The sequence below is a fragment of the Oncorhynchus clarkii genome, chromosome 4, assembly GCF_045791955.1.
Source record: "Oncorhynchus clarkii lewisi isolate Uvic-CL-2024 chromosome 4, UVic_Ocla_1.0, whole genome shotgun sequence".
NCBI classification, from domain to species: domain Eukaryota; kingdom Metazoa; phylum Chordata; class Actinopteri; order Salmoniformes; family Salmonidae; genus Oncorhynchus; species Oncorhynchus clarkii.
Genome location: NC_092150.1, coordinates 22,253,274 through 22,325,362, shown reverse-complemented (window position 1 = coordinate 22,325,362; position 72,089 = coordinate 22,253,274). Strand labels below are relative to the sequence as shown.

Here is a 72,089-nt window from a genome sequence, read left to right as displayed (position 1 = left end):
GAGCCACAGACCGTTCAAGATGGCGTCGATAGACCTGGCAGCTCTGTTTCTAGCTCCTAAGCAACTTTGCAGTATTTAGTTATTTTGGTGTTATTTCTTACGTTGTTAGCCCAGAATTTTTTTTGTGTTATTACATACAGCCGGAAATAACTTTTGGGTATCAGAGCAGCAGTAACTCCCCAGCATTACAACCAGAAATACGACTTTCCTGAGTTGGATCCTTTGTTCGTACCCCCCGTGCAATTGAACTTATCCCTGAGGCTGCTCCAAGACGCCGCCAGTGGAGAAGAGGTATTTGGAGTGGACTTCTAGTCTGACTCAGGAGGCGTGCATACCATCCACTGTTCCTGAGTATACTACTCGCTAATGTTCAGTCCCTGGACAATAAAGTAGACAAGCTCAGGACAAGGATCTCCATCCAGAGAGACATCAGGGACTGTAACATACTCTGTTTCACGGAACTATGTCTCTCTCCGGATATACAGTCCCCGTGAATATAGCCAGCTGGGATCTCCGTACATTGTGCAGATAGGAATATAGAACTCTCCAGGAAGAGGAAAGGCAGAGATGTTGTCACGGCTGTTGAAGGAACTGGACCAAGGTGCAGCGTAGTAAGCGTACATTTTCTCTTTTATTCGAAATGAAGCCGACAAAACAATAAACAATACAAAACAAACCGTGAAGTTTCAGGCAATGTGCCATCAAACAAAGTTAACTTCCCACAAACACAGGTGGGAAAAAGGGTACCTAACTATGGTTCCAGAGACAACAATAGACAGCTGTCCCTGATTGAGAACCATAGGGACCGGAGAGCGTCGCTGGAAGGTCCGGACTGGAGGGGGACTCTGGAGGGACCGGACTGGAGACCGTCGCTGGAAGGTCCGGACTGGAGGGCGACTCTGGAGGCTCCGGGCTGGAGGCCGTCTCTGGAGGCTCCGGGCTGGGTGCAAGCACAGGACTCACCAGGCTGGGGAGACACACAGGAGACCTGGCTCTGGGAGCAGGCACAGGACTCACCAGGCTGGGGAGACATACAGAAGGCCTCTTCCTTGGCTGAGGCACCGGATATACTGGGCCGTGGAGGCGCACTGGCGGTCTCGAGTCCAGAGCTGGCACCACCCGTTCTGGCTGGATGCCCACTTCCACCCGGCAAATGCAGGACGCTGGCACCGAGCACACAGGTCTGTGAATGCTCAGCCTCGACACAGTGCGCATCACCCCATAGCACGGGGCCTGACCAGTCACATGCTCGCCACGGTAAGCACGGGGGATTTGGCTCAGGTCTCCAATCTGACTCTGCCACACTCCCCGTGTGCCTCCTTCCCAAATGTTTGGGGCTGCCCCTCGGGCTTCCTTGCCAGCCGTGTTCCCTCATAATGTTACCGCTCCGCCTTAGCTGCCTCCAGTTCCTCCAGTGGATGGTGATACTCCCCAGCCTGCCTCCAGGGTCCCTGGAGGAACTGGACCAAGGCGCAGCGTGGTGAGCGTACATTTTATATTTTATTCAAAATGACACCGACAAAACAATAAACAATATAAAACAAACCGTGAAGCTTCAGAATATGTGCCATCAAACAAAGTTAACTTCCCACAAACACAGGTGGGAAAAAGGGTACCTAAGTATGGTTCCCAATCAGAGACAACGTTAGACAGCTGTCCCTGATTGAGAACCATACCCGGCCAAAACATAGAAATAGAAAATCATAGAAACACAAAACATAGAATGCCCACCCCAACTCACGCCCTGACAAAACCAAAATAGAGACATAAAAAGGATCTCTAAGGTCAGGGCGTGACAGGTGTATGTTTCATTATTAACTATTCATGGTGTGATTGTGGTAACATGCAGGTACTCAAGTCCTTTTGTTCCCCCGACCTAGAATACCTCACAATCAAATGCAAACCGCATTACCTCCCAAAATAATTATCTTCGGTTATCGTAACAGCCGTGTATATTCCCCCTCAAACCGATACCACAACGGCCATCAAGGAACTACACTGGACTTTGTGCAAACTGGAAACCACATATCCTGAGTCCACATTTATTGTAGTAGGGGATTTGAACAAAACAAATCTGAGGAAAATGCTACCGAAAGTATATCAACACATTGCCTGTAGTACTCGTGCTTCAAAATCTCTCTACCATTGTTACTCTCCTTTCCGGGATGGCTACAAGGCTCTTCCCCGCCCTCAGATCACGACTCCATTCTTCCCCTCCCTTCCTATAGGCAGAAGCTTAAACAGGAAGTACCTGTGCTAAGGTCTATTCAATGCTGGTCTGACCAATCCAAACAATCATGCTTCAAGATTGTTTTGTTTCTGGAAGGCGTTCTGCATGCTCATTAGGTCGTCGGCCAGCCTATCCTCCAGGTTCCACCCTCTGTCCAACGGTCAATCGGAGCGAGCCAATCAAAACCTGGAGCCAGCAACTCATGTGGGTTGAATATGCCCGCAACACCCTCCCTTGCTCTGCCACTGGGCTCTCGCCTTTTGAGTGTTCCCTGGGATATCAGCCCCCCTCTTCCCGGAGCAAGAGGAAGAGGTCGGCTTACCCTTGGCCCAGATGTTTGTCCTCCGCTGTCACCGTACCTGGAAGAGAGCCCGTCTCAAGACCACCTCTAGGAATCGCTGACAAGCGGACCGCCACCGGACCCCGGCTCCCCGGTATTGTCTCGGGCAGAGGGTATTGCTGTCCACTCGAGACCTGCCCCTCCTGGTGGAGTCACGCTAACTTTCCCCCCGCTTTATCGGCCCTTTTCCAATCTCCAAGATCATTAGCCACCCTGTGCTGTTCGTCTTCTGTTGCCCCATACCCTCCATATACATCCAACTGTTCCTGTGTCTAGGATTAAACCTATGTCTCGCAGCCCTTTGTTTCTTGTTTCTAGGCCCACCCCTCTTCCCCGTCTTATCGACGGCCAACCGGCGTACACGGTGAGGCAACCTCCTGAAGGTTCAACCGCTGGGCAGGGAATTCCAGTACCTGGTTGACTGGGAGGGTTATTGCCCAAAGGAGAGGTGCTGGGTCCCTGCCAGGGATGTCCTTGACCCAGGCCTCATCGCTGAGTTCCAACGCCGGCACCCCGGTCAACCAGGTATACGCCCAGGTAGGACACCAGGTGGCGACCCTAGAGGGGGGATATTGTCACACAATGATCTGTATCACCTGTCGTTGTGCTTGTCTCCACCCCCCTCCAGGTGTCACCCATCTACCCCATTATCACCAGTGTACTTATACATGTGTTCTCTGTTTGTCTGTTGCCAGTTCGTTTTGTTTCGTCCATCCAGCATTTTTTCCCATGCTCCTGTCCGTCTCTAGTTCCTGTTTTCTAGCTTTCACGTTTTTTTACCATTCTGCCTGCCTTGACCCTGAGCCTGCCTGTCGTTCTGTACCTTGTTATACCACCTTGGATTACTGACCTCTGTCTGCCCTGACCCTGAGCCTGCCTGCCGTTCTGTACCTTTCGGACTCTGCTCTGGACTATTGACCTCTGCCTGTAATAATCTTTTACTTCGAAACTGTCTGCATCTGGTTCTTCTCCTGAGCCCTGACACCACCGCATTTAACCATGGCAAACTGACTGGGAATATGGTTGAATGCAAACAGTCCAGTTATGCCCTCTGTAAGGCAATCAAAAGGGAAAAATGTCAGCACAGAGACAAAGTGGAGTCGCAATGCAGCAGCTCAATCATGAGACGTACACTACCATTCAAAAGTTTGGGGTCACTTAGAAATGTCCTTGTATTTGAAAGAAAAGGACATTTTTTTGTCCATTAAAATGACATCAAATTGATCAGAAATACAGTGTAGACATTGTTAATGTTGTAAATGACTATTGTACCTCGTAACGTCTGATTTTTTAATGGAATATCTACATAGACGTACAGAGGCCCATTATCAGCAACCATCACTCTTGTGTTCCAATGGCACGTTGTGTTAGCTAATCCAAGTTCATCATTTTAAAAGGCTAGTTGACTGGCAGCTTCATTAAATAGTACCCGCAAAACACCATTCTCAACGTCAACAGTGAAGAGGCGGCCTTCTAGGCAGAGTTCCTCTGTCCAGTGTCTGTGTTCTTTTGCCAATCTATTATTTTTATTGGGCAGTCTGAGATATGTATTTTTCTTTGCAACTATGCCTATAAGGCCAGCATCCCGGAGTCGCCTCTTCACTGTTGACGTTGAAACTGGTGTTTTGCAGGTACTATTTATTGAAGCTGCCAGTTGAGGAATTGTGTAGGCGTCTGTTTCTCAAACTAGACACTCTAATGTACTTGTCCTCTTGCTCAGTTGTGCACCGGGGCCTCCCACTCCTCTTTCTATTCTGGTTAGAAACAGTTTGCGCTGTTCTGTGAAGGGAGTAGTACACAGTGTTGTACAATATCTTCAGTTTCTTGGTGATTTCTTGCAGTGAATAGCCATAATTTCTCAGAACAAGAATAGAGTGACGAGTTTCAGAAGAAAGTTCTTTATTTCTGGCCATTATGAGCCTGTAATCGAACCCACAAATACTGTGGCTCTAGATACTCAACTAGTCTGAAGAAGGCCAGTTTTATTGCTTCTTTAATCACCACAACAGTTTTCACCTGTGCTAACACAATTGCAAAAATGTTTTCTAATGATCAGCAACAGCAACAGGAATGATTGAATACTTATTGACTCAAAACATTACAGCTTTTCATTTTCTATGAATTTGTAAAAAATGTAATACACAAATAACATAATTTCACATTCAGAGAGACAGGAGAGAGAGAGACAGGCGAGAGAGAGACAGGAGAGAGAGACAGGATAGAGAGAGACAGGAGATACAGAGACAGGAGAGAGAAAGATAGGAGAGAGAGAGACAGGAGAGAGCGAGACAGGAGAGACAGAGAAAGGAGTGAGAGAGACAGGAGAGAGAGAGACAGGAGAGAGAGAGGAGAGACAGAGACAGGAGAGAGAGAGAAAGGAGCGAGAGAGAGGAGAGACAGAGACAGGAGAGAGAGACAGGAGAGAGACAGGAGAGAGAGAGAGAGAGAGAGAGAGAGAGAGAGAGAGAGAGAGAGAGAGAGAGACAGGAGAGAGTGAGAGACAGGTGAGACAGAGACAGGAGAGAGAGACAGGAGAGAGAGACTGGAGAGAGAGAGACAGGAGAGAGAGAGACAGGAGAGACAGAGACAGGAGAGAAGGACATGAGAGAGAGACAGGAGAGAGAGACAGGAGAGAGAGAGACAGGAGAGAGAGAGAGAGAGAGAGAGAGAGAGAGAGAGAGAGAGAGAGAGAGAGAGAGAGAGAGACAGGAGAGAGAGACAGGAGAGAGAGACTGGAGAGAGAGAGACAGGATAGAGAGACTGGAGAGAGAGGAGCAGGAGAGAGAGAGACAGGAGAGACAGAGCAGGAGAGAGAGAGAGAGACAGGAGAGAGAGACAGGAGAGAGACACGAGAGAGAGAGAGACAGGAGAGACAGAGCAGGAGAGAGAGACAGGAGAGAGAGAGACAGGAGAGAGAGAGAGAGAGACAGGAGAGACAGAGCAGGAGAGAGAGAGACAGGAGAGAGACAGAAAATAGAGAGCATATAGGAGGATACGGCAGATTAGTCCAGTGAAGACATACTTGTTCTTTGTTGGAACATGTTGTCCTCAGCCATGTAGTGACCTGGTAGTACATACTGTTTCTGGTGAACCCCTTTACTGATACACGTATCAGTCACTCATATCACTCTGTTAATCACCATGTCCATAACCTCTTGTTAATCGGCACCATTAATTACTATACTCTATTATTCATTGCACATTAATTAATAAGTAAATTTGTCAACCCATGTGTCCCAACTTACTCTCAGATACTTCTATTATACACTGTTATGAATCACTCAACTTTTAAAGCAGGAGCATGGGGAATTCAGAAAAAAGTTGGTTGTAATATCATTTTTGTGTGGCGTTTACCTGATTGTTATGCACTTTATATGCACTTTACTGCTTTGTTGGGGGTGGCAATTTATGACACTAAAAATAGTGCTTGAACATGGCTTATGTTGATTCAACAGTCCTATAGGTGTTAGTAAATGTTTTCGTGATTACTTTATATGTTATCTCAGGCTCTTACGAGATGGATGGCCATCTTGTTTTATTGACTTTTGTGCATTATGTTCTGTTAAACATTGGGACAAAGATGTATTTGAAAGCTGTGTACAGTGTTACTGCTGGGTTTGTTTCCTGGGCCCAGTTTGGCACAGTTCAGATGACTTTTTGGAGTAAGGGACCAGCCGGTTCCCATTCATTCAGTTTGTATGCAGCACCAGAAGGCAAGTAGCGCTGGGCTCTAAGATATGATCTGTTGACTACAAAGATTGCTGTGACAAGCTACACAAGGCCCCTGACTTGCCTATTAAGCCCGAACCGTCAGTTCCATGTTAATGTGAGGACAACTGTGAAGTGAAACGTTCACTTCTTCTCTAGAGAATTCACACATTTTAATGAGACCATTTAGGAATGTTAAGAAATGTTTAATTGGGTAAGACATGTGCTATCCACGATCAGGTTTTCAAATGGGAACCATGATAAATAAAATATTTAATTACTCAGTTTTCTTGTTATGTTGACAGACCATTGTGTTTCACGATCCTTACGCAAAACATTTCAACCCCTCTTGAAAACGTTACTGTAACCAGTACAAACCAGTTAGCCAAAACATTTCAACCCCTCTTGACAAGGTTACTGTAACCAGTACAAACCAGTTAGCCAAAACATTTCAACCCCTCTTGACAATGTTACTGTAACCAGTACAAACCAGTTAGCCAAAACATTTCAACCCCTCTTGACAACGTTACTGTAACCAGTACAAACCAGTTAGCCAAAACATTTCAACCCCTCTTGACAATGTTACTGTAACCAGTACAAACCAGTTAGCCAAAACATTTCAACCCCTCTTGACAATGTTACTGTAACCAGTACAAACCAGTTAGCAAAAACATTTCAACCCCTCTTGACAATGTTACTGTAACCAGTACAAACCAGTTAGCCAAAACATTTCAACCCCTCTTGACAAGGTTACTGTAACCAGTACAAACCAGTTAGCCAAAACATTTCAACCCCTCTTGACAAGGTTACTGTAACCAGTACAAACCAGTTAGCCAAAACATTTCAACCCCTCTTGACAATGTTACTGTAACCAGTACAAACCAGTTAGCCAAAACATTTCAACCCCTCTTGAAAACGTTACTGTAACCAGTACAAACCAGTTAGCCAAAACATTTCAACCCCTCTTGAAAACGTTACTGTAACCAGTACAAACCAGTTAGCCAAAACATTTCAACCCCTCTTGACAACGTTACTGTAACCAGTACAAACCAGTTAGCCAAAACATTTCAACCCCTCTTGACAAGGTTACTGTAACCAGTACAAACCAGTTAGCCAAAACATTTCAACCCCTCTTGAAAACGTTACTGTAACCAGTACAAACCAGTTAGCCAAAACATTTCAACCCCTCTTGACAAGGTTACTGTAACCAGTACAAACCAGTTAGCCAAAACATTTCAACCCCTCTTGACAATGTTACTGTAACCAGTACAAACCAGTTAGCCAAAACATTTCAACCCCTCTTGACAATGTTACTGTAACCAGTACAAACCAGTTAGCCAAAACATTTCAACCCCTCTTGACAATGTTACTGTAACCAGTACAAACCAGTTAGCCAAAACATTTCAACCCCTCTTGAAAACGTTACTGTAACCAGTACAAACCAGTTAGCCAAAACATTTCAACCCCTCTTGACAAGGTTACTGTAACCAGTACAAACCAGTTAGCCAAAACATTTCAACCCCTCTTGACAATGTTACTGTAACCAGTACAAACCAGTTAGCCAAAACATTTCAACCCCTCTTGACAAGGTTACTGTAACCAGTACAAACCAGTTAGCCAAAACATTTCAACCCCTCTTGAAAACGTTACTGTAACCAGTACAAACCAGTTAGCCAAAACATTTCAACCCCTCTTGACAAGGTTACTGTAACCAGTACAAACCAGTTAGCCAAAACATTTCAACCCCTCTTGACAACGTTACTGTAACCAGTACAAACCAGTTAGCCAAAACATTTCAACCCCTCTTGACAACGTTACTGTAACCAGTACAAACCAGTTAGCCAAAACATTTCAACCCCTCTTGACAACGTTACTGTAACCAGTACAAACCAGTTAGCCAAAACATTTCAACCCCTCTTGACAATGTTACTGTAACCAGTACAAACCAGTTAGCCAAAACATTTCAACCCCTCTTGACAACGTTACTGTAACCAGTACAAACCAGTTAGCCAAAAGATGTTTGTTGTTGCAGCTGAAGAAAAAGTGATTGGCTGATCCCTGTGTCCCATGCAGGACAATCGTCCAGTCAAAAAGAGAACACAGTTGGCTTGTGTGGGCCCTAGTAGTGAAGATCCTACTCTGTTCATCCCTGCCTGACTGCCCACTGCATGGACCCACCCCACTCAGAAGAATATGTCCAGTCATCTCTGCACTGAAAAGGCCACATGTGCAATAATATCTAGATTCCATAAAGCAGCCAGAAGAAATGTCACTATTATGGAAACATATTGCTGTTTTATGGACTACTGACTGAACTGTACAGTACACTGTTTAGCTTATGGTGATGCAATAATGTGTGGATTTCTAAAACCCTTCCTGTACTTTGAATTGTGATTTGAAATGTGTATTAATGATTAAAATATTTTGTGTTATTTTGACAAATCATATCTGCTGTATTGAATGTTACATTTTACATTTTAGTCATTTACAGATGTAGGATTTTTTTGAGCAAGTTTTCTGCAGCAGGAAATCATGCAGCAACAGGAAATGTGAATTATTATATGGATTATAATTCATGGACAGTTTTGTTGGAGTTGATAAATGTTTCGTTAGGGCAAATAAAGTCTGAAATTTCAGACAAACTGTAGAAGCCTTTTTCTCAAATACACAATAAGTTTGCTGCTGTGCAGGAAATTTCCCAGCAACAAAAATGTGATCAAATTAAGTTCCTACATCTGTAGGAGACGTTTTTATCCAAAGTGACTTACAGTAAGTGCATTCATCTTAAGATAGCTAGGTGAGACAACCACATATCACAGTCGTAATAAGTACATTTTTCCTCAATACAGAAGAAGCTTTTTTCACATTTTTCACATAATTATCCCAGTGACTTTCTAACATATTCTGAGCTTTTGCTTACCTACCCATCTCCTTTGTTGTCCTCTGTAAAAGTTATACACTGCATATACAAAGGTACGTGGACACTCCTTCAAATTAGTGGATTCGGCTATTTCAGCCGCAACTGTTGCTGACAGGTGTATAAAATTGAGCACACAGCCATGCAATCTCCATAGACAAACATTGGAACTAGAATGGCCTTACTGAAGAGACTTATAACATGGCACAGTCATAGAATTCCACCTTTCCAACATGTCGGTTCATCAAAATTCTGCCCTGCAAGAGCTGCCCCGGTCAACTGTACGTGCTGTTATTTGGAAGTGGAAACCTCTAGGAGCAACAACAGCTCAGCCGCAATGGTGGTAGGCTACACAAGCTCAAAGAACTTGACCACCGAGTGCTTAGGAGCGTAGCGTGTAAACATTGTCTGTCCTCGGTTAAAACACTCACTACCGAGTTCCAAACTTCCCCTGGAAGCAACATCAGAGCAACCGCACACAAGCCTAAGATCACCATGCTCAATGCAAAGCGTCGGCTGGAGTGGTGTGAAGCTCACCGCCATTGGACTCTGGAGCAGCAGAAGCGTGTTTTCTGGAGTGATGAATCACACTTCACCATCTTGCAGTTCGATGGAAGAATCTGGGGTTGGCGGATGCCAAGAGAATACTACCTGCCCCAATGCATAGTGTCAAGTGTAAAGTTTGGTGGAGGAGGAATCATGGTCTGGGGCTGTTTTTCATGGTCCGTGCTAGGCCTCTTAGTTCCAGTGAAGGGAAATCTTAACACTACAGCATACAATGACATTCTAGATGATTCTGTGGTTCCAAGTTTGTGGCAACAGTTTGGGGAAGGCCCTTTCAGCATGACAATGTCCCCGTGCACAAAGCGAGGTCCATACAGAAATGGTTCATCGAGATCGCTGTGGAAGAACTTGACTGGCCTGCACAACCCCATCGAACTGACCTCAACCCCATCGAACACCTTTGGGATGAAATGGAAAGCCGACTGCGAGCCAGGCCTAATCGCCCAACATCAGCACTCGACCTCACTAATGCTCGTGGCTGAATGGAAGCAAGTCCCCGCAGCAATGTTCCAACATCTAGTGTAAAGCCTTCCCAGAAGAGTGGAGGCTGTTATAGCAGCAAAGTGGAGACCAACTCCATATTAATGCTCATGATTTTGGAATGAGATGTTCGACGAGCAGGTGTCCACATTCTTTTGGTCATGTGGTGTATGTGTACTTAGTACTTACCGGTAGGCTAGTATCTCTACTTATTTTATAGCTCTTCTGGTTACTGTGTGTGTGTGTGGAGGAGGGCCTAAAAATGACAGCCAGACCTACTGGGCTGATGATGATGTAAGTGTTACACACTCTTGTTGACTCTTGAAAAGTGCTGTGAATGGATCCCCTAAGAACGGGAATTGGCCTGTTGTTGTTTTGGCTGGTGCGGTCTGGAGGAGGGCAGGGAACACAGAGGGAGCAGAGGGCCTGGTTCTGCTGGGAAAGAGAGGGAGAGAGCGGAACAGTTGTATGCTTCCCCAGGGACCCTACTGGGGAACCATACACCTGTCTGTCTGTTCTCAACTCATTTGTATAATGCTGGGTCATGGATGAAATTGAGTGTTAGGCAGCGGGATTTATGTTTTAATTCTGGCTCGGTGGTTTGGGGCAGCTGTTCTGCCTTTCCCCTCCCAGTCAATTAGGACGGAGAGGCAGAACAGGGCCATGCTGGAGCGGAGGCTGGCTGTCATCAAGTACTGCTGCCACCACGCTGAATAGAAATCAAATGAAGGAGTTGAGTCATGTTGAGCTAGCTAATGTTTGTCCTTCTCTAAACAATAAATATGTTGTGAATATTCACTCAAGTGGACAGAGGGAGGCGGAATGTCAGTGAGACGAGGCAAAGCAGCCAAGTGTTGCGAAATTATAGGTTGCGATTGCATTGTGCAACAGTAATATTGTAATAGGCGTTCATGACTCGAGAGAGGTCGTTTTTCAATTAGCAGTATCTGTAGCCTGCAGCTAAAAGATCATATGTTTTTACAACATGCCACTGTTCCACCAGGCATCTGTCAGGTGGAAATGTACCGCCTCTAACAGCCGAGCGACGAACTCCACATGCGAGGAAGCTGCAGTCTCCCCAGTCCTCGGGTGACTGACACTAAACGAAGTCAGCAACTTTGAGTCGCTGAGGAGAGAAAACGCAACATGCTGACCTGACCGCACGAAGCAATCCTGATGGGTGATCTGAGGAGTGCGTGCCCGAGCAGGCCCCACAGGAACCAAATCCACTCCTCTTCTCTCTGTACTCTCCCTCTCCTTCCAAATCTGCACCTCAGCCTGGTGCTGACCTGGATATGGGAAGTGGAGTCATCTCATGCTCACTCTCTCTGCACAGATGAAATAGGACTAGGGGTTAGGTGTATGTCGTCCATGCTTAATGCCTCCAATATGCACCAGACCATCAGATTCAGGCCGAAGGATGAGTCACACAGGCTTAGATGCCGCCACAGTGTCCCAACCACCCCATGGTAATACCCTTTTGTTTTTTAAGTGCTGCCCTAGTCAGAACTGTGTGTTCATGAGCGAGTGTGTTTGTTGGGGGGGTGGGGGAAGGGGCAGAGTTTTGCCTGGTCTGTGACTATTTGACCTCTCTTTGGGCCATGGCTAATACAGAGTGTGGGCTCCTGAATGGAACCAGGGTCAGTGCCCAGTGACACATGACCTGCCACGGTTAATTGCAGCAGAACAATAGGCTCAGCCCCAGCCCCGGATCATCCCATTACACCTCCATGCCAAATGAATTGTTTGTTTTTGTGTGCCGCTCTCTCCTGACCTTTCCGCCAACTTGCTTTCATAACGTTCTGTATAAACCTGGAAACACAGGATTCAATCTGCACTTGAACACAGATGGGCCTTTGATTGGTTCTCTTAAGGATGTTCCGGAGTGTCATGATGCTAACCATCTCCTGGGCTTGACTTGGCTTGACATGATAGAGAACTCTTCCCGCTTGGATCCTCTGAGAGGACAATCAAGTGTGAGTGAGGAGGTATATCCACTTACTGTGTGGTTTCTGTTTGCTGATTTACACAGTAAATACATGAGAGAGATATGGGTAATCAATAAGCCCAAATGGGCACACATACCCACTTTAGTTGGCAGTGATAAATGACTGGGCTGCGTGGTAGGCAGTGGAAAGGCTGCGTGTGTGTGTGTGTGTGTGTGTGTTTGTTTAAAATAAAGGGGTGTTGAGTAGCCATGGCTGAAAGCCGGCCTGGGAGCTTTGAGAGAAAGGAGAGAGAGAGCAGCTAATGTGGCAGAGACAGTTTCATCACCTGAGGGCTGCAGTGATACAACATGAACAATATAAGATACCACACACCGTACTGGAAGATTGAGTTACCTGGCCATGTCCTGTATTTAGATGAATTATAACCAGAAATGGTGTTATCATTTACATAGTAGTGACCAGCCTATTCAGGTTTTTATAGAGGCCATAACAGTGTCAACATGCCTAACCCTGCAGCTGCAAATGGTGTGTGTGGTAGGGTGTGTGGGGGTATTCTCTGTCACCATATTCTGGCGTCTACATCTCCTATAACTTTAATCTAGGGGTGTACAACTCCTGTCATGGAGGGCTTGAACAAAACCTGCAGTTACCTTCCCCTGGCTTGGATGTGAAAACCCTACCCCAAATATTGTAATGCACAGCATACACTGAGTGTACAAAACATTATGAATACCTGCTCTTTCCATGACAGACTTACCAGGTGAATCCAGGTGAAAGCTATGATCCCTTATTGATGTCACTTGTTAAATCCACTTCAATCTCTGTAGATGAAGGGGAGGAGACCGGCTAAAGGAGTTTTAAGCCTTGAGACAACTGAGACATGGATTAGGTATGTGTGCCATTCAGAGGGTGAATGGGCAAGACAAAAGATTGGAGTGCCTTAAAACAGGGGGTATGGTAGTAGGTGCCAGGCACACCGGTTGTGTCAAGAACTGCAATGCTGCTGGGTTTTTCACGCTCAACAGTTTCCGGTGTGTATCAAGAACGGTCCACCACCCAAAGGACATACAGCCAACATGACAGAACTGTGGGAAGCATTATAGTCAACATTGGCCATGCTTGTGAAATGCTTTCGACACCTTGTAGAGTCCAATGCCCCAACGAACTAAGGGTGTTCTCAGTGCAAAAGGGTGCAGCTCAATATTATTAATGTTTTGAAAACTCAGCACACCATGATTTCATTGATTTAATATGATCACAGATTGAAGATATGTAACATCATGAAATCCAATATATCAATGGACGATACAGTTCATATCATAAGCAGCATAACCTCTATTGGTAAAAAGTTTCGTTGTTTCAGTTGTAACAGTTTCAAAATTAACCATGTTCTGAGAATTTCACAGGGTACATATTGTTTTGTCTTCACAGAGACAGATCATGCCCTCACATTTGCAGCAGAAGCAGTGGTGTGTAGATGTGTTTTGCGTGACTGATCTCTCCTTAGGTCCTGTCTTTGAAGCTGTTCTTGGAGGCCAGGGTTATAGCAGAAGGAACCTCATCTCCATCACCCATCAACGGACGAGTACCCTTGGACGTGCATCAAGAACATCAGAAGGACACCTGGAAAGAAATACAAAATACAGGTATACAACACCATTTCCTGGTTGAGTTCTTGCTTCCTTCCAAGTAATAGCAATATACAATACTCATTTAGCTGGATAAAAGGGATTAATTGTCTGTCCTTATATTTTACTCTGTGTAACTTAATGTTTATTTTTATGGTTACCATAATGCCTTTCAGATGTACTTTTAATGATATGTGTAAAGCCCTTGCTTTGTATGAAATGTGTTCCATAAAAAATATTGATTGGTTGACAGAGAGAGCAAGCAGTGGGTTTGGCCCACCTGCAGACGGCGTATCGTCACACACCACACCACACCCACAGATCATGCATGGCACGGGGCAGGGAGGGTTGAGATGGGTGGAGGCCGGGGCTCCTAGGTGTGTGAGTAATCACTCGTCTCCCAAGGCAAACACTGATTGGGAATCTGAGAGCCTCTTTCGCACCGAATGTGGATCTCACGTTCATCTGCCGATCGTTCAGTGTGCTGTTGACTTATGATTGCCAACATTTTCGAGTGATTCTACATGTAAAATCGGTTTGCACTCGGTTCGCAAGTACTCCTGGCAGGCAAACGGTATTGGTGTTATCTATTTGCCCGACCAGTCGACCTGGGACCACAAACACCAACCAGCCAAATCCTTCCTGCAAAGACGAGGAAATGACTGATTTACAGACTCTGGTTGTGTCTACAATCCAGGCCCGTCTGCAAAGGCAGACTTTAACACACATATTCTACTGCATGGTTTATTCTCCCAGTCAATATATGAGTTTGCCTAAATAAAATGTATATAAAAGCTTGCCAAGCAGAGAATTGGATGAATAATATGAAGTGGCACTACAGTTTGTAGTACTATATGTTACAGTACAACATACCAAAGAGTTCAACTGTAATTCACAGCACTTTAGCGGTCCTCACTGAGGGGAATACTGCTCAACATATAGTCAAATCTGGCTGGCTTAAAGACACTCTCTAGAGTGTGTTTAGAAAATTAAGGGACTTGATTTTTCCTAATTGTCCATTTTATCATTTTATTACAGCTAGCTTACTGTGATGGGCTTCTATTTTAATTGATGCAATACAATTAAAGCGTGACTTATTTCATTCCCCCACTACAGTGAACTGCATATGTCGGCTCTGCTATATTTAAATAGCATTAAGTAATTGGAAAAACACAAGAAGGAAAGGCAGAACATGCAACCAAAGGGCAAAATTGTCTTTGTGGATTTATTTTTCCCCCCATAAATATTCCAGGGGTTCTTCTATCATGCCCAAGTTTAAGGCAGAGAGGAAATAGTCTTTAACTGATACAGAAACTAATTTAGGACAGCTTTTCCAAAGAGATATGCTTTCCACCCTAGAACGAACATTTGGCCCAAGCCGGTACCTTCAGTACAAAAAAATGCTAATGAAGTTGATTTCTTAGCCATTCTAAACTAATTGCATAGTCAAGATTACAAAGTATTCAGTCAGTGAAAAAGGGGTTGTTAATTTAAATGGTACCATATAATGCTCATAGTCTCCATAAATATGTAGATGGTAATCGGTGGCTGTAGGCTGGCTTTAAATGACAATGTCACTAGCTGCCAGAGCAACCCTCATTCACTATTCCTCTGTAAGGGGAGGTAGGTAGGTCTCACTGCACACAGCAGGCCGATGTAGGCAAATAAGCTAGTCTAAAATTACAAGAGGAAATCACTAATAGTGCAAATACGTTTTTACCATTTGAAAAAGGCTATGAAAATATGATAAATATCCTGACATTAGATGCAGTTGAAGTGCTTCAACACTAAACCCAAAGCCATTATCTATTAACTATTTAACATAAACCAATGGCATGTGCTGCCTATGGACATAAATGGCCACATGGATGCCAAAGTATTGACAATAGTAACAATAAGTATACAAACAAAGTATTGCTTCTTTCCCCCCAAACAAATAGAACAAAGCATTACAAAACTACAGTCTTGTTCACTTTTCTCCCCTCCATTCTCCTCTTTCTCTGGCTCTCTCGTTTTCTCCCCCCTCTAAAAATACAGAGACAATGCCTTGAGGCTCTCTAGTCACTATTGTGTGCCCGTGAGTTCATTGTTCTCAGCTGATCAGCCATGGTAAATGTGGAGCCCTGCAACTCATTACGTATTCTCAGTCCCTCGGAGCAGAGCGGAGGTGGCCATGGGAAGTTCCTGCTGGCTGGGCCTGGCCGGCCGGGCAGCCTATCCTGGAGAGAAAGCAAGGTCTTATAAATGACCTGGCCCGGCCCGTCTGGACATCTTGTGAGTCCATCCGTCCCTGTCCTGCTCCCCTCCCATGGTTAAAGAGCTCCAGCTCTCCCTTTGACTGTCTGTGGACAAGTCCTGTCTGTTCATCCCTCATCCCCGCTCAGTCTCAGTCACAGCTCCCTCCTCGGGATTAACTGTGGGACTGTGAGCAGAGTACACCCCACCACTCCCATTCTCCTCTCCTGTCCCACATCCCACCTCACTATCTACTCCTGCTTTGGCCCAACACAGAGTGGGCGGAAGCAGGACACAGTATGTTCTCTACTTATTTCCCAGAAAAACATTTTCTTATCTATGTTTAGAGTTGTTTGTTAGGAGACTAGAGTGAGTTTTTTATGCTTATGGTTTGTATAGCGTAGAAACAACTTTTTTTTAATTCTCGACTCTTTCTGAGGAAACTGTGGCAACTTCAGCTCGTGTGAAACAGAGAGAAACTCCACCCTTGAAGGCCTCCTCTAGCCTACCTTTCCTTAGCTTTGGTGTTCTGAGACAGTAAACTAGTTCTGTAGATATGAGGATGTGAGGAACAGCAGTAACTAGGCTACCATGCTAGAGAGAAGGGGTTGGGGGATGGCTGGCCATTTGTATTGCTTGACATGACAATAATTAGAGTTGACTCACCCTCTCCCTGGTTATAAGCCGCTGGATATACTGCACTCATACAGGTGTCCAGAAAATCCAATTATCACAACCATGGTAGGTAAAACTAGGGGGGAAAAAACAGGAGAAAATAGAACTAGAGATGTCATTGCCATTTAAAAAAAAAAAAACATTTCAGACTTTAGATGAAACTCATCTCATCTGCACATTATAAAGTTTAAAAATGATAATGCGTAACAGAAAATCTTGGATATGTGGGTTAGTGCTGATTACTGCTTTTTGAGGTCGGTTCCTTTTCGGTTCAATTATTTACAATAATCACGGTTTTCGATTTTGGGTTCAATCATTTTTTTAAACATGAAATGTATTATGAAATAATGACATTCAATTGATTTTAGTGCTTTTTAATGGAAATTTCAAAGTCCAAAATAGTGAACATTCAATTGCCAAAATATTTAAAATACGACATTGTCTCTGTCAGGTAGGGTAGACATCAAAAGAAAATAGGAAATTACTATGAAATAATAAAATATTTCAGTTGTGTAAATAACTTAGTTTTTATTGTATGACTTTGTTATGTTGTATTCCTTAAAGTCATCATCTCATCTCTGCTCAGGCAGTAGCAGCCAGCCAGCCAGGCCATCTAATGTTATCTCTGTGCTACCCATCCTCTACTGTCTTTTGTCATTCTATTTAGCTAGGCTAGCCTGCCTAAGTACTGTATGCTGCAGAGCTGTCTGACCAAATCATTTGACTAGTTCTTCAAAGTATATCAGGCATACTTTCATGAACTGTCAATCTCTATCTTTCTCATCGTTGTGTTGTGTACATTCTTCTCTCATGCGGTCTGTGTGTATCTAAGCCGTAGCAGGCGTAAAAGTGTATCCGTCAGACTCAATGGTTTATGGTCATTGTAGCTAATTACCACGTTTCTGTGCTGAACTAGGTTGAATATTTGCTTAATGAAAACTACAACTCCCTTCAGCCCAGCGTCCCACATAGTTCTTGACTTTAATTCTAAAATGAATGATATTATTTAAAAGGCGAGTTGGGCTCACAAAAAAACCTAACAAAATGGAATTCAAGAAATTGAACAGACGTCGGTCGATTAGTTATTTAATAACCACAACAACAACAAAAATTGCTCAGCACTAATGTAGGTGTTTTATATCCATACAACAGCAGGAAAAAAAAGTAGAGTAAGAGAGGAGGAACCAGTCTCACTGCAAGATAGAGTACATCATATAACAGCAGAGGATAGACTTTTCCACCCTGCTGTTGTTAGAAGAGGAGGGAGAAGAGGAGGAGGAGGAGTATTAGTGCTTCCTTCCCTGCAGGTTCCCAATATTCCCCCACTCCTCCATCCTCTCATCTCCCCAGCAACAAAGGCCTGGAGCCCGGGCCACTCCTCCAGCCAGCTGCCTCCAGTAGCACCATGCTGGTTGCTGTGGGAGGAAGCCAGAGTGCCCCTCTACCCCCTCTGCTCTGTCCCCGGCAACCCCAACCCCAAACATGTGGGCTCAAATCCCGTCAGTGCGGCCAGGCGCACGGCAGGAACAAAATCTTGACAGATGGAGTTGGCCTCTCCTACACCACGCTCTCCCCTTAGAAGTCCTGCTTCTCCTCTCTGACCTGAGTGATGGCTGCCCTGGGACAGGCAGATGTGGTCCCATACTAAGTATCAAGGTACACAGAACAACTAACAACTTCATTTTGATGTCAACAAAGATCCCAGATCATTGCATTCCTGCACAACAACATTGACAATTCCTACACATCACAGTTTTCATCTCTAGGATTTGTCCTTATACATTTTAGTAATTTAGCAGACACTCTTATCCAGAGCAACGTACAGGAGCAATTAGGGTTAAGTGCCTTGTTCAAGGGCACGTCAACATATTTTCCACCTAGTCGGCTCAGGGATTCGAACCAGCAACCTTTTACCATCCCAACGCTCTTAACCACTAGGTTACCCGCCGCCCTACAAGGACTGCAGGTTACAGTATTAGAAATTAGTTGAAGGGTCAGTCCTTTTTCAATAATATAGTACAATCCAAAGTACATGTATCATTGAATTAATAATTTAAAGACAATGGGACGTGTGAGCAGAGAAAAATGTATCTTTAAACATGACAAGTGGACAAAGCGCCATGTGTGTGAGCATAATGAGTCTAGACTAACCCCTCCTGAGTTTGGTCAATAAAACCAAGCATCCCAGTGGGACTTCACTCTGTTTGGATTTCAACAACCATTAAGCAAAGCAAATATGAAACTCAAATATTCAATTGTATTACCTACATATTTAACAATGGAAACTAGCAAAAGTAACAAATCCTGCTCTGGAAACCGCCTTCCTAAAGCCATCTTCATACCCTCATAACAATCTAGTAGGCTGTCGTGACAATGTCAAGACCTGAAGGTTCCCAAGGGTTACACGTCTCCAGCTAGTGTCCTTAACTAACATAAATAGACAAGGTTTTGCCAATGAAAGTACAGTATAACCATGAGTATCTCCAGTACCCTCCCAATTCCACTCTGTCCCTTAAGATGCTTTCATTCATTTTAGATTGGGTCTAAATGGAGTCTTACTCTTTGTGACCAAGGTTTTGAAATTAGAATAATTCATATTAAAATTGTGACTTGTTCTGAAATAACCATCCTAATAAGATATTACACTATTTCCATTTCAGATAGGGTGAAATTCCACTGTGCTTTATTGTAAACCACCCAGTATTGGAACCACTCTGCCCCTGCTGCCCCATCATACTGAATGACTGGAGAAGGCAAGTGCTTCGCAGTTAACGTGCTTGGTGACACACAGCAACACTGGGTTGCTGACTTGACATAGGCATCTTTTAAGGGCCTTAAACTAAAAGAATGGCATTGTTCCTGAGCAGAGGCTAGCTGCAGCAGAGGACCGACACTGCGCCACAGAGGAGCTGTGAAAAAAGGAAACTTTGTGTTTCCACCGCACATAACTCTTACGACAAAGCAGGAAATAGTTCACAGGAACATGCCACATTCCACAAGGGCCGATGCGCCTTTCTTTCGACACGTCAGACTAGTGTGTGACAGTAGTAGGGGTGAGGGAACGCTTGCACAATACCTGGTGACATTAAAGAACTGAGAACTGGGAAGGGTCTCTCTATAAAACCTCACCAGCAGAATATGGTTCAGGAATGTACACTATGTTTTTGTTTATATACGCAAAGAGAGCAGGGTGGGTGTAGGAACTCAGAGGTTCCATGATGCGTTGTACTGGTTTGTTCTTGAGGGAAATCCAAGGCCGGTGCACAAGAAAATAATGGGCACCAGGGATGAAGACAATGAAGACAATGTAGAGTAATCTTAAAATGATGGAATGGATGTGGATTTGGGTCAGATGTGTGAGTTGATCAGTAGTCTTTCTCCAGTCTCTGAGTCATTTCCACTCAGCTGTTCTAAAGACCATCTGATGGCAGTCTTCCAATGACTGAGTTCATATTCTTTGTGCCACACACAATTTGGAATAGTGATTGTTGGTCCTGCCACCCACTCAAGGCATTGTAGAAAGCAACCAACCAGGAAAAACAAGCATGGCAAGGCTTCTCAAAGGTAATGGGAATATTTTGGGGAGGATGTTTTATTGTCACAAACACTGTTGTTTACAGGGTCAGCCAGAGTAGTACGGCGCCGAGCAGTATTAGGGTTAATTCCCTTGCACAGCGGTTAAAGGCACAGTGCAAGAGGCGTCACTACAGTCCTTGGTTCAATCCCAGGCTGTATCACATCCGGCCGTGATTGGGAGTCCTATAAGGCGGTGCACAATTGACCCAGCATCGCCCGGGTTTGGCAAGGGTAGGCAGTCATTGTAAATAAGAATTTGTTCTTAACTGACTTGCTTAGTTAAATGAAGGTTAAATTAAAAATATATATATATTTAAAGGCACATCGACAGGTTTTTCACCTTGTCGGCTTGGGTATTCGAACAAGCAACCTTTCGGTTACTGGCCCAAGAACACTTTGTTTTTCAGAGGGGAAGAGTAATGGTAATAGTAACTGTGAGCAATAAGGTGTACCAATGTGTAGCAATGGACGACATTCAAGAGCTGTCTATTCTCTTCAGTCCCAAACTTACCATATCTGGTGTGGTCTCTGTCTCCTGGACAGACAGGTCTCGTCTTGGTCATACGGTCATATGGATGTCAGCAGGTTCCTCTCACCTTTTCTCTAGCAAAATAAAACACAAAGTCTGGCTTACTATGTGTACCCACATGTATTTAGAACACCATGCTTTGTGTATCTGGGAGCATCTAGATTGAGTAATTATATTTTTCAGGCAGTGGTGCTGTACACAAACTAATCACTTTAGGGTTGCCATTTGAACATGAAATCCCTCTTTATCTAGTCCAAAGGAAACTATTGTTGCCCCCCCAAACCTCGAAAACAAATCTCTGTAGAAACTTTTTTGGGGCAAGCTTGTATAATCACACAGAGGGTACCAGAGACAGACAGGCCTGTACCAAGACAGACAGTAGGGAGCAGAAAATAAAGAGTGGCCTTGTGTTGGACTACATTCTGCAGCTGCCTCAAGTTCTTCCAGTATTTTAATACACATGGGCATGTAATGAATGGGGGCCGCTGTGTGACTGTATGTTACTGTAGGCATCTTTCTCCTATAACCCCACTACATACTGATCTGAAGGCTCCACTGCGAGGCATCGCCATCATAATTCTCCCCCATCATAAAGAGGACTTGTTGGGGATCCGTGTGGTCTGTCTGTCCTCTACAATATACTGCCTTCAGGGCCTGCCCATGGCTCATGCCAGCCAGACCCAGTTGTGTTCTTCGGCTTGGCAGTGTCTCTGAAGCCCAGACTGTTCACTCAACTTGGAGTCGCTCAGAGGAACTTTATAAAAAATGTAGATAAACAGGTTCAAGTAAGGTTACACTTTGTAATAGTGATACTGCCAGGGATGAAGAAAATCCTTATTGCAATGTTGACTATTCCTTTCCATTGCAAACATGTTTAGAGATATACTTGTTTAAACTTGTTACTTGTTTATAATTGTTTAAAGTACTATTAGCTCGAGACCAACAAGGATTGAAACTATATGCTGAATTTTGATAGCCTTAGTTAAATGTAGATTTCCCAGAATGCATAGCGATTGTATTTTCTTTGAGTGCCACTGGTTCAGACAGCATGCTAGTTGTTTTTGTGCCAACATGTAATTTTAATTTTCAAGGAGAACTGCAGGTGGCTTTACAGTGTCCTAACCAAAGCATTAAATAAACAGAGGTGTGTGTCTACTTTGATTATACATTTATTCTGTTACAGTTGGAAAACAGGAGGGGGTGAATCAAAAGGCTCATTTTCAGGATGTCACAGCTCTGAACATGAACAATGAACATTTGTATTGTGTTTTCAAAGTTTGAGCCACGTGATCACTGTTTGTATATCATTTACCCACAAAATATCACATTTTTCATACATACGCATAGCCTTTACTGATATTGTGTGTTGCTTTGGATGCTATGGAAGTGTCAGCTAATTGACCATAACTTTATCAAAAAACAAATTCCTTATTATTATCATTCCGCCCAGATATTCTCCTTAGATAGATAGAGCCTAAGTAAATGAGTGTGGGGGATATGATGAATAAACAGGGTTGAAAAGCAGAAATCCTGTTGTGTGTGTGCACTGCACTCTGTGACAGAGCTCTAGATAGCTGTACGCTAGAATGTTTGTCCCAGTGAAAAGAGGGGCTATGTTCGGCCCAGACTGGGCCCCATAATGCTGCAAACTCCACGGATTTGGAGCTCTCTTTTGTTGTCCCGGCAATGCTGACATCACACACTGCTGACGGGCCGAAATCCCTCTTTCTCCAGCACCAGCACTTTTGAAACAAAACTGCCATGACACTGATGAGTAACGCCAACTTGCCCCAAAAATCCCTCATTAAATCACACACAAGCACGTGTGTGCATACTCACACAGGCACACAGGCACACAGCTGTGTGTTACCAATAAATCCAAAAGGTAATCAGAAAAATATTACTGCTGCCACAAACACTTTTCATGAAGCCTCTACAAGTGGACCTGGCACTTACACTGTTAGTCTCTGACGCTGACTCGCCTGTCCTTCCCCAACCATTTCTCACATTTTAACAAACAAATACTGAAACATTACGACAAACAGCATCTAAATGTGGCTGAGATTATGATAGGCATTACATATCTTAATGACAAACCGTTATGTAATTGCAGAAGACATGAATGATGTGGCCATGTTGGTATTGGTATCTGAATGTGAGAGGAGAGGGGGAATGACAGGTTTTCCATCAGGATGGAGTTATAAGACACAGATAATGTAAGGTTAGCTTACCCTTCAGTGTTTGCAGAAACATTTGCATAGGAACACATGACTCAGGACTCTTTTGTGGGTGATTGATTAGACAAGAGGCTAAAGTAAGAGAGGTTCTCACTCTGGACTGAGTTCAAATGTAGGATACTGTTGCTGAATCCATTCAGTTTGAAAATAATAGTGAAACACTCCATGAGTGTCATCTCTTCCAAATAAACCAGCCAGTGTTTTTCCAGTTATAGGGATACACTCTCTTCCCTACTGGAAGAGGAAAACTGTTGGGATGATACCAGCTCTCAGAAGCATCATGAAGGTCCCACTCAAACAATCAATCACAATAGCCTCCTCAGGCACTTAGACTAGTGTCCTCCCTCAAAGCCTATCTCTCTATCACCCCCCTCACACACACACACACACACACACACACGCCACCCTCGAGTCTAGGGAGTATCAATCTGTTAAACATGTGACAAATGGCATCATTTGGGAGGCCATGGGGCATATCCAGGACCAATGAGACAGCAGAAATAGGCTGTGAAGAGCTGCTCTTCATTCACACGTGCTCCTGTGGGACTCGCCTTGACAATTTCAAAATCACTGAACAAGTTGACACTTATCTGCAGGGCAATGAGCACCACTACCCTCTGAGGGAGGAATCCATATCCTCAATCCACATGGGAAGACGTGTGAACCAAACAAAACTATGTCATGGAAAATCAATGGTTTCAAAGTCGGAAGCATACATGACCATTCTAAAAACATTAGTATTGCCAAAGTTAGATATTAGTATTTTACTAACGTATGTACACTCAATCAGTTAAGTTCATCACCAAACATAGACATATTTATTCATGTCATTGATTTAATACACAACTCAATATGACAACAATATACAGTACCAGTCAAAAGTTTGGACACACCTACTCATTCAAGGGTTTTTCTTTATTTGTACTATTTTCTATTTGGTAGAATAATAGGAAAGATATCAAAACTATGAAACAACACATGGAATCATGTAGTAAGCAAAAAAGTGTTAAACAAATCAAAATATATTTTATATTTGAGATTCTTTAAAGTACCCTTTGTCTTGATGACAGCTTTGCTCTGGACCCTGATCTCTCGTTTGACGAACATATCAAGACTGTTTCAAGGACAGCTTTTATCCATTTACGTAACATTGCAAAAATCTGAAATTTTCTGACCAAAAATGATGCTGAAAAATGAATCCATGCGTTTGTTACATCTAGGTTAGACTACTGCAATGCTCTATTTTCCGGCTACCCGGATAAAGCACTAAATAAACTTCAGTTAGTGCTAAATACGGCTGCTAGAATCCTGACTAGAACCACAAAATGTGATCATATTACTCCAGTGCAAACCTCCCTACACTGGCTTAATGTTAAGGCAAGGGCTGATTTCAAGGTTTTACTGCTAATCTACAAAACATTACATGGGCTTGCTCCTACCTATCTTTCCGATTTGGTCCTGCCGTACATACCTACACGTTACGGTCACAAGACGCAGGCCTCCAAATTGTCCCTAGAATTTCTAAGCAAACAGCTGGAGGCAGGGCTTTCTCCTATTGAGCTCCATTTTTATGGAATGGTCTGCCTACCCATGTGAGAGACGCAGACTCGGTCTCAACCTTTAAGTCTTTACTGAAGACTCATCTCTTCAGTAGGTCCTATGATTGAGTGTAGTATGGCCCAGGACCGCCCTTGCTGTCTCTGCCTGGCCGGTTCCCCTCTCTCCTCTGGGATTCTCTGCCTCTAACCCTATTACAGGGGCTGAGTCACTGGCTTACTGGTGCTCTTCCATGCTGTTCCTAGGAGTGGTGCGTCACTTGAGTGGGTTGAGTCACTGATGTGGTCTTCCTGTCTGGGTTGGCGCCCCCCCTTGGGTTGTGCCTTGGCGGAGATCTTTGTGGGCTATACTCGGCCTTGTCTCAGGATGGTAAGTTGGTGGTTGAAGATATCCCTCTAGTGATGTGGGGGCTGTGCTTTGGCAAAGTGGGTTGGGTTAAATCCTGCCTGTTTGGCCCTGTCTGGGGGTATCATTGGATGGGGCCATAGTGTCTCCTGACCTCTCCTGTCTCAGCCTCCTGTATTTATGCTGCAGTAGTTTATGTGTCGGGGGGCTAGGGTTAGTCTGTTATATCTGGAGTATTTCTCCTGTCTTATCTGATGTCCTGTGTGAATATAAGTATGCTCTCTCTAATTCTCTTTTTCTTTCTTTCTTTCTTTCTTTCTTTCTTTCTATCTTTCTTTCTTTCTTTCTATCTTTCTTTCTTTCTCTCGGAGGACCTGAGCCCTAGGACCATGCCTCAGGACTACCTGGCATGATGACTCCTTGTTGTCCCCAGTCCACCTGGCTGTGCTGCTGCTCCAGTTTCAACTGTTCTGCCTGCGACTATGGAACCCTGACCTGTTCACTGTGATTACTATTATTTGACCATGCTGGTCATTAATGAACATTTTAACATCTTGGCCATGTTCTGTTATAATCTCCACCCGGCACAGCCAGAAGAAGAGTGGCCACCCCTCATAGCCTGGTTCCTCTCTAGGTTTCTTCCTATGTTTTTGCCTTTCTATGGAGTTTTTCCTAGCCACCGTGCTTCTACACATGCATTGCTTGCTGTTTGTGGTTTTAGGCTGGGTTTCTGTACAGCACGTTGGTATATCAGCTGATGTAAGAAGGGCTATATAAATACATTTGATTTGATTTGGCACACGCTTGGCATTCTCTCAACCAGCTTCATGAGGTAGTCACCTGGAAGGCATCAATTAACAGGTGTGCCTTGTTAAAAGTTGATTTGTGGAATTTCTTTCCTTCTTAATGCGTTTGAGCCAATCAGTTGTGTTGTGACAAGGTAGCGGTTATACAGAATTGTTGTGTTATTGTGCTATTGTGTTATTGAATGTACGTTTGTTTATGTGTAACTCTATGTTGTTCTTTTTGTCGCACTGCTTTGCTTTATCTTGGCCAGGTAGCAGTTGTAAATGAGAACTTGTTCTCAACTGGCCTACCTGGTTAAATAAAGGTTAAATAAAAAAATTAAAAGGGGGATACCTAGTCAAGGGAAAGGGGGATACCTAGTCAGTTGTACAACTGAATGCCTTCAATTGAAATGTGTCTTCTGCATTTAATCCAACCCCTCTTTGGTAAAAGACCAAGTCCATATTATTGCAAGAACAGCTCAAATAAGCAAAGAGAAACGACAGTCCATCACTACTTTAAGACATAAGTCAGTCAATGCGGAAAATTTCAAGAACTTTGAAAGTTTCTTTAAGTGCTGTCGCAAAAAACATCAAGCGATATGATGAAACTGGCTCTCTTGAGGACCGCCACAGGAATGAAAGAGTTACCAGCCTCAGAAATTGCAGCCCAAACAAATTCTTCACAGAGTTCAAGTAACAGACATCTCAACATCAACTGTTCAGATGAGACTGCGTGAATCAGGCCTTCATGATTGAATTGCAACAAAGAAACCACTACTAAAGGACACCAATAAGAAGAAGAGAATTGCTCGGGCCAAGAAACACGAGCCATGGACATTAGACCGGTAGAAATCTGTTGTTTGGTCTGATGAGTCCAAATTTGAGATTTTGGGTTTCAACCGCCGTGTCTTTGTGAAACGCAGAGTAGGTGAATGGATGATCTCCGCATGTGTGGTTCCCACAGTGAAGCATAGAAGAGGTGTGATGGTGTGGGTGTGCTTTGCTGGTGACACTGTCTGGGATTTATTTAGAATTCAAGGCACACTTAACCAGCATGGCTACAACAGCATTCTGTAGCGATACGCCATCCCGTCTGGTTTGCATTTAGTGGGACTATCTTTTGTTTTTCCACAAGACAATGACCCAACACACCTTCAGGTTGTGTAAGGGCTATTTGACCAAGAAGGAGAGGAATGCTGCATCAGATGACCTGGCCTCCACAATCACCCGACATCAACCTAATTGAGATAGTTTGGGATGAGTTGGACCGCAGAGTGAAGGAAAAGCAGCCAATAAGTGCTCATCATATGTGGAAACTCCTACAAGACTGTTACAAAGAATTCCAATTGAAGCTGGCTGAGAGAATGCCAAGAGTGTCCAAAGCTGTCATCAAGGCAAAGAGTGGCTACTTTGAAGAATCTCAAATATAAAATATATTTTGATTTGTTTAACACTTTTTTTGGTTACTACATGATTCCATTTGTGCTATTTCATAGTTTTGATTTCTTCACTATTATTCTACAAGGTAGAAAATAGTAAAAAATAAAGAAAAACCCTTGAATGAGTAGGTGTGTCCAAACTTTTGACTGGTACTGTACATATATATATATATATAATTTATTTGTGGGGTTTATTTATGTTTTCTTGTTCAAGTGAAGAGGGCAAATGGGGACTTTCAGAACTGCATGAACACCCTGATAACTTTACAACAATCTATTGGCAAATGGCTCTCAATCAAACATCTCAAAAAAAGACTGTCAATCTTCTGTATAGATCAGTGAACTCCAGTGACAAGTAACGCAACAAACTGACACAACCCTAAGCTGATTAAATAGAACAGCAGCTCTGTGCTACACACACACACCAACTCTCTCCTAACTGCTGAAAACTTTTAATGAGCACTTCTAGCACACCCATAACCTCCCCTGCCCTGCCCCTCCCCTCCCACCCCTTACTGAAATATGTGGAGATCTGTCAGTGCCAACTAAATTCTTACTCAGGTTGTCAACCATGCCTCTGCTAGACAGGGTCACAGGGTTAAAATCGATTTCACAGGCCACCTGGAGAGCCTAGGCTGCGAACTGACTCAAAAAATTTATATCAGACTTAGAATTGCTTACCACCCAGGGCTAGGCCCAGGCTAACACGCCCACTAAAAAGTCCCCAGCCCAACAGAAGTTTGCACAGGCAGGCTGGAGCTGATGACCCTGCAAGCTGACCTCCTCTAACTTCAACTGAATTGTTCTGGCAGTTTCCACGGTGACGAGGCACTCCAAGCTTTATCCTACTTGGGCTACTGAAACAAGTGGGACCAAATCTTCTCTCCATAATCTACTGGGCAAAAAAAGTTGCATTTCCTTATTTTCTCTGAATGTTCTTTTTACAGGGTACCTATTGTGATTTATTTAGCATTTAGGTTGGATTTCTTCAACTGTGTAATGTAATAGATCATTATATTGATAGTTTATTATTTACAAAATTAGCATTTGTTTATGTAACTATGGCTGTGGTTGTTTTTGTTGTTGTTTTGGGGGATTAAGCGATGTTTTTGTGCCATTTCTTGTGGTGTTAATGTGGTCAAATGCCACTCTGCCCCCCTCCCCATTTCTGTATAATTGTTATTGAATATCATTGCTGTCTTTCCATTTTTGTATTGTCTATAAATGTGAATAAAATTATCTGAGTCCCCCTAATCTTTGTGTTTAGTGATTGTTCCTGTCCAAGATTCAGAGCAAACTTTCGCTCATACTGGACTATCAAAAGGGGAATTTACAAAGACTGATTTGTATAATCACACTCATCTGAAAGAACATCGACATCATTCTCTTATTAAACCACAATTTCACAACAGTCACTTGACTTTATACACTTATGTGACAAAGAGGGTTGGGATCAATTCGGTTTTCAACTTTTCAATTAATTAATTCACTGAAGGCTACATAATCGCCTAAGGGTCATCCTTTGAGCTGCTTCTTACACTGTCCTAAAGTTCAAGACAATCAGAAGTCCTGACATCTAGAGCATTGAGTAAAATGAGTCTCCTATCTGTGTCAGTGAAAGCTAACACGATTAATCAATAACTGCAATTTTCAAATGTTTTCTTTTCCATTTCCTGTCAATAATGATTTGATCAATTGATCCTTTTCTTTAACTAATTTTCCCTTTCTTAGACTGGAATGTTTTGCGTTTTACATGAATGGTCACTTGGCGAGCGCTAACGCATTTTTCAGCGCAATGCACGACCAAATAAAGCTGATCAGACTGCGAAAACGTCGTTCTAACTAGATACTTTAATGTACACTTCATTACCTCAAGGATCGGTTATATTAACATCTGAGCTACAAGCCTTGAGTGCACTCACCCGGGGCGACTGTGTGATGGAGTGATGTTGTGATTGTGATTGGATGCACGCAGAGTAGAAGGTGCTCATGGGTTAATGTCCCGCGTATCATCGGGCAAAACGTTAAATGACACAAGCTGTCACAAAATCAATAAGAGTGGTCCAGCTGTCCTGGATCTTCATCTCCTCTTGAAGTCATAACTTGGTCTGACACCATGTCACCTTTGTGGCCTTGCTTCATATGGCCATTACGTTTCATGAGTTGAGCAATGAGCCATGGAAATAGAGGGCATTACTGTTTACTTCTAGGCCTACAACTATGGACATTGACAACCTTGACCCAGGAGTCGACTTAACATAGTAAACGTAAATGTGTCTCCCTCCAATGAATATGGAGTGTTATGTTTCGTCTGGTACGTATTAATTTGTGGATGTCCATCATCCATTTCATATGATATCTTACCATTTTAAATATGTGTGGCCTACATTAGGGGTTAGGGCAGGGTTTCCCAAACTCGGTCCTCGGGACCCCAAGGGGTGCACGTTTTGTTTTTTGCCCTCTCACTACACAGCTGATTCAGATAATCAACTAATCGTCAAGCTTTCAATCAGCTGTGTAGTGTTAGGGCCAAAAAACAAAACGTGCATCCCTTGGGATCCCGAAGACGAGTTTGGGAGACGCTGGATTAGGGGTTAAGGTTAGGCAGTACTTGATTTGAGCTGGATCCTGCAGAACAGAATCCGTCTCCTCTACGTTTTTTCTGTTTCTTTCCCGGAACCCATTTGTCAGGATCCAGTACCTCCTCTTGTCATGAAAAACTATGTTCACTGTTTGCAATGTAAAAAATATAATAAAATCAGAGTTAAGTTCAACCAATCAAGTTTCCTCTTCTGTAATTATCCGGCCCCCTAAAACACGTAATGTGAAAACGTGCCTGGTGTTCTAAGAATTGGTCGTGTTCGGCCGGCACGGTTTTATGGTTTGGCAACATTGTAGTCTGTTAAGACCAACGCGTGGCCATTGCTGTGGTGAGAGAGGGAAGTGCGCCTGTATCTCTCACGGAACTAGAATGAGATTCGCTTTCTATGATCTCTCTCTTCTCTGATAGACATAACCCTGCAACTTTAATATTTGCATTGTTGCACTTCATCATGTATTTTCTTATACCGGCAGGAAGGGTGCTGGAAGTTCCACAGCACCCTTAATACATGTTAAATACATTTCTCAAAGTTATTGAATTACTGCTGTCTGTTCAGAAATAAATGAAAATAAAAAATGCTACAACAGTAGGCCTATAATTTAGCCACAGTGGATCAATAGCTTGTTAAAAAAAAAACTTTGTATAAATGCCTAGCTGTAGACTGTGTGCCTACTGTTGGAAACGTGCGGCAAATCGTTAGTGAACAGCATGCAGGCAAAACGGGCCTTTCACAATATTTCCAATACAATTGTGGGAAAACACATGTTGGAAAGCAAATGGATTTAGCTGAAAATAGAATAGTAATTTGTTTGTAGGCTACCAAATATGCTATCAGCTTCAAAATAGTCCTATTGCGGGAACAGCATTGTTTTTACAAAGTTTAACTGACTTGCCTAGTTAAATAAATGTTAAATAAAATACATTTCAAAAACAAGAGTGAGCGCATTGGCAGGAGCGCATCTGCCATCGCTGGTGAGTGAGCTGAGCATCATTGGGTGAGTCAGTGAAACTAGAAAGGTTTATTATGAGTATAATTTCCTCCTCATATTGTACACTATGTCCCCAGACACCTAGGCCTACGACAAATGTGTTTTTTTATTGATCGCAGAATATCAGTTTGTCAGTGTCAAAGTAGCCTGTCATTTCAATCATTTGTGCGGTATTGAAAAATATTATTGTAATGTCTCCAGACATCTAAAATTTCATTAAATGCGTTTATAAAAGGCCAGTTTTTTTCCCTTGACCCTAGGCTTAAAAAAGTTGTTCCATGTGTACAACTTTTGCAAGCGCCTCTACTCTACTGCTCTACTCTACTCTACTGCTCTTTGCAAGCACATATGCATGCAATGCTTTATTATATGGCGCCACCCAATTTACAAATTAAGCACTGGGGTTGGGGGTTAAATGTAGAGTTAAGGGAAGCTAACATGCTAAGTAGCTAAAAAGTAGTAAGTAGTTGTAAAATGTTAATATTGTCCATGATGTGATTCGAACACACAACCTTTGGGTTGCTATATTTTAGGTATAATGCAATCTCCTTTAATTTTTGACTTAAGTAACCTTCTGTATTATGAAACTATACCAAACAGAACATATCATATCATAGGAGGGATATTTTTTAATGTCTTTTTTTTTAACCTTTTTTTTTTACCTCTAGGCAAGTCAGTTAAGAACAAATTCTTATTTACAATAACGGCCTACACCAGCCAAACCCGGACGACGCTGGGACAATTGTGTGCCGCCCTATGGGACTCCCATAGGGCGGGTTGTGATACAGCCTGGATTCGAACCAGGGTGATGCAGTGCCCTAGACCGCTGCGCCAATCGGTATCCCAAATAGGGGCTTGAAAAAATAAATAACATTTGTTTCCTGTGGCCTAATTAACAAGGCAGGGTCTCCCCTCCCTCCCAACTCCAGAACTCGTTTCATTGCGTTATGCTAATAGATGGGCTTATAACGCACAGACACTGAAATCTCATCCAGCTACTATTCGCTTTCCTGAGGGAGATGTCATTTCGCAGGGGGGGGGACACAATGACGAGCTCGTGAGTGACAGAGCTCTGATCTCAGCGATAGGAAGATAGCCACCTGATTAAAATGGTTCGCTTGTTCCCCTTAGTCACTCGATCAGCGTGTGAACTCTTCTTATTTATAATCAAATGCAGTGACCGAGTAGCGCCCAGAACAGCACACTTCCAAGTTCCAACCCAATGTAATTCATTGCCCTATATTTATTAAACGCTGCCACAGGTGCAACGCTCAAAATCCAATATAGATAGTGTAAACATTTATAACAAAATAATTCATAGGTTATTATTGTATTATTATTCACCGTCTTATGAGTTTAAAAAAAAACATGTGTGGTCGCAACAGTACACGTTTTAGAAACGAAAAAATACATTTTAACCAATATATGAATAATATTTCCCAAAAGTGAGTGTCAGCCCCAGCCAGGGCATTGTTTACCCCGTGCAGACAGATAGATCCCTGTCGCATCTGAGTCATGCGTTATTATCAGTCACAGAAAAACGCATTGGATGTTTTTTTTTTAAAAGGACCCACTTTTCCATTCGAGAACTGTTTCTGTCAGAGCGACAGGAGAGGGACCATTCAAAAACTGTGAGCCACGGACCACTCTTGAGTATTAATTAGGGTGATGCAATCCATAGAAACGTATGGATTCAACATAATCGACTTTCCAGTTCTGGCGGGAGAGATAGAATAGACAAGTAGTTGGAGGATATAATTTACTGTTTGAGGGAAGTCATGCGTGTAATTGAGTATATTTAACACCACCATTTTTAATGATCAATGATTAAGGGTGAACTCATTACATGTTTCAGTCTCTGCTTTTATCATTATTTGACTTTGTAGAGGATGTTGGTTCGTTTGTGCCATACTCTCAGCATTTCACACATTTGGGAGAAACATTTGGGAGGAAGAATTCTGCGTGTTTATTATGAAGCCCAACAATCTTTATTTTATATGTCCGAGCAGACCTATTTGATTGATGTCTCTCACATTCCTGAATAGGCTTCTTAAAGATTTATTCGGCTATTCCTATATTTTCTCATTTTGATTGTCCTACAGGCAAAATATGTGAGCTTTTTCATCTGTATTTTAGATATGTGATCATTTTACGTTCTTCTTTCAACAAACCCAGGCGCTCAAGCAGAGTAGTTCTCCCACTTCCATTCAAATGACTCGGGCATCATGTCGCATGTCTATAAAGGGCCTTTGTAGTGCCCTTTCAGTACTCAGACAAACTTTTGTAAACACTTTGCTCTAAAGCATACAGAAAGTCAGCCGCTTGCGAACGAGCTGCTGTCCTAGATTTATTTCCATTCACACTCTCGATCAGCCACAGGGATAAACATATTGATAAAGTTGTATAAGGTTTAACTTTTCATTGGGCCTACCGTTTCAAAGTTCAAACTGGTATTCCCTATAGATACAGGTCTATATGCTCACATTGAATGACTGAACTATCTAAAGATAAGACATATTTTATATTTACATTGTAATGTATTTATTTTTCTTAAATCTCGAAATGTGTTACCCAGATGCTTGTAATGTGGTCCTTGATCAATATGGGATACATGAATACTGAAATTTTGAAGGAATGAAGTGAACAATGAGTTCTGCTGTTGGGGAAGTCAGTGCATTGCTGTCAACAGAGGGTTGGATAGTGACAGTCGTCGTGGCCATTGCCACTACTGGGAAGTGACAGAAGCTCCCGTTTCGTCTGCTGATGATTTACGCAAAAACAACGTCGAACGTCAAAGATATAGTCCTACAATGTCACATGTATGATTTTAGAACGACTTGGAATAAAAATCACACTTTAACGAAACAAACCAATCTAAAACGTACGTGTTTTAATTGGATGATTTTGTAAGACATGTATTTATTTATATTCATATTGCATTAGTTGGTAGGTCCATCATATTACGTTTTTAGCCTAGAAGGCCTAATGAACGTCTCTGATGTTCCATGGTGCCAAGATGTAGGCATATAGTTTGTCACCAACTGATGCTTGCTATAGGCTAAATCTGTGCTAAAGGGGGCTAAATGGAAGAGTGATACTTTTAAATGAGTATGTTTATAATGAAACTATGCTATTATTAAACCTTTATTTAACTAGGCAAGTCAGTTAAGAACAAATTCTTATTTACAATAACGTCCTACCTGGGAACAATGGGTTAACTGCCTTGTTCAGGGGCAGAACAACAGTTGTTTACCTTGTCAGCTCGGGGATTCGATCCAGCTACCACAACACTACAACCAACTTTTTTTAAAGCATCTAGTATATAATGAAACATTAACAAAACTTTTTACAACTTGTTCTAGGCCTACGTTTTAATCATGCATGGTATTTCGCAATGTTATTTATCAGGTTTGAAAAGCTTGTCACAGTGGATGTGTTTTATGTTAGCATCGACACAGCAACACAACTATTAAAACCTGCCTGAAACAAGCATCCTGCTCCCCACCCCACGCTGAGCTTCTCGCCTCATTTGTTTCCCAGGCTATGCCAGTGTTCCATAAAGCTCGAGCTTGATCTGCATCGTACTGCACACCCCTGCTGGCTGCACCGCTGCATCAAAGCATATATTGTTCTAGGCATGGGTGGACTGACCAATAGAAGTGGAAAAGCAGAAACACTTGCCCCGCAACTATTGTTGCGCATGGGTAAATTTTGTTTCCGCACAATAGCAGCCTAACCAATAACGTGGGCCGTTTTCAGATTAGAACGTACTCAGCCTATCATGTAGCAGTCCGTTATCACCTGTTGCCTGACAGACTGCGGTAGGCCTACTATACATGTGGTAGTAAAGACCAGAAGCCTGACAGACAGAATGTCCCAGAAGTGAAACTAAAGTTTTCAGGTCTGCTCAGCCTTATATCCCATCACTGTTGCCCATCAAGATTAAAACATATTTTACTTTACGAGTAGGCAACCGGTCAAAGTTTTTGTTTAGTCTCTTTGAAGGGGTAGGGGCAGAGGGCAGTAAAGCGCAAATATTGTTCATGGTATATTTAATGGCATAAATAGTATTAATAGTGTATACATTCCCCTTATAATAGATGAATTTGAGTCACAAATGGTGACAGTGGTCGTGTCTTCTGCTCTAAATGATATATTCGCTGTTCAATTGCAGTGGCCATGCACCTTCTGAAATGTCCACAATTAGATGTGCATTGTTCCTAACCCAATCTAACGAAGCGTTTGACGTTATTAGCCTAAATAATAAAGAGATGATGATTTATATTGTTTTTCGTGAAAAAAGGCATTATACGCTGTTATCCTGTCATTAAGAATGTATTAACTCGAATTAGTTATACAACAATATGTATATTTAAATTTGAGCTAGGCCTGCCACTTTCAGCAGTTTTGTTCCTTTCTAAAATAGGCCCAATCTGTGTTTGTATTAGCTATGATACATAGTGACATGCTTCATCATAAAAAGTATAATCGTCCAATATGATGCAGTTTCTGTTTAGCCTACTGTATCCCATCATTGGTAGAGTATGCACTATGCGGTGAATAACCTGATATATGCAGAGCTATGTTAAATTCAACTAGCAACAAATACTCTCAATGTCTACCTCAAGTGTCAGTTTGATTTAAAAAATAAATAAAACACAACACAACTTGAGTCACTGAAATCATGAAACGTGAGAGACCAACTGTTGTATCTTATCAGAGCTAAATCCCGCGGTTTGATTAGAATTATAGTCAAGTGCCAATAGGCCTCCATAGCAACTTCAGTACAGTGGTCTTCCACTGGGCAAACAGATGTCAATTCAACCTCTATTCCATGGTGGTTCAACGTAATTTCATTGAAATCACGTGGAAACAACGTTGATTCAACCAGTGTGTGATTAAACCAGTGTGTGGCCAGTGGGCATATTGTATTTACTAGGACATTGTTAGTGCCTACTTATCCATTGAACAGTGGTTACCGTCCTAATCCCCTAGACGCCAGAATATGCAATGAGTTTAGGGTCGCCGTTTTAGAATTTAAAACCCACCATCCATTAAATTAGGGTGTGTCCACAATCTAAAACAACTAAGTGGCCATGGTGCTGGTTGAGAAAAGGGTTCAACATTTGATTGTTATTAATTACAGACTGTGGGGCGGCAGGTATCCTGGTGGTTAGAGCGTTGGACTAGTAACCGAAAGGTGGCAAAATCGAATCCCCAAGCTGACAAGGTAAACATCTATCGTTCTGCCCCTGAACACGGCAGTTAACCCACTGTTCCTAGGCCGTCATTGTAAATAAGAATTTGTTCTTAACTGACTTGCCTAGTTAAATAAAAAATAAATAAAATCACAGGATATCAAAATGTCCACAGAAAACAACTTGAAGAATGTTTTAAATAATGTTCTCAAAGCATACATTTTGATATTGCTATAAACCTTTCATTATCAATTATAAGTGATATAAACACAGGAAAACACAATAACAATCCTGAGTCATTCAGCCCATGGTTGTGTATATCTTCTGGCGAGCTGTAAAGTGTGTGAGCTCCGCTCGGTAAGGACTGCACTGCACTGAGAATGTGTGAGAGGCGCAGAGATGATGGCATGCTGGCCGACAGTGTGTGGTCTATTGAAATGAATGCGCATTTTGGCTGCGCAGGGACCCCCATCCCCCTGCTTCCCTGCACCTGCACTGGATCAGGGAGCGACTGCCATTCACCCCTGAAACCACTGTTAAAATAGACGATATCTCTGATAGTTTTCAATTCAACGAATCTCACAATGCTACACCCCCTACAGATACCCGTCCCCTACAACCCTCAACTCCTCAAAAACTACAGCAGATAAAGCGACAAAAATCGTTACTTTAGGGAAAGTCGTTTTCTTTACACTGTTGTGTATGCTATCACTGACTAGTGGCCCAATAACGAGACATAGCCCTAGGCCTAATATTTTCCAGACGAAATAATAAGTGCATAAAAACATCAACAACAATAAAACAACATCAACAATAATAATAATGAATTAAATATAATCTCCTCAAATTCCATTATGCCACCAAGGGAAATAAGAGTAGGCCAATAGTGCATATGTGTATAGGCCTATGCCTATTGTGTAGCCTACCATGCCTTTCTTCCAGATTTCCTTATGTTTTAGTTTCTGAAGAATAAGTTATAGGAAGATATAGGCTACTCTCTCACATGGTGTGTCCAACAAAATATTAGACAATGAGGAACATGGAGCATAGGAAATGCTCTATTTACCAATCTAGTACATGTGACGTCATTGCTCCATACGATCAGTAAATCTGGTAACTGATTAGGGGTTTGATTAGAAGCCTATTGGGGACTATTACGTGTGCGCATATTCCACTACCTCAGAGAACACTTAGTTAGTGCTATCGGGGATCCATACACTAAACCCTAAAACTAACCCCTACCTTAACCCTAACCTTAACCCTTACCTTACCCGATTTACGTTAAAATGGTTAAGGTCAGAGTTGGGACGTCCCAAGGATCCCGAATTAGCAAACACCGTTAACACTATAGGACACATCTCTGACGTTTATATATAATTTATTAAACGATACACATTTTAACTACAAAAACTAATATAGAAATAGCAGATAGACATATAGGTTATCTGATTAAATACTGAGGTCTCTTGACGCATATCTTACTTTGAATGAGATCTGGACACTAGATATGAAGATGTGTTTATACACGTTGGGCCCTCATATGTTGTGATTATTACGTTCCAGGAAGAGCGTGTCATTTCACAAAGATATCAAAATATATTATCTGAGGGGTTTTACTATGATCAAAACATAGAGTGCTTACCACCTGTTGCTGTCCACAGCTGCGGCAGCCTCCGCGCGGACCGCGGCGGAGCAAAATCAAGGCCTGTTGGAACAATTGGGTCCTCTTCTTATACGGTGCTGTTATCCTAAATCACACAAAACGATACATTTAGTTGTCAATGTTTTACGTGTGTACTCGGTAGTTCCATTTATAACAAAAGGGACAATATCCAAGCATTCAAAACATTAGAGGGTTGAACACAACTCAGCGGCGTTTGAATCTGGCGCTCCATTGAGCGCTTTGAGATTAAATCACGCAATTGAAAATACATTTAAACACTCATCTCTTATCCTTCTCTCCTATGTGGTGGCCCAACAAGGGGATTCCTTGACTGATCACTGCTCCTCCAGGGAATAGTCCAAGCCTGATATCCCTTATTCAATGTGTAGAAAACGGGAGTCTCTCAATGAAAGTCCAACACAAAAGTCTTAAATTCAAGAGGTTCAGGAGCCTAATATTAGGTTAATAGTAAATTCCCTTTACCTTATCACAACTATTGCGAATATAGCCTAGTCGTCCGCTCCATTTATATTTTCATGAATGTTTTCCACTTACGTATTTGCAATATACTTTAAAGGTAAAATGCATATCTGTCGTTTCTTCTAATCTCCAAAAACATTAATGTAACTAAAGCTAAATGCTCATACTCAATATATATATAGGCTAGCATATGATCACATAGGCCTTTCGTGCTGCCATTAAATTAAAATTAAAAGCCTAACACTCTCGACCTTAAAACATCCTAGTTTATCAAACATGTTCAGCTATTACAACCAATTATAGGTACTGCTTGTATAAATAATTAATTTAACCACTGCTGCCTGACCCCTTGAAAGTCCGGTATAGGGACACCATTTTCGGAATAATACTTTGGAAAGAGCCCTCGTCAAATATTAATTTAGCGGTTAATGTGAGCTCCTCTCCCCCGGGACCTAGTCTCATAGAGGCTTCCCAGCCTTGGCAAGCAACAGTTCTAATCTACCTCTGTAGTTAAAAAAAAAATGTTTTTAACACCCACAGATTTAAAATTTTATATTCAATGGATAGACCATAATCTCATCCAGGTTTAATTTGGAGAAATGACAGACGACAGTTTGAACACTTCAGGCAAGATAGTTTAAAGTTATGCCCATCGACATGAACTGTGTGAACCATGGTTAAGAGAAATCATAATTTGAATAAACAGTGAATTCAATGCCCATTCGAATATGAAGATATTTAGGCTATAGGCCTCTGAGTGAAAATTATTTGCGCTGTTTGGGTCTTTTGATTATTTGCAGAAATACTTTCCATTTGATTTAATCATTAAACAGGCTACATTAAGTGTTAGCCAGTAGAACAATTTATATTAAAGAAATAATACAATTAGGCCTAATATGGAGCGACATTAAACAGAACAATGAAAAATGATGTGGTGCATGCATGCTTTCAATACAAGTAGGCTTATAACAGGCATATTTATTAAATCTATTTTTTTCGTTGTTGCTCAGTAGGGTCTATCTTTATTCATATATCAAGAGCCTCAGTGTTATTAATGTTTTATTATCCATACCACAAACATGCCTACATATTATCCAAACTAGAAACATGCCTTCATAATCCAGCTCACATGGACTGCGTCTATGTTGTCACACTTGTTTTCTGATACATGAGAGCTAAACTTAATTAATTCAAATCAGTAGTCCTATGAAATGATATGCACCAAACCGGTTCTCAATTAGAATTATAAAATAAATCAAATGATGTGTGTATTGATTAAAGAAAAATATAAAATGAACGACTACCTGGAGAGAATCTTCAACATTTTGAGCGAATAATCTTACACGCAAAGCATAGGGTTTGAGGCAACAAACTTTCGCACGCGGTTGTCCTTCTTAATCCTTAGCTCCATAGCTCATTTCACCAAAAAACTAAGTCTAAATCATCTGAAGACTTAACATGACAAAGAAACAGGCATGCACACGTGTTCTTAGACACAGATGCACAGATGCATACACACATGTACGCACAAAATGATGTGGTTTGATTTAGTTTTTGTTGATATTTCTGATGAGATATGATTTAAGACTTAGCATGTTATAATAACTTAATTAGGCTATATTCCTGTGTGTCCTTGGATTGTAAAAAAAACAAAAACATGACAGAATATTAAGGTCTATCAAGTTCTGACATATGATGTGATGAATAAATACTGATGCAACATGAATAACATAAATGCAATACAAAACATGGACAATCCACAACAAATTGAGCGAGGATGACAATCTTATCTAATTAATCAAATGATAAATAAAATCAAAACTCATACAATTTCAAGTATCCAAATTTTAAAAATTTATTCATTTCAAACTGCATATTGAAAAAACTTCGCTGAAATTGTAACTGTTATAATGATGAAATTAGTTCGAATATATATACATGGAGTGTTGGCTGCTGCGTACAGACCACATTTTAAAATACAACTACGGGAATGAAATGTTGAAATAAAAACTTAAAATATCACAGTAAATATACATCAATTGTACAAATCATTAGAAAATAAGGAACACAAACTTCATACCTCTAACAGATGAAAAGTGGGAGACAAAATATAAATTAACAATTATGCTTAACCTGTAAGGAAAGGTTTCTGCTTATTCTTATTTTTTTTTAAGAAATTAAAATGGTTTAGTACTAATGAACCTTGAGGAGAAACATTTACCTGCTTTGCTTATAGGCCTACTTCCGCTATTCCAATGTTTGCAGTTTTAGGAGTATCTTGAACTCAATTTCAATTCTGCCATTGTCTTTTCTGCAGAATTTCGGTTTATAAAAATGTAACCTCTTGTAGTTTACAAAAATTACATCTGATTGTTATGTTTTTTATATATAAATACTGTACAAAAGGTGATTGCAATAATAAAACATCTGATTGAGACTCTCCCACTTTCTACTTTCCAAACTCATACACCATTGAAAAACTTTCTAGAAAAAGTTGTTCTTTCCTTGAGTTCTGTACAACTTTTACCACCCAAAAATGTCTGTACAAAAATAGTCCATAGTAGTCCAGTTTCTCTTATTAAAGTTTATTTACATATGTGATAATGGGAGTGTGCCATTAATCGTCGTGCCTGGTACAGGTGCGCTCTGGTAATGTTGGGACATATGGAGTCTGCTTTGGGCAGTTTGCTCCGGCACCTCAGCACCCGGTAAGTACATACTGATCATGTCCCGTAGGTCTCCAGTCTGACACGGAGCACCCCTTGAGTGAGACGAAGACGTGACTATGGGGGGACTGCAACTGGACTCTGACTTGACCACCGAACCCATGGAGCCCAGAGTCATTCCAGGAGTGCTCTGCTGTGAGTATGACATGCTATACGTGGGTGATCCGTTCATGTAGGTCTGGGAGTTTGTCATGGAGTTGTACTGAAGTGCGCTCATGTCATAGCGGTGCATTTGCTGCATCTGTGCGGTGTTGTGAGCGTTTAAACCAGGGTGCTGCCCATAACCAAGCTGCTCCTGCATCATGCCATAACCTCCATTGGTCCAGCCGTTCATATGTGCGTAACTGTCCATCCTTTGATTAACCCCACCGCCCAAGCCTCCCCCTACACCCACTCCAGCGCCCATGGCATTGCCGCCTGTCGCAAGAAGTCCACCTGGCAGAGTATACTTGTCCTTCTTCATCAGGGTCTTGGTTTTCCTCCGGGGTCTGTATTTGTAATCCGGATGTTCCTTCATGTGGAGAGCCCGGAGACGCTTCGCTTCGTCAATGAAAGGTCGCTTTTCGCTCTCGGATAGAAGCTTCCACTCGGCCCCAAGTCTTTTGCTTATTTCCGAATTGTGCATTTTGGGGTTTTCCTGTGCCATCTTTCTTCGTTGTCCCCTCGACCAAACCATGAAGGCATTCATGGGTCTCTTGACTCGGTCCGGACTGTTTTTCAGGTTGTTTCCAGATGCATTTGAATTCCCCGTAACCCCAGAATTTGTCTGGGGTGCGGTTGGTTTCAGTTCAGTTTCCATCATGTTATACATTATAAACAGATTTTTATTAAACTTGCCGACCAATTAAAAAAGTCCAACACAAAGGTAGCTGGAGTTACCTTGTCGTTTTCAGTAACTTTGCAGAAATAGTAAACGTCTTTTTGCCTTCAGCCAGTAGGTCCTGTTGTGTCCAAAAACTTCTCTCTTGGTCTCAAAGAAACAACAAACTACTTTTCCCTCTTCGCCAGAGCCTTGACAACTCCGGATACTTTTTGAACAAGTTAATAGACAACCATTCATGGGATGAGTGCTGTCAGGGAATAAATGCCTTTTTACCTGACCAATCACAGAGCGACTGTTCCCTCGGCCAGGATTGTGTCTTTTATTTATCATAAAGGGGCGGGGTTACTCGCGGTCAGTGGTGGAGCACTGAGGCAGAAGCTGCGGTTATCAACCAATAGAAGCTATATATGTATTATTCCAAGTGCTTAAAGTGGGAACATTACACTAGGATGGCAAACTTTAAGTGCTTCCTACTGAAAATCGAGGAACACAAGCTCCAGAACTTATACAGTAGGATACATTTATGTTGTTAAGTAAACAGCATATCGGACCAATTCAGCTTTTTAAACTTTTATAGGCTACCATTTTTAAACTCGTTCAAACGTTATTTGGAAGCATAATACATAACATTTCAAACTTCATTCGATATTTCATCTTCACTGAATCAAATGTTCAATGTGTCTTTAGATCAAGATAGCTATTTCGGCTATATTGTGTTTTTTTTTAATGTTCAACGACAAAACAGGGGCAAAAGCAAATGGGGCATAAATCAAAACGTACACATACAAATATCCTAGCCTACTTAACCTTTGCTTATAATAATCACTTCTTTATCAGTAGGCCTAGAGTGACAGTTGAAGAAATAGTTGTGAAAGTAGTAGTCTAGTTGTAGTAAGCTATTAGCAATACGGGTGACGTTATTAGTTATAAGTAATTAGGCGATGTGTAGCAATCCATTACATTAATATAAGTGTTTTGAGTTAAGGAATCGATCAGCAAGTTCAGCTCGGTTTTTGCACTGAAAAGCGGATAGGTAATCTTAGCTGTTTCCCCATTGTTTAAATGGATGAGCTTCAATTCAACTGAAGTTGAATGCCAACAGAAAACAGACATGCCCATCACAAATAATTAGTTTTGTTTCGGGTGTTGTCAGTACATCAGCCCGAACAAAAGCATGACTACATTCCGTTAAGATCTTTTTTGTTGAAATTCACTTCGTCACAAGACAAAAAATTATATAATACAAAAAGTTTTCACAAACAATATGACCAAGAGGGGTCACCACTTCAACGATAGGCCAATATAACAGGCACTTTTGTCCATAGATTTTCCATTTATAACATCAACAATTGGCATTGGAAAATAGGCTTGGACAATGTTTTATAGGCATATCTGATGGATAATTTACATTACTGTGAGCTACAAAAGCTGATGGAGCATGAACAGCGAAAATACACTAACACGCCTAATATGTGTTCAGTAAAAGCACGTGTTTATGCATATGAATTCACATGTAGGATAGTTCCAACTGACTTGCCTAGTTAAATAAAGGTTAAAACAAATTATAATAATTGTTCCAAAAGGTTGTATCAGCCACACGAAGCCCGTTGTAACATGCCATTAGCGCCGTCTGCTGGCGAAAGGGACAATAGCAAATAACCTTTATGAACGTATAAACCTAAAAGGTGTCATGGAACACTATTATAGCTTATGTTAGTTTGTTCTGTTGTGCGCTGTAGCCTAATAATATAACTTGTATACCAACTACAGGTTTAGAAGGCTAATTTATTTTCAAAACATTCACGCTTATGGTAAAACAGTTGGCAATGATGCTGGAAATGTTGGAAAAGCATCAAATAGGCCTATCGCCTACATACATCTATTGAGAAACTTGACACTGAATATATTGTATTTTTTGGACACAGTTTTGAGCGAGATAAAGTTTTAAATCTACAACGTCTAGCCTATACTATTAATATAATAATTATAGCCTATGCCTATTTTGTACATGTTATTAAACAAAACATCAATACCTATTTGAATGATATACAAACTGGTAAAGAGTTTATTACCACCATATTCAAAAGGTTTCACTTTTGAGGAATTGGGTGAGATGTGGAGATACAACAGTCAGAAATAGCCGCTTCTCTTTCTGCGTTCGAGTTTTTTCCCCGCTATTTGTATGTAATCTGTTTACGATGATGGGAAAAGCAACAGCGGGGAGTCTGCAACATCTTTAAGAATCGAAAACAGGAATGTCCCTGCATTTGCAATTAGCAAACTATTCGACAACTAACCGATTTGAGGGAAACACCGTTTGACCACTCGATAGACCAAAACCAGTACTATTTGCACCATAAAACAAACATATTTTTAAAGAAGGCTCGACTGAGCAAAATCAATAATAACACATTTATAGGATATTTTATTCATGTACAAACTAGAAAGAAAACACTGTAATTCATAGCAAATTAACTTTTTAATAAAAACACATTGTTTCTCATTAAATGCAGGCATAATGATTGTGAAAATATCTTAGAGGGAATCTGTTAAATATTGTTTTTTAAAAGCCTATAGCCCACCCTTCTGGAAAATGTAATAATGTTTTTCTGCCTTTCAAAATGCACATCTGACCCGATATAAAACCATGTCTGCCATAATAACCCTTAGGCCTATAGCCTAACTCAATATACCTCCCATAATAACCCTTAGGCCTGCCTCAATATATATCCCATAAAAACCCTATTTCCTATAGCCTAACTCATTATATCTTTAATCACACCAAAGTCCTAAAATATCCATATTTACTCAATATAATCCAACATAACCAGCACTGATATTACTAATTGGATGTAATATATTTATTTAATCAATGGATTTACTTTTTAAACAGCTCCTTACTTTTCTCAGAGAGACAGAGAGATAGAGAGAGACTTCATGGTAAGAAAAATGACAGAAAATAACCATGATGAATCTCTAAATTGTATATTATTGTCCACTAGGTGTCGTGCTAGTGATTGGAGAGCAGTAGGCCTGCACCAAATTAAATATTAATTTATAAGCACTCAATACATGTAGCCTATGAAACACCCAAGGAAAAGGGAGAGTGGATGGTTAAAGAGTGCAAACCTAATATAGTTATACTAACTTAACTCTACCCACAAACATTTCTGTTCTCTAATTTGCTATATTGCTCTTTAACTTCAAACTATAAATCAGTATAAACTCAGAAATGGATTAATACATATTAAACATTTACTTTAGAACAATCATTTGACAAGTGTGATGTTTCAATATTTGGTTGACAGCCTACTCTCAAGTAGCCCAGATCAAGGCCAAATCAATACATCTTGAAAAAAGATTAAGAACAGTGTTGAAAGGTCAAATATTAGGCTACTTCTGCTGAAGAATGAGGAGAATTGTGTAACAAAATGTTTCAAAAAAAAATACATAATGGGACAAATCTCAAACAGTAGTCAACAAAACAAACAAAGCCATTACAAAAACAAAACAAACCACTAAACACGTACATGATGGATATTTATAATATAAATCTACTTGAAATCTAATGTTTGCGAGTGTTGAGCAAGCTTTAAATTATGTCCGAGTACCCAATGGGAAAATAACCTACGAACCACTGAAGCTCATAACGCGATACTCTATCACACTGCAGTGCACTGCATATAGGCGCAGCCTGCTTTTCACTGTCCCCGGACCACTCTCGACTGTAATGCTACTTACGTGCCAGTTTGGGTGTTGTCCTCATCTTTGCTTGATTGGCAGAAAAGAGGATGGAACAGTATCTGGCCGATTCAAGAACCACTCTTCAGCCGCCGGAGATCCCGCTCTCTGCTCGACCGACACAGCGGTAGGCTGTCTCTCTCTCTTTGCTCGCCCGGTAGTCCGCAGGTTTTTCCAAAAGCCAGTGCTCTTACTTCAGCGTACCATCGTTCAAGCTGCTCGCTGAACGCTGGTGTTTTGCTCGCTACCCCTGTAACAAGAAAAGCCGTTTATGGCTACACACAATCTGAAAAGGGGCCGATTTAAAAAGAGAAGAATGCATCAAGAACAACAAAAGTCAGTTATACCAAGTCTGCTTCACCCCCCCCCCCCCACCCCCACCACCACTACAACCACCCCACATAATGAGAAGGGAAAGCTTTATATTTTTTTTCAGTGTGTATTCAGAGATAATTTGAAGCCATTGTTTCTGATACAGATGGTTCTTTTTAATACAATAACTCTGCTCTTTGTGAATTCTACCCACAATACAAATCTAAAGCGTTCTCCTGAATAACAATTTTGTTCTCTCTTGTATAGGGCAAACAAAAGCTGCCGTGAGGTAATGGGCTTGGTTTATTATTGAAAGGCATAGAATGGGGATTTGATAAAGATTTTTTTCGTTTGCAGAAAGTAGGCTTCACTGCAATGTCAAGAGAAGCTGGCATTGGTTGAACAAAATGTTCGCTATGGGTTGGTGATGAACAATTTTATTAATAATATTATCATAGTAATACATATTTTTTATTATTATTATTATCAACAATTCCCCAAAATGATCATTCATAAGCTGAATCCTTAAACTGGAGAGAAAGCAGACCTGAGAGACACTTTTTTTGGAGAGAGAGGCTACAATAAACTATGATAATAGGAACTGTGGTTACGGATTTTGAATCAAGCTTAAAAGTTTCATATAACATGGGTTTAAAATCTCAATAGTATTGTTACCATGGATTTCACATAGCATTATTCTTTTTTTTAGTTAAGTGAGATGATTGAATATCGCATTCAGGGAGCATAAGGTTTCTCAATAGCCATTTAAAGTAACGTATTCAATCTGCAGCTGATGCCATTTGTAATTAAGCTATGGGTAATCAATGAAGTGCTTTAGGAGTTACAAAGCACAGACGTTTAGCCAAAGAAAACATATTGCATATCACCAATCATTAGGGCTGAATTTACTCTCCATGTCACCTAAGCTTTGGCTTTGGCCTGACTCAAGGTCTTTATCAGTCTTGTCAGGGAGCTGGAAGAGAAAATGGGAATCTGAAGACAAAAGGTCTCAGCGGGGAAAGTTGTTAGTCAGTGGCTCTACTTTGTCTACTTTTCTATAGGAATTACTGGCTTCCTCTACCTTCCTATAGGTCTATAAAGACAGTAATCCACTCCAGTGACAGCAAGGGTTTTGTCTTCTCATAGAACACAGTTCACTGTTAATCTCTGAGGTGCTGCTGCAAAGGTGTGAACAATAATGACTTAAATCAAAATTCTATCCGTTAATTAGCTTGCAAGGTGCACCCAAAAAATGGAGGGAGATGCTTTGCTTTGTCTTGGCCAGGTCACAGTTGTAAATGAGAACTTGTTCTCCACTGGCCTACCTGGTTAAATAAAGGTGAAATAAAATAAAGATAAAAGTCAAATGAGTTGTTCAATGGACGTCTTTGGATGATTTGAATTAAAACTACATTGAGAGAGAAATGATTCAATGCAACAGCTCATTGTTTTCCAGGCAGAGTCTAATAGCAGTATGTCTGAGAGAGTTCACTTAGAAGTGTTTTGAGCATCACAGAATGATAACACATTTCAGATGTAAAGCTGGGCATTCATGTATAACTGGGCATCCACCCACCTACCCACCCACGCACAAAGTAAACCCACCTAACACACCCCTCTGCCATAAACCACTGACATACACTATATGCCTATATAACTCAGCCTGGTAAGTATTCACTGGGAGTGCTCTAATGCATAGCACAGTAATGACTGAGTGACAAAACACTTGTCATAATATGCTGTGACAGACTGTAATAATAGTCATAAGCATTATGAATGCTGACATAATCCTATTAACTCAGCCAAGATGTGTGATACTTATGTGAATTGTCATGACTTGCACTGTCCAGTCATATTATCTGATAATCTGTATTTTCCCAGGTATGGAAGCCAATGCGATACCTATGCAATTTCAAACAATCTCAACAGAATTATGCAGGCTACTAGCATTTTCATATCCCATTTTACAGCTACGTGACACAGAGTACGTAGACAGTGTAAATCAATAGACAATAGAGTTGAACTGGCTTGAACCTGCCTACCCATAAAAATAGTAAGAGAGATGCCCCACGTGGAAAACAGCCATGTAGCAACAATAGCAAATAGGTGGCGGGTCCCATCAGATAACAGAAGACCTCCACTGTAAAACATACATAATAGATCCAGCTAAGTGGCGATACTCTACCACAGCGCTTACTAGACAGTTACTCTTACCATCAGACATACCAATGGGTTTGTTTACTGGCCAATTTGAATTAAAATGAAGCTTTGCTTCTGCTGACCACACATCATTATCCATGAGACTATAATCCCAGCAGCAAATCCTATGGTTTCCAGAGCCAGGGCCCTTTTGTTTGAGATTGCTGACTGCTTAGCATATAACAAAGAGAAATGAGGCGTTCACCTCATCCTCTGTAATTATGTGTGGCGAGTAATTTAGTGACAAACCAAGACACCCAAGGCAGCATAGAATGATACCTTTTAGATGCTGGCCACATCGTCACACAGAAAGAGATACCAAGCAAAGTACAGTAGAAGAGAGTAGACACTAGACTGGTGGAAGCCACTGTACAATCCCACATCTTTAAACAAGCTATTCATTTTCCCCCACAGATATCACATACATATTTTCAGCAGCAGCAAAAAAAAAAACACATTAATGGGACAGGCGGAAGAAAATCAAGATGTGTAGGAAATTGAATATTTTAATTGAATCATCAACACATTTTTATCTCACTATAGAAGGGAATGGGAAGGTACTTCAGATGAACCAATACAAGGCAGAATTAATGGGCTTATTTTGAATGATTAGTTTGTTCACTATGACAAGTATTGACACATTTTGTTGTGTTACAAAGTGGGATTAAAATGGATTTAATTAAATTTTTTTGTCAACACAAAACACTAATGTCAGCGGAAAACCAATTCCAATAATACTCTCAAAAAATTAGCAACATTAAACAGTAATATACCTGGATTACATATGTTTTCATGCCCCTGAGTGAGTACATGTTGTTAGAAACACCTTTGGCTGCGAATACAGCTGTGAGGCTTCTCGGGTTAGTCGCTAAGAACATTGCACACCTGGATGGTGCAATATTTGCCCATTATGCTTTTCAAACTTCAAGTTCTGTCAAGGTGTTGGGGGTCATGGCTAGACAGCAATTTAAGTCTTGCAATGGAGTTTTAGCTCATGGTGACATCCCTGAGCAGTTCCCTTCCTGTCCGGCAGCTCACTTCAGAAGGACGACTATATCTTTGTTGTGTCTGGGTGGTTTAATTACATTTTATTTGTCAAATGCTTCGTAAACAACAGGGGTAGACTAACAATGAAATGCTTCCCAACAAAGCATAAAGAGAAAAATTATAGAAAAATAATAAGATGAGGAATAAATACACAATGAGTAATGTTAACTTGGCTATATATATAGGTCTCCTGTAGTCCAAGAGCAGCTCCTTTTTCTTGCTGACATTGAGGGAGAGGTTGTTGTCCTAGTACCGCACTGCCAGGTCACTGTTCTCCTCCCTATAGGCTGTCTCATTGTCGCCGGTGATCAGGCCAAACACCATAGTGTGGTGGTTAGCTGAAAATCACAAAGTAGATTTTAGATTCTTTAAAGTAGCCACCCTTTGCCTTGATGACAGCGTTGAACATGCTTGGCATTCTCTCAACCAGTTCCACCTGGAATGCTTTTCCAACCATTTTGAAGGCGTTCCCACATATGCAGAGCACTTGTTGGCTGCTTTTTCTTCACTCTGCAGTCCAACTCATCCCAAACCATCTCAAATGGGTTGAGGTCAGGTGATTGTGGAGGCCAGGTAATCTGATGCAGCATTCCATCACTCTCCTTCTTGGTCAAATAACCGTTACACAGCCTGGAGGTGTGTTGGGTCATTGTCTTGTTGAAAAACAAATGATAGGCCCACTAAGCGCAAACCAGATGGGATATTGTGTTGCTGCAGAATGATGTGTTAGCCATGCTGGTTAAGTGTGCCTTGAATTCTAAATAAATCACAGTTAGTGTCACCAGCAAAGAACCCCCACACCATCACACCTCCTCCTCCATGCTTCACGGTGGGAAACACACATGCGCAGATCATCCGTTCATCTACTTTGCATCTGGAACCAAAATCTCAAATTTGGACGCATCAGACAAAAGGACAGATTTCCCCCGGTCTAATGTCCATTGCTCGTGTTCCTTGGCCCAAGCAAGTCTCTTCTTCTTATTGGTGTCCTTTAGTAGTGGTTTCTTTGGAGCAATTTGACCCATGAAGGCCTGATTCACGCAGTCTCCTCTGAACAGTTGATGTTGAGATGTGTCTGTTACTTGATCTCTTTGAAGCATTTATTTGGACTGTAATTTCTGAGCTTGGTAACTCTGATTAACTTATCCGCAGATGTAACTCTGGGTCTTCCTTTCCTGTGGCGGTCCTCATGGGAGCCAGTTTCATCGTAGCGCTTTATGGTTTTTCTGACTGCACTTGAAGAAACGTTCAAAGTTCTAGAAATGTTCCGCATTGACTGACCTTCATGTCTTAAAGTATTTATCTTTGTTTATTTGAGCTGTTCTTGCCATAACATGGACTTGGTCTTTTACCAAATAGGGCTATCTTCTGTATACCACCCCTACCTTGTCACAACACAACTGATTGGCTCAAATGCATTAAGAAGAAAGCTGGTTAAGAGAATGCCAAGAGTATGCAAAGCTGTCATCAAGACAAATGGTGGATTCTTTGAAGAATCTAAAATACATTTTGATTTGTTTAACACTTCTTTTTGGTTGCTACATGATTCCATATGTGTTATTTCATAGTTTTGATGTCTTCACTATTATTTTACAAAGTAGAAAATAGTAAAAATAAAGATAAACCCTGGAATGAGTAGGTGTGTCCAAACCTTTGACTGGTACTGTACTTTGAACAAGGTTTCATGTTCAATTAATTGTAAATGAGATATGGCAATCTGCACAAAGGCATAAAGGCCATTTTTAAACAAGGGATGAGCTTTTCTTAGCAATCTACTTGAGAACCATTTTGGATTCAAGTAAAACTGTTGAGAGAGGTTTAGTGCTTTTATATTTAGTAATCTCAGCCCACCCAGTTCATATTCATTATATAGATAGGCACACTTTATCTTGTATGGTTTAGCATCCCAGATAAAGCGTAATATTTTTTGCTCATATGATTTGAAAAACAATACATCAGTAGGCAGCACCATAAGTAAATGAGATGTAAGCATTTCACTGTAAGGTCTACCACTGTTGTATTCGAAGCATGTGACAAATACAATTTGATTTCAAGTGAGTAAACTGAGATATGACTAAGGAGTTAATCAGTGTCATTTTTCCATAAATAGACTGGTATTTACCTCTCCATGTTTGCAGGATCTTGTCTGTTTTTACTCCTTTTCAATTGAAATTCATTGTGGAGAGCTCATTTATATCTTTTGTGATATGAATACCATGTATGTCTACTTCACCGTCAGCCCATGTTATAGGTAAACTGCAGGGTTATGTAAAATCTGTGTTTTTTCAAGATCCAATACGTAATATGGGATGCCTATCATGGTTAACTTTTCTAGCCTCTCTGGACTAAAACCTATCTAGATCTTCAATGAGACGCTGCAGGGATCCAGCTTATTAGCAGCAGATTTATTATAAAACATGAGTCATCAGCATACATGGACACCTTTCGTTTTTAAGCCTTCGATTTCAATCCTCTAATGTTATTTGATCTGATTTTTAACAGCTAGCATTTCGATGGCCATAATGAAAAGATATGGTGACAGCGGACACTCTTGTTTAACTCCTCTTGACAGTTCAAAACTTTTGGAGAAGTAGCCACTTTTACTATTTTACACCTGGGGTTGTTGTACATTCATTTTAACCATTGAATAAGAGACTCACCGAAATTGGAATAAAACTAGGCATTTATATTTCAAATCCAGTCTTACTTTATCGACAGCCTTTTCCAAATCCGTTATGAATACCAGGCCTGGCTTCTTAGATGTTTCATGTTGTTCTATTATTTCTAGTAGTTGTTGTGCTCCAACGTATCGTCCATGTAAAAAAAATCTGTCTGATCTGAATGAACAATACCTGGTAAAACATTATTCTGAGTGCTCTGTATTTCACTAGTATTTTTGCATCTGAACATTGAAGTGTAAGATGCCTCCAGTTTTTTTTTATGGACTGGACCTTTTATATTTGTCATCTGGGTATTGTTTTAATAATAGTGAAATCAGACCTTCCTGCTGAGTCCCTGACAGACTACCATTTCTATAGGAGTAGTTAAAAAAAGCTATTAATGGAGCTTTGAGTATATATATATAAAAAAAGGCTTGATATACCTCTACCGATGCACTTATTAAGGAAGCTGGTGACTGTGTTAAACTCCTCGGTGTTATCGGATGAATCCTTGGAACACTTTCCAGTCTGTGCTAGAAAACCAGTCCTGTAGCTTAGCATACACTTCATTGGACCACTTCCGTATTGTCACTAGTACTTCCTGTTTGAGTTTTTGCTTGTAAGCAGGAATCAGGATGATAGCATTATTGTCAGATTTGCCAAATGGAGTGTGAGGGAGAGCTTTGTTTGCATTTATGTGTGTGGAGTAAAGGTGATTGAGTCTTGTTACCTCTCGTTGCACAGGGGACATGCTGGTAAATGCTTTTAGTAAAACATAGTTCCGTTCTTCTGCAATAAAATCACCGGCCACTCGGAGGGCCGCTTCTGGATTTGTATTTTCTTGTTTGCTTATGGCCCTATAAAGCTTGTTGAATGCAGTCTTAGTGCCAGAATCCATTTGTGGTGGTAAACAGACAGCTACACATGTTTTTATCTGAAAACTATTTAGCTAAATAGTATGGTCTACAGCTTATCATGAGGTATTCTAACTCAGGTGAGCAAAACCTTGAGACCTCCTTAACATTAGCGATCGTGCAACAGGTGTTGTTAACAAAGAGACACACACCTCATAGAAAAACCAGCTAGATGTAAATTATATTATCATTGTCTTTTACTCGCCGACGTAATCGCGTCAAGGAGCCTGTTTGTTTGCCTCCATTGTGCCGTCTCTTCCTCTTTTGAGTCCAGGGGATTAGGGCCTGGTCAGGAACGAGTAGTATGTCCACAGCTACCGACTCGTTGAGTGAGAAATCTTCATCCAAACCAAGGTTAGTGATCGCTGTTCTGATGTCCATTATGTAAAACATAATCACAGAAAATAACAGAATTGGTCAGGAACCCGTAAAACGGGCAGCGCCATCTTCATCCACAGCATAATTATAACACATAATCCAAAGCATAGTTATTAACCTGATCATGCTTAAAGAGATATTCAATGTCTGATTTGTTATTGTTACTCATCTACCAATCACAGGCTTTCGAAAAGCTCCCAGGTCTTTGTAGTTGAATCTGTGCTTGAAATTCAATAGACTGAGGGATCTTACAGAAGATTTATGTGTGGGAGGCAGAAGAAGAGGTAGTCATTCAAATATAATGTCACCTAAACAAAGGGGGTGAATACTTATACAATGACTGACTATATTTTAGTTATTTAGTCAGTATTAATTTGTTAACATTTGTAGAATTGTCTTTGCACTTAGAAAATATGGAGTATTTTTTGTAGATCATTGACAATTTCGTTTTACAAATAAATCTATTTCAATCCCACTTTGTAATGCAACAAAATATGAAAAAATCCAAGGGGGGTGAATACTTTGGATGCCCACTGTATAAACCATGTAACACAACATCCGTAGCACATCCATGAAAACACAGCACAGTTTTCCAGTAGGATTTCCACAGGCCAGCAGGACCTAATGTGGCATCCATCTAAGCTGTTGACCGTATCCTCCATCCGTTTGGGAAGAGCTCCAGACAGCCTGGGGAGATGGGGCTGGCGCCCGGCTGCAAGGGAGGATGCCGGGGCGTGGGAAGGCACTAGGCAGCCTAGGTGGCACAGACATGGCTCCCTTCACCCTGGTCGGCAGGCTTAGCTGGCGCCAGGCATGGAGCATTAAGCGCAGGCCGGGATAGGATTGGCCTCTCTGCTGCTTTTAGGCCAGGAGCATGCAGATACAAGTACGCTCCAGACACACAAGGCTGGACAACCATCTGACAGGGCTGAGCTGCCTTTGATAGAGCTTTGTTTTGATGGCCGTCCAGGGCTTTAGTCTAAATGGCTATCTTGAGGTGGAGTTTGTGAAAGCTGGGAGAATCTGGTAAAAATGAAGACCATTCCCTTGCTACTGCACACACACAAACAAAATCATGTTTTTGGGTAAGTGGCTAGACAAAGAGAGAAGCTTGAGTGGCATTGTGTATCCATCTGTGGAAAAATACCAATGCTCACTATTATTTATCTACTGCAAATTCTTTAATTCAATTATGAAATACAAATGTTCAGAGAAATAAAACGCTCAATTTGACAGCCCCTCAAATGTCCTTTCAACTGTCATTTTTTTAAATGTCCACTTCTGCCAAATATATCTACTGACATGAACAATGTTACTTCTTCGGGCACACACTTTTATTTCAGGTTATAAATAATGAAAGACATACAGTTGAAGTCGGAAGTTTATATACACTTAGGTTGGAGTAATTAAAACTCGTTTTTCAACCACTCCACAAATTTCTTGTTAACAAACTATAGTTTTGGCAAGTCGGTTGGGATGTCTACTTTGTGCATGACACGTCATTTTTCCAACAATTGTTCACAGATTATTTCACTTATAATTCCCTGTATCACAATTCCAGTGGGTCAGAAGTTTACATACACTAAGTTGACTGTGCCTTTAAACAGCTTGGAAAACTCCAGAAAATTATGTCATGGCTTTAGAAGCTTCTGATAGGCTAATTGACATCATTTGAGTCAATTGGAGGTGTACCTGTGGATGTATCTCAAGGCCTACCTTCAAACACAGTGCTTCTTTGCTTGACATCATGGGAAAATCAAAAGAAATCAGCCAAGACACCCAGAATTTTTTTTGTAGACCTCCACAAGTCTGGTTCATCCTTGGGAGCAATTTACAAATGCCTGAAGGTACCACGTTTATCTGTACAAACAATAGTACACAAGTATAAACCCCATGGGACCTCGCAGCCATCATACTGCTCAGGAAGGAGACACGTTCTGTCTCCTAGAGATGAACGTACGTACGGTTTGCAACTTCACATGTGGACAAAGTTTGTACTTTTTGGAGAAATGTCCTCTGGTCTGATGAAACAAAAATATAACTGTTTGGCCATAATGACAATTATGTTTGGAGGAAAAAAGGGGAGGCTTGCAAGCCGAAGAACACTATCCCAACCGTGAAGCACGGGGGTGGCAGCATCATGTTGTGGGGAGGCGTTGCTGCAGGAGGGACTGGTGCACTTCACAAAATAGATGGGATCATGAGGGAGGAAAATTATGTGGATATATTGAAGCAACATCTCAAGACATCAGTCAGGAAGTTAAAGTTTGGTCGCAAATGGGTCTTCCAAATGGACAATGACCCCAAGTGTAACGGATGTGAAACTGCTAGCTAGTTAGAGGTGGTGCGCGCTAAATAGCGTTTCAATCGGTGACGTCACTTGCTCTGAGACCTTGAAGTAGTGGTTCCCCTTGCTCTGCAAGCGCTGCGGATTTTGTGGAGCGATGGGTCCCAGAGGGTCCCTGGTTAGCGCCCAGGTATGGGCGAGGGGACGGTCTAAAGTTATACTGTTACATTGGTGCCGTGACCCGGATCACTGGTTGCTGCGGAAAAGGAGGAGGTCAAAAGGGGGGTGAGTGTAACAGATGTGAAACAGCTAGCTTAGTTAGCGGTGGTGCGCACTAAATAGAGTTTCAATCGGTGACGTCACTTGCTCTGAGACCTTGAAGTAGTAGTTCCCCTTGCTCTGCAAGGGCCGTGGCTTTTATGGAGCGATGGGTAACGATGCTTCGTGGGTGACTGTTGTTGATGTGTGCAGAGGGTCCCTGGTTCGCGCCCGGGTATGGGCGAGGGGATGGTCTAAAGTTATACTGTTACACAAGCATACTTCCAAAGTTGTGGCTTAAGGACAACAAAGTTAAGGTATTTGAGTGGCCATCACAACGCCCTGACCTCAATCCTATAGAAAATGTGTGGGCAGAGCTGAAAAAGCGTGTGCGAGCAAGGGGGCCTACAAACCTGACAGTTATACAAGCTCTGTCAGGAGGAATGGGCCAAAATTCACCCAACGTATTGTTGGAAGCTTGTGGAATGCTACCCAAAAATGTTGACCCAAGTTAAACAATTTAAAGGCAATGCTACCAAATACTAATTAAGTGTATGTAAACTTCTGACCCACTGGGAATGTGATGAAAGAAATAAAAGCTTAAATAATTCTCTCTCCTATTATTCTGACATTTCACATTCTTAAAATAAAGTGGTGACCCTAACTGACCTAAGACAGGGAATATTTACTAGGATTAAATGTCAGGAATTGTGAAAAACTGTGTTTAAATGTGTTTGGCTAAGGTCAAATCAAATCAAATCAAATCAAATTTTATTTGTCACATACACATGGTTAGCAGATGTTAATGTGAGTGTAGCGAAATGCTTGTGGGGTGTATGTAAACTTCTGACTTCAACTGTACAGTTTTCACAGTTTTTCTTACAGTTACAGAGGCTATTATAGACACCTCAATAAAGAAGCATAACAAAAGCATCCAGTTGATACTGACTGAACTGGGTGACACACCTGACTTTCTAAAAAGAACACAGTCAAACACACACACACACACACACACACACACACACACACACAAACACACACACACACACACACACACACACACACACACACACACACACACACACACACACACACACACACACACACACACACACACACACACACACACACACACACACACACACACCCCACATGTACTTTCACATTTCTAGGAGAAATACAAATCTTACTAAGTTTGAAATCATATTCAAAGAAAATAGAGACAAACATATGTGAAGTGAGTTGAATGAGTGCCCACCCTGCCTTTCCAGTCCTATATGAGTCCAGTAGTAGCCTACAGCCAGAGCCAGAGAGAGAGAGAGACATCACACCATGGAGCTAATGTGAGAACACCAGAAAGACCTGAGACACAGTAGCCTCTACCATCAGACAAGCCGTGACTTGACACACATTTCCCAGTTCCTTAGCTTTCTTACCCCTTCTTCAAACACTAGTTGTAGAATTTCACAACTAGCTCATAAAGGCCTGTGGCCAACGGGAAGATAAGTCTGGCGTTTGCCTGTCTGTGAAAAGCAAAGAGAGCCCTTGACTTATGGAGGCCTATGACATTCATTCTCACCATTTGGAATGGCAGGAACTCCATGGGAAAGATCCCAATGTGCTGTACTGATACTTTAAATGCCATAAAGAAAGGAAGGGGGGAAACTTGTGGCAAGTGCATGCTACATCTGCCTTCCTGTGTGTGTCTGTCTGCCTGTCTGTGTGCGTGTGTACGTGCTACTGCCAGAGAGCACTTATAGCTGTCAGCACTTTACCTCCCACTGTTAACATCTGCTATGCTTAACGTTGCCATGTAACGCGGTGGTACATCAGATGCAGGCTAATAGAATCAAATGATCCCACGCTGCCAACCCTTATCACGTTACACGCACACATTTCATTATGACGCAACAAGCAGATTTGTTAGATGAATATCAATCAAGAGTAAGCTTGAGGCTGGCGGAAAACATAAACATACTGCTCCTGTATAGCTTGGATCTGTTCTTGTAAGTAATCTACTTAAATCCTTGTTTTTATTACATCACATTAATAATCAATTAGTAACTAATAGCATGTAACAAGAGTTAGCTACACTTTATGGTCAATTCCTGTGTATATCATTTCGGACATCCAATTCTTATTGCTGAAATTGTTCACTATTAAATGTTTTCTGAGTCTTTTTGATAATAACTTTTCACTTCAACATGTGCACGTTACAGATTATAGCTACCACTTCAGATTTTCAGGTGCTGATTTTAAACAATGTCAAAGTATCTGTCTCACTTTTAGCAGTAATGAACTGACTAGTAGACCAAGACACAAGATCCATCTCTGTTATAATGTAAATGAAAAAAGAGGTCTGTTTCTAAGTGAGTGTGTCTGGGAGTGTGAATGGCCCGGACAGAGGAACAATGACAGCTGTCTGTCTGTCTCTGTCAGGACCTGACATACATCCAACATGCAGGGTCGCTGGACTACCCACAATTACCCCCATTGACGTTTGTGCAAAATCAATAAAAATGATCTTGGAGTCCATACGCCATTTGGCAGCTCCATCTTGTGGCGTCTTCTTTAGAATATAGAGGCCATACTGTACAAAGGAGTAGCCAGGCGCATGTAATTTGTCAGGCTAATCTCCAGCACTCTTACATTGATTTTTCCCCCTCTTCTGACTCCTTAGCCTCTAGTCATTATGAACACAAAAACTAACTTAATCATACAGTGTGTTAATGCACGGGTCACAATAACCTCCATTTTTTTGCCCTCTGGTAATTTCAGGATTTCTTTGGATTTTCTACTGAAATCCTTTTTCAGGTCATTGTCCTTTTACTTTGGAAAATGGAAAATGTAGAGTTGGGCAAATGTTGGACTAACCCTTTTCTGAACAGAATATAAATGTATGTACAATCTCTTCTTCTCGCTCCTCGACTCGATTATGTTTAATAAACTGTATGGTTGATATGATCATACTCAAGTATTCTCTTCAAATGTATTTTTTATATGCCATTAGAGGAAATATTGTTATTCTGTTATTTTAATTACTTCATCATTTGTATAATAATCATAGTTGTCGAACACTATGGAATTCTACTAAAATGATTTATATGGCCTTAGTATAGCCAACCTGAGAACGCCTGACATCGAAACACTGTTTCAGCGCTAATACACAAAGCTAATTTCTCCATCTAACAAAGGTACTGTACCAAGTCCTGAATAAGGTATGCCATTCTAAGAAGCTTGCTGGCTACCTCATGCCTAGATGATTAACTATAATATCTATGATGGATTTAACCCTTCTCCTAGCATTAATCCGATTGAGAGAATACTCTAGATGGTGGTGATGATAATGTTGTTGGTTTGTCTTTGGATTACAATCCACTCCAGATCAGAGTCACATGTTAAGTAGGTTCTCTCTATACAGTAGCTGGTATGACACATAACATACTGTTATACGTATGCCATTCATAACAATGGTTCTCACAGAGCATGACAACATTGCACAGCACTAAGCCTATTACTTTATGCACCTTCCCAGTTGTCTCCTCAAAATGCCACATACCTATAGGGGTTGCTGTCACTATCAGGAACCTTATAAATAATCCAAGCATATCCTGCGCTATCACAAGCAGCACACTTTGAATCTGTATTTTTGTGTTGTTTGCCAAAAGTATCGTTTACACCAAAGCTCTTGAAAAAAAAAAAACTCTTGTGGCATGTGTGTAACCCACTCTCTTAAAGGCTTTAATCCTCATGTGCTTATCTGCTCCAGTCAAATGTATTTCTTATCGAAGAGAGTGAGGGGAGCCTTCTGACAATACTGCTGTTATCAAATTTCTTCAGCCGAGTCCCTGTGTCATTCAGCAGTCAGATGGTCTCCAGTTTGATTGATGGATGGGCTTCCCAACAAATAAAATGGGGATCAACAGCTTTGCGCCGCTCTCCCCATCGGAGACCGGAGTGAAACATTCCTCCTTAACAAAGGCGGGATTACGGATGCATTAGCTCTCCATCGACCACGGCCTCCTGCTCCTGTCAATACTTTGCACATAATAACCTGAAGCAATGATAAGGAAACAAAAGGCAGGCGAGATAGGAGCCGGATGGGAAAATAAATCAATGAGAGTGAGGGAAAGTTTTTTCAAAGACACACTGTCAGGCCTGGGGAATAATTTTTCGGACGTTACGGTGGGATAATGCCCCCTGACATGAGGACAATGAGCCCTCCAGGCCCATCAGGGGACTGCCGGTTTGTCGCCGGCTGGCCTCGATAGCACCAGGAAGATAAGAGGGACAGGGAACGGTCAGGGAGATTCCTCTCAGCCCCACTCACAGGGACACAACACACAGGACTGTGCTGGACCCTCAGCCCTGTGGCATCCTCAATGCTCCTTCTGTTAGTCTCTATCAATATGCAACATGTCTTTTAATTCATCACTGGCGCACTAAGAGAGCAGAGTACACATAGCTCCGCAGAGGCTCCTCCTGAGTGTCTATCTGAACATATCAAGGTTACATTCACATTTCCTATAGCCACTCCTGATCAGGTTCACGTCTCCTCTGATAGGCTCAAGGTCATTAATATGATTTACGACTCTATACGGCACATTTCTGGAATAGTATAAAGCTTTTCCATTCACCAACCCTGAGCAGCTACTGTAAGTGTATAAGGACCATCTCCATAAAACTGTATTCAGTGACAAAGAAACATGATGGAGGATTTATTGGTTCACATATTTGGGTTATAGTACTAATGACTGGACGAGAAGAAGTCAGGGTAATTGTTTCCCCCTCACTAATGAATTTCCTTCCTGTTTCACTAACCCATCATATGTCTGGGGTTTGGAGGTGCAAGTAATAAAGTAAGAAAGAAAGAAAGAAAGAAAGAGAACTCAGGCTGTGGAAAATGTATGAGAAATTAGGAAAGATGGCTATGCATGTTCTGTCTGCAGAGGGCTGTCACACAAAGACACAATAAACCCTCGGAACAAACAGGCACTTAAAAACATAGCCCAGAAACAGTGAGCAAATTCAATTATAGAAGTAATTAGAAGATATAGGGCAAGGCTGCCTTTTGGGACTTTGCCAGAAAACATGAATTAATAGGAGTGAATAGGAGGAGGCTGTGCTAGTAATTAAGAGGCAATCACCTATGTCAATGAATACCTTAAAGAAAACACAGGATGGAAACTATGAATTCAGTGATCAAAAATATTTTAAAGATGACTGATACAGCAAATTCATTTTAAAAGACTAATTTCTGGAAAGATAGCAAGACAATTGCACATAATGTGCTCCTTCTGGCATTTATATTGCTAATTAAATTTTGATAATTTGCAGAGGAATTTTTGAATTATCTGTTAAACAGCAAAGGCAGCATTTGGCAAATGTTGTCTGTACTGTTTAGCAGTACTTACAATACCAGCACTGGCAGAGATCATATACAAGCCCGTCTTCAAACTGAGCAAACTGAGAAAAAAACGTGAATTTTCACTTCAACTTCTCTTATCATTCATGGGTGCCTCCTCCTAATGAGACAATAGCAGCAATTAAATGACCAGATAAGAATAAAACAAAACAAAAATTACTTTGCTGATTTACCTCGCATGGGGGAAGCTATAATTTCTACCTGATACATTTTGTATAAGCACATACTGCTTTTGTAAACTCATTTACAAAATCCCCAAGATTAAAAAAAACGTGAGTTCCTTAAAGAGGTAACAGATAGAAGAAATGAAATAGTTGCAGATTAAAAGAGTGTTGGAGTTGCTAAGCAACAAGCCACATTACACTGTGTACCCTATGCAGAGTATATTGTCAACATAATGGTATTCCTCTCGTCCAATGGTTCTCAATTATTGATCATCCAGTTCTAAATAATGATATGTGAGACTGTGTACACTGCTGGAACACCACTGGTAAGACTTGGTTCACACAGAGAGTTGGATAATTGCTATAGACTGAGAAGCTCAACTTTGAGCTCTATTCATTCGTTAGCACATGATACTGGAGCACATAAACAGAGCGATAACACCTAGCAATGAAGCACCGAAGTGCTCCTCATACCCTGAGTAGAAATCATTTAAGATCAAACTGTAGTCTTATAATTTTCATCATATCTATATTTTGAAGGAAGTTAAATGGGGGATCAAGCAAGAGGCTCCAATGAGATGGATTTTAAGTTCAAGATCTTTAAAGAGGATTAGCCTTTCTTTTGTAAAATAGGACATTTCCATACACAAAATGTACAGATTCATACACGTTAGCATTTAGAGCCACTTTATGACTGATGAGAGAGAAATTCCACTTAATATTATCAACAGTGATGATCTTGGGTTATAAAAGCCCAATAGCCTGAAGGGGATGGATAACGCCAACATGCTTTCAAATTGAAATGGGGAACTAGTCCTTTATTTACAGCAAAAGTACAGCCGAGTGTGAAAAGTGGATGGACATAGACTGGAGTTCAGAGTTCATCATCATCGCCTAGAGCTGCCTGCTGAAAGACCAATTATCACTTAAATGGAGTTTAAGCCAAAGATGGACTATCATGATCAACATTTTATATTCCTATCGCTCTGAACCAAAGACCCAAAACAAACTTAACTGGAAATGTGATTAGTGTTTAAAGTATCCAAATCATTAATGATCAAACAAGGCACTTCGTTTTAGCACGGTCATGTGAGGCAGAGATTATACATGTGATCTGGGGGCTTAAACAATTTAGTCAATTATGAACGTTATCTAAAATGCTTTAATTTCCTATTCAGCCCTTCCATAGGAGTGTCATTTTGTCAATGACGCGTGATTAAACCCAGATTGCAACAACATGCAATCGGTCACATCTGGTGGCAGGGAGACCTGAGATCTTAACGAAGGAACAAGGGAGAATTCAAACTTTCCCTCTTCAGCCTTGGCATCCGATTAACACCAGGCTTTGGTGGGATGCCAGCGATGGAGCCATCTGTGTCCCTTAACCCTCAAGATGGCAGATGTAGAAGCAGATTGATTTTTGATTCAGCTGCATACACAATGAACATCAAGTGTGAGCTGTGACTTGCTACCGTTTCCTGTCATTTTCTGCCAACTTAAATGAAGCTATCGATGCGCAATAAATCACATCTGTACCCAAATTAAATCACTTTCACTCTATACAGGAGGGAGAATTTACCTACAATAGAGACTAGGGTAATTACTTATCCGGATAGCTAATGTTACAAAAACGTTTTCTGTATAATTTTTATCCAAACTAGCCATCAAGCGATATTACTTCGTATTGATCTCATGCTATGGTTTTATGTGATATCAGGTGGAACCACATCAGAGGTAAAGGTGTATGGATGTAGTTCCTCTCCAGGTCCTCTAGCTTGGCCAGCAGGTCCCTGGCCTGTCCTGCAAGATGACATCATAGCTAAAGGACTGTTTAAGCGGAGATGCATGCTGTTGGGACTCCGTGATGCACCACAGATCTCCACCAGGGCACTCCCCATCCCAATCCTTTCCACTGATTACTGGTCTTCTCCACGGTCAGGTGGCCAGTCTCAGAGTAAATTGCAGTCTCCCCTTTGCCTTTTCTTTTGTAATACTGAGCTCCATATCTTAGCCCCTGCCTGCGCCTCACCGACTTCCATTCTATATCCAAATGAACGTGTTTTTGTGGTGGTAATGGCTCTCATTTTCTCAGCGCCCCGCGGTGGCTTCACTTTTCATCAGTCTGTGAGTGGTGGAGATTCCTCTGGCCCCAGAGAGAGGGCTGGTGGTGGGATAGTGTGTTCTGCGGGCTAATAAGGCTCTTCTCAACTCTGTAACCCATCTTCTCCACCTCACATATCAGCATACAGCCAATGACACCTAACACCCCCAAGGTTTCTATCAGAGATAGTGACAGACACAGCAGAGGTCTTCGTCACCTTTCCAATCCAAAACAGACGCAGCTGCAGTTCCACTAACATGGTTCAGTGACTGGCTTAATATCATCCAAATTAGCAGTTATGACGTAGTATAACAGAATGACATAATAACATATTTCATTGCATGGGGTGAAGTCCATGCTAGGTAAAGCTCCGCCTTATCTCAGTTCACTGGTTACGATGGCAACACCCACCCGTAGCACGCTCTCCAGCAGGTGTATCTCACTGATCATCCCTAAAGCCAACACCTCATTTGGCCGCCTTTCGTTCCAGTTCTCTGCTGCCTGTGACTGGAACGAATTGCAAAAATCGCTGAAGTTGGAGACTTTTATCTCCCTCACCAACTTCAAACATCTGCTATCTGAGCAGCTAACCGATCGCTGCAGCTGTACATAGTCTATTGGTAAATAGCCCACCCATTTTCACCTACCTCATCCCCATACTGTTTTTATTTATTTTTCTGCTCTTTTGCACACCAATATCTCTACCTGTACATAACCATCTGATCATTTATCACTCCAGTGTTAATCTGCATAATTGTAATTATTTGCCTACCTTCTCATGCCTTTTGCACACAATGTATATATAGACTCCCCTTTTTTCTACTGTGTTATTGACTTGTTAATTGTTTACTCCATGTGTAACTCTGTGTTGTCTGTTCACACTGCTATGCCTTATCTTGGCCAGGTCGCAGTTGCAAATGAGAACTTGTTCTCAACTAGCCTACCTGGTTAAATAAAGGTAAAATAAAATTTAAAAAAAATAAAATAAAAAACTGCAAAAATGCTGAATATCTTATTCACTAATGTCTCTCCCACCATGGGAAAGATCTGACCCATCTGAAATGTACCCAAATTCCATCAGAAGTTGAACATTAAAAACCCATACATCTTTATTTTGAGACAGTCCAGCCCTTTGTGATGTGAGCAGCACAGTCACCCTTTTCCCATGTGGGAGAGGAGAAGTGTCCTGCCTGCTGTTGACCTCCAGTCTCTGGGAACACCCTGCAAGCTGGGTCTGCCTGCCTGTCATCCATCCCCTGGGGACAAGCCAGCACTTCCAGGCTGCCTCTGGACACTCCAGGAATCTCTGTCATCCAACATACAGCCTAGCACACCCACAGACATGCACAGACACACAAAGACAGACATAGACTCTCTCTCACACACAAACACACACATTCATGTGCGCGGGCAAAGCACACTAACACACACCTCACTGTGTGTTTGACTTTCTGCATATTGAAAGATTCACACTGACAATAAAATCCCACATTTCAATCGTCAGTGTTATCTCAGTAGCGTTAGCGGCAGACCAAATCTGCTATTCAAAAAGTATTATTGTTCATCTAACTGGCCATTTGATTTCCCTCTAATCCTATTTCCCTTATATCCCTTCTTTGAACAGGGAACATTTTCAAGTACTGACCAACATGCAAGCAGAATTCCTATGACACCCACTGAGCTGCTGGGCCTGGCTGGGCCTGGCTGGCTGGGCCTGCAGGTCTGCCACATACAGATCATGCCTAAACACTCTATTCTCCTCTACCGGGAAAAACAATCCCCTCTCATTTCAGCACTGACATCCCCAGCATGAACTGGAAACTGGAAAGCAGTCCAAACTGAGGAAAAGTTAGATAGGGCTTATCTGATTTGAATTAACTCTGACTAGATTTACTACAGTCACCTGTATTTGTTTTCAAACTAAACATTGAAAAAAACAAAGAAAACTTTTTTAAAATTTCAATTGCACAAATTATTTTGATTTTGATTTTGTTTACGCAGCTAGCTACTTTCCATCCTGAAAATCCGGTTCTGTTCTGAAACAGGCGTAGATCAGACATCACACGAGCATGGCGCTTCATGTGGAGAGGCTACTGTGGTTCTCTTTGTGGACTGAGGCGGGAAAGAGGCTTAGTTCCTCCTATGCTAATGTAGAGTAAATTCCTTGTTGAGATGTGGCGCCTGCGGAAGCTGCCGATGGCCGGTGTGAGCTAGGGTCAGGGCCGCTGCAGGAGATTAGGTTCTCTCTCCGCCTGTCCAGAGAGGGAGAGGAGCGCGGCGCAATGAGGGGGATTTGTGCTCTCAACCCTGAGGATAGATGTTCACATCACAAAAAGCCCCACCGCAAATTGCACGTATTGAATAGCTAATTTGGCAGTCTCAGTTCAGAGGGGCTTGAGAGGAGAGAAGAGTGTGAGGAGGATGAACACAAAGCTGCAGAAAACAAAAGGAAGCAGCTCCTGCGAGGTTAGGCCTGGATGAGGAGAGCTGCGCCCGGCACGGCAAGAGGAGGGGAAGGAGAGGGTGGGCTGGGGGGCTTCCTGGATGAGGGGCATGCCGGCAGCACACAGAGCATTAGTGAGCCTGCTCAGCCTGCACTCATTGTTTTCTGACTGGCTGCTACCTTCATTAGCACTGGAGTAGCTAGTCAGCTGTAGAGCAGAGCACAACTAACGAGGACAAACAGTCAGTCATTAGTGTGTCACTCTCACTACATCATCATCAAGTAACTCACACCACTCAACTTTTTGGTTTGATATTAGAGTTTGCTTGCAACTAAGGTAAACAAATACCTGAGAATATTTTCAGATTTCTTAACAAAACCCAATGGTGATTAAAACTATACATTGTCTAATTTCTATACCAGCTGGGGAAGAGTTGCTTGCTACTTCGGCATAAATGACTACAAATAATGCCTAATGAAGTATTTTTCATTTCACAAGACCTTAGAAGGCTAGGCATGTACACAAGTTGTTTTGAAATCTCATTGCAAATAAACTCAATTATGTGATCAAAGTGAATTTGTAACATGTTAAAGCTGATCAAAAGCACTACTGACATTTTGAATCAGAAAACAGCAGAATAGAAAGAGTCCTAAGCTCCAAAACCTAAGAAAATAATACTCTTAAATTACCACAACAAGCCTCCTGAGTGGCGCAGTGGTCTAAGGCACTGCATTGCAGTAGCTAGCTGTGCCACTAGAAGTTCTGGGTTCGAGTCCATGCTCTGTCGCAGCCAGCCAGGACTGGACGGCCCACAATTGGCCCAGCATCGTCCGGGTTAGTGGAGGGTTTGGCTGGCAGGGATGTCCCTGTCCCATTGCACACTAACGTCTCCAATGGCAGGCCAGGTGCAGTGCACGCTGACACAGTCACCAGGTGTACGGTGTTTCCTCTGACACTTTGGTGTGGCTGGCTTAAGTGGGCAGTGTGGCTTGGTTGGGTTATGTTTCGGAGGATGCACGCCTCTCCCGAGTCCGTACGGGAATTGCAGCGATGAGACAAGACTGTAACTACCAACTGGATACCATGAAAAAGGGGTATAAAAATCTATAAAAAAGTTTTTACAAAACAATTACTTCAACAAAAGCAAAATAGTAAATACAGAATACAGAATAATATTATTTGAAGCTAAGTATATTTGTATAATATGCCACAGAGTTCATCTACAGTGTATTATGCTTATCAATTCAGTGAATCTGTTTAAAAATATACATTATATTGTGTTTCTTCTTTGATTGGAAATCCTTTAAAGGATAGTTCGGGATTTTGGCAAAAAAAAAAAAAAAATCTGTGTCAACTATGAAGGAAGTTAGAGGTAGTTTCGCGAGCCATTGCTGACTAGCACTAGCAGAATGACAAAGTCTAAAGGAAAAGCTAGCATTCTAGCTGTTCCCATAGACTTCCAGTCATTATGCTAACACTAGTTAGCATTTGCGCTACTGCCAGTTAGCAAATTCCTTCCAACTGCACACAGAGACTTAAAAATGGTAGATGCTTTTTAGAGTTGAAAAGTTTGAGTGAATGGAGCTGTTGCCAGCAGCTATATATTCTCATAACTACTCATCTCCCTCCACTTCACTCACTACACCCACCAGCCCCCAACACCAACTTAATGTCCATGCTAAAACACCAGACATGGAAACAGATGTGCTTTTTGGACCAAAACATACTTGGAACATAAAGGAGAGCCCATCCACTGTCCGCCAGGCTTTCCATCACTGGACCACATTAACATCTATTTCTTTTTAACAATGTCACTTTCTTGCACTCCCGACAACTTGGCCTTTTGTTAGGGCGTACTCTTACTGAGTGCACGTAATGGCTGAAATGGATGATGAAGAGACCGAGGGAGGAAAATATACACACATTCACAAAGGAGTCCTAAGAAAGGAGCCCTGTAATGTGGTACTCTGCTGCTCAGACCTGTAGGGGTAGGAGGCAGCATCTTTACGGTGTATCCAAGCAGCACTAAAATCCACTGTCCGTGCCCAATCAGGACCATTTTTTCTAGCCGCAAGGGCTCCTGCATCCCTGCCTTTACATTACACAGAAAACCCTTTGTACTAATTGATGGATTGTACCAGATTTTCTAGTTCAGTTCCACCCTATAATTGTCTGACAACGATGGGCAAGGATGGGGAAAACTTCAGGCCCCAGTGCTGTGCGGGGTAGTGGATAGAAAATGACTCAAGTAAGTGTGTGTCGGTGTGTGCGTGTGGTATGTGTTTGTGTTGAGAGGGGGGTGGGGGTTAAGCCAACCAAAACGGTCTCAGTCCCCCCTTCAACTCCTTGTTTCCGTGGAAGCCAACCTCAAGCAGTCCGAAGCCACTGAAGCGCACTCTCCAGTGAGCACGGCCGAGAGGAGAGCCAAGCATCCCTTCTATCCTTCTATCCCACCACCCTACATCAAACACACATCCTCCTTGCATCTCTCCTCCACCCACTCACACACCACCATTTAGAAAGACCTGCTTACAAAGTAATACTCCCAATCCTCTCACAAAATTAACTTGGCTGCGATTAGAAAAACACTAATAACTGACAATATGTACATCAGTTACACAAAAACAATACACAAAACCAGTAATAACTGCATGATATAATACAAAAAAAAAAGTATATTAATTTGAGAAATAATACTACAGGCATTCCGAGGTACCGCAATTCTAAGTCTCTATTTTACTTCAACAAATGATTTTAAGCTGCTCGTAAAATTAGACATTCCCTCATGTCATCTAAGTGAGAAGTGGCCCACCCCCATTCAGACAGGCTGGCTATGGCCTGTCACTGCACACTAGCGGCTGAAGAAAGGAGAAATAAATAAACTTTTGACTGAAATGAATGTGCACATTTGAGCGAGAGACATAACTCTTTTACATTTGGGCTGATGCAGGTGCCAAATGGAAAAAGGTACCATCATAGACCAGCCCTGTCGCCCTCACCCCCTCCAGGTGTTATTCTAGTCTACAAACAGCAGTGAAGTAAGAGAGAGATCACATAACAAAGACACCTTGCCTGCCACGAGCTGCTCTTGCCCCACTCTGCCCAGACCTGCACCACCTCAGGAGGTATGGTTATTGTTAATCTGCATTCCAAATCAAAACAGCCAGCATGCTCGTCTTTAGTCGTTCCACACACTCAATGACTACATTTGCACCTGAGAACAAATTTCCTCACAAGGCCAAATAACCAGAAAGAAAGAGGGAGGGAAAGGCAGAGACAGGGGGAAGGAGAGAAGGAAACACAGCATACTGTAGCTTGACAAGAGGAGAAACAGCCGTGTAGTAGCAGTCAGCAGACAGCTTACCTTTCCCACTCACTGCTCTAAGGGCCTAGACCTGCACATCCATGGTTCTCTCCCCATGAGCCCATATCGAGTGAAGCAGGGCCGCCTCATGACTCCCACAGCCCGGCAGCCCGGCGCTTTAGCAACTAGAAGAGCACAAGACTAAAATGTCTTCCCCTCTGCCTCAGCCTGCCTTAGTGCAAGGGGAGCTAGGAATGCACTGGCTATAGACTTTTGTCCAAGCTGTAGGTCTTTTTTAGTGAGGCAAGATTAGTTCATACAAAACTCAACAATACAGCACTGAAACTCATTGTTGATATTCAACATTTTTCACATAGCGGAACAGAATAGACAATACGGTAGCTAGGAAACCATGGGCTGGATTACAAGCTGATGATATCTCATCCTTTCGCAGACCTGTAATCCTTTTCATTGAGCGGTGGACGGAGCAGACGTAAACCAAAATCAATATTGGTGGAACTGGCCTGAGGGTGAGGGGGGTGTCAGGATGTTTTCACATTGCCACACGCTTCACAATAATTTTGGGGGGGGTGGTTTCAGACCAGACAGGCTTTATATTACAGATATGCTCCACTTGGAGATAGCCCTGAAGAGACACTTCCACATAAGCCAGTCTCAGCTCTCTTTCAAAATGATGACTATCATTAAATGCTGTACTGTTATTAAAATGTGTGCTTGTTACAGTTCAACATAACAAATCAGTGTGTAAAATTGTGCCCTTCACGAAAACATCTTTACAACACAAACAATGTGTTTTTATGTGAAATACAGAAAAATACAGAAACACTGCCATGCGTTTTAATTGTAATATCATTTGAGCAAATATAATAAACTAAATGTGCACATGCATTTAAGCAATAAACCAAATAAGCCCTTAAATGTTTGCACATTTAACATCAACATTACAATTGTAAAACAGGTATGAATTATTCCAAGTTAAAACCACTGCAGCAGGTGAAGAGTAAAAGGCTGATAAGAGATCTTACCATGGCTGCTGTACCTGTGTGACTGATCCACTCCCTGCTCTGCTCCAGCTGCCACGTTTTCCCAAGGCTCCTGAATACTCTAGGTAGCCAGAGAGAGAGGATTGTTCAACCCCTTCCTTTTCATCACCTCTGCAATTGACCAATTGACAACTGATTGATGGTTATCTTTTCACACCGAGAAAGGGAGAAATTACCATCTCTAAAGCTACGTACAGTAAAAAGCCCCAAGAGTAAATTACATGTTGCTAAAATTCCTCCTTGACTCAGTCCGCACGATGGCAGGCAAACAAAAAAGTTTCCTTTTTGTCACTTCTGGGCACTCTAGATTTGGCCTTCCCTGCCAACTGCACAGAGAACATGACAGCTTCTTTAAATGGGGCAGCACAAAGGGCCTTGAATGAGGGATGGTACCAGGCCGGACGGCCATTCTCCAGAATGGCCCATTCTTTGCATTGAAAACAGAGGGCTTGTGAAAAAATAGATAAGCCATATCTGAATAAGAGCTGGGACACTGCGAGTGACCTTGGGGAGGGGGAGATTCTATGTAGCTAAGCTTTTCAGACAAGCACAATGCATTCTCTGCATTCAAATAAACAGGCCAAATAGAAGCAGCACAGTTGCTTATCAAACCTCTGCTTGCTTGAGTCACTTTTTCATGCATGCAGTGGTCACTGTGTTACATCAAGATCAGTCAGTGAAATACATCATTAGCCCTCCTGAAAGCATTACATCTACAGTACATACTCACACAGAACTACTACAACTAACTATGACTACCCAATGCAATGACAGTGACATTTGTAACATGATGCTTAAGCAAATATTTTTGCCCCCCACAAAAATAATTTAGCTCAGTCTACATAGCACATCCCCCCCATCTCTGCACATCCTGTATGGACTTCGACTAAGAAAGGGGGGGATGGAGGAGGAGTAGGAGGATGTCTGGCGGCCAGTGATGGAGGCAGCCCCAGCCCAGAACACTCAGCTGCCAACAGGGGCCAGGGCTGGCCTCTCCTCTTTGTATGGAAGCACAATCCTCAAACACCCCGTTTCCTTTTCACAGCCTCTCAATCAGAGCAGATGGGACCCAACCAAGAAGATATCAACTTTGAAGGAGGAGAGTCCTCTATTCAAGGATCCCAGTTAGAGAGAGAAGCTTCTCTGTCAAATAGCCCAGTGTTTAAGCATGTTGCTGAGACACCAAACTCAACGCTATCTCTGAAAATGTACCTACGAAACAGAAAGAAGCAAACTTCGTCCTAATTCTTTTAATTTGTTTGATTTGAATTCCTAGATACATGATGTGTCGGCCATGTTTTATTAATGAACCACTGTAGGGAACTCTTCAAATTTATATAAACAAATTGATAACAGGAGAAGGGATGCAAATGGCGTAGATATTGGCTCCATGCTGTTTCCCTCCACTTGGGTACCAATCTGTTGGGTTTAATTGTTCATTCATGGTATGAATACTTAAATACGTGGCTCAGCATCAGGTCAGGATAATAACTACATCCTTAGCAACTGAACCCAAATTGCTACTCATTTCATGTTACCATGGAAATATTCCACAATGTCTATGATTACACTTCTGTCTTACATATTGAGGCATACTGTAGTCCGCAATGAACACATCTCCACACACACTACCATTCTCTCTCCTTTCTCCTTCCCTCTCACACTCTCACCCCCTCTCATACATACAGTCTTGTTTCCTTTAGTAATGTCTTGATATAATTGGTGACATTTTATCCTAATAAAATCACCTAAAAAATTTAAATCAGGGATGTGTGCCAAAAATAAAGAAAGCTAGTGGAATCAAACCAAATCGAATGATACAATTTTCAATTCTAACAGTCTTAATTCCATTTTGGCCGTCTTTTCCAGCATGTTGTGACCCTCAGGTCAGAGCCACTGATTGAGAAGAGGACTGAACAAATCAGTGATGAACAGTTGGGACACAAGGAATATCTCAGCCTTTACACTCTATCTATCACACATCAGGCCTTGCGTAAACACAACCTGTGCTCTCACCACGTCTCTCAGCATCGATTGCCTCCTGCCACAACATCCACAGTAACACAGAGCACATGGAAAGCCCATGATGGCAGGCATTCACTTGTAAAAGGTA

The 72,089-nt window shown here is 41.7% G+C and overlaps 1 protein-coding gene and 1 long non-coding RNA gene across 2 annotated transcripts; both read right to left on the bottom strand.

The window, feature by feature from the left end:
* Positions 1-13,433: 13,433 nt before the first annotated feature.
* LOC139406605 (uncharacterized) lies at positions 13,434-69,105 on the bottom strand. The gene is made up of 6 exons (XR_011634008.1): positions 68,973-69,105; positions 45,420-45,669; positions 37,629-37,734; positions 20,814-20,905; positions 16,718-16,802; positions 13,434-13,811 (listed from the first exon to the last, which is right to left on the bottom strand). It is a non-coding gene; the product is annotated as an uncharacterized lncRNA (long non-coding RNA).
* On the bottom strand, positions 40,008-41,944 carry LOC139406604 (transcription factor Sox-2-like). The gene has a single exon (XM_071149372.1). It carries the CDS (start codon positions 41,664-41,666, stop codon positions 40,719-40,721), a length of 948 nt encoding a protein of 315 aa, XP_071005473.1. The 5' UTR covers positions 41,667-41,944; the 3' UTR covers positions 40,008-40,718.
* Positions 69,106-72,089: the final 2,984 nt, after the last annotated feature.

Bases quoted from the DNA above. Each gene is read 5' to 3' on its own strand.
- LOC139406604 (XM_071149372.1), bottom strand. From the start codon at position 41,666: ATGTATAACATGATGGAAACTGAACTGAAACCAACCGCACCCCAGACA.